Source organism: Cygnus olor, chromosome 1 (genome assembly GCF_009769625.2).
Source record: "Cygnus olor isolate bCygOlo1 chromosome 1, bCygOlo1.pri.v2, whole genome shotgun sequence".
NCBI lineage: Eukaryota > Metazoa > Chordata > Aves > Anseriformes > Anatidae > Cygnus > Cygnus olor.
The window spans coordinates 139,675,869-139,738,847 of NC_049169.1; the positions used below are offsets into that span (position 1 = coordinate 139,675,869).

Sequence of the window (62,979 nt, forward strand, 5' to 3'; positions counted from 1 at the left end):
TGCATGCAGAGTGGACTCATCTTGCACTAAATTATATTTTTGTAATATAAGAGAGTAGAAACAAAGATGTGAACACAAAAGAATCATGAGTGCATCTCACTGCACGAGGTGGCCTTTTCAGTTCTCCCTCCACACAGACACGTGGAGAGGGCTGCACGCCCTCTCTGTCTGTACAGGCACAGCATTTCTTCTTAGGAAAGTTCAACATGAAGCACAGTGCCATTGGTCCCTGTTTACACCTTACCCAAATATTTGCCACAAGAAGACTGAGGGTTAGAACCTCACTTGGTGTTAATTTTCAGAGCTCACACCTAGTTCTGAGTGTTTTGAAATTATTTTTTATACTATTTCCAACCACTTTCAGCACAGGGTTTCACAGATTTGGCATCACTTTATTCTGAGAAAAAATATCTAAGTATAATAGCTAGTGTTTCAGAGTTAACTAGTTACTAGTCTTAACTAGTAATTAGGTGAATGGTACACTTCTGATGCACTGTATGAAGGTGGTATTTGAAGCACTACAAGCATTATAGCATTAGAAGTTAGGCTGATTCCAGGTCATAAATGATTACAAGCACTTACCACATTACACAACTCTTAGCTGAAGATCCTACACACTTATAACTAAGCTTTTGAGGAGCCTCTCAGGGCAAAGATTTTATCGTGTAAATCTTGCTTTCAGGTTCAATAGGAGTATTTTTACAGAGAAGAAGAAAAGAAAAAAAGAAAAAAAAACAGGGATTACTTGCTATATTTAGGAGCTCATTAGTTTAATTGAACATTAAAGAGAGTAATAGTGTCTGCAAGCATGGAATTAACCAAATTAGAAGATGAAAACAGAAGGATGCTCCTTCTAGAGCATAACACGCCAGTCTTGGAAACATCAGCATCGGTATTTTAATGGAAGATAAACCCCAGACCTGCACAATACATCTTACCACATTTCCCCTCATTCTGAGGAAGAGAATCTCCAGCAATTTCCAGTCATTAACTTCAAACTGGAGAGGGAGATTTGGTGGATTTGTACGCTGAAAGGAAGAGTTATCATTCCAGCACTGAAGCTCCTACCGGTGACCGAGCCACCAAAATGCAATTCTCGTGACTCTGTCTTCAACAGCAGACCAATTTAAAATTTACTTACCTTTTCACCTCCTTGATGGTCATTACAGATCAGAAGTGCTAAATAACAGACGAGCATCAAGTTTGGCTCGGGCAGGAAGAACAAGAAACTGAAAAGCAACTGGCTAACAGTGATGGCCACTGTTACAGAATCCACATCATAGAGAGGTCATACCCTTAAAGTTATGCCTTGTGAGTGCTCATCCAGATTTACAATGCCTTTATGCCTGTAATTACATCAATTTTGATTAATCTGGAAGCGTGCAATGGGATTTATTTTCAATATCCTCCCTAGGATATTGATACCAGGTGAGGTACTTCTCAAATCAGATGCCACTGGTGAAAAACCTCTGACCTGCTGCTTCCTTTTGAAAAACCAATGTCACTGCAACCTCTCGGGGTTACAGAATGATCCCTGGATGCAGAATCGCATCCGCTCTGTGATTTGTTTTCACATTTCTTTCCATAATTGCAAGGCTGTCAGGGACCTTCTAGGCTTACAAAGGAAAAACTGTCAAGAAATCACAATTAACATTTATTGTATGTTTGAATCTGATTCTCACGTGCATCACAACCACTGTAGTTCAATGACTCCAAACAGTGTGAAGTAGCTGCTGTTTTTTATTTTTAAGTGCTTGCAATAAATGATCACTGTAGGTTATTAAGGGAACTAGTTCACAGGAGCTCGTCCATTCTTTACAAACATAACAATTTAATCACAACTTTGACCTTTTCCATATTAGTAAAGTAAAATCAGGATTTCACAGTTCACACAGATTAAACATGAGCCTAGAAAAACAGCACAAAAAGCAATACACTGTTTCATACCTGAGCAGACTTTCAGAGACATGGGAGAATGAAGATTCTGTTTTAAAATATACTGATTTTTAGTTCAAATGAGTTCTGCAACCAGACAGCTCCAGCCATTATATCCGAAAGAGAAAAGCAATGGGAACAAGGAGCTCTGAAGCACTTTGGTACAGTTCCAAGGTCTATTTCCATCCCAAGGGCCAAGCCTTTCAGTACACGTTCATGCTAAAATCCCAACTATTTCAACTTGCTTTTCCTCTGCCGTGAAGGATTTTACCTTCTCTGTGCTGCATTTCTTCAGCATGCCAAACAGAAAATATTATTTTCTTAAACTATCAAATGCAAAATTAAGAAAGCAAAACTGTGAAAGCAAAATCACAAATGGGCTAGATGTCCCGTGCTTCTCCAGACAAAACACCTGCTGAATGCATTCGCTGGGTACACAATGGCCTGGATGACTTCTTCTGCTCCGTGTGCACCACCAGCCCAGGGTGTACATCAGCTCCAGGGTCCAGAGGTGTGACATGCCCGCATGCCAGCATCAGGTGGGGCTGAGACTGGGACTATATAGTAGCTTCCACAGAAAGGCGATGCAGGCACAGGGCTCAGACACAGCCTGCAACACACTCTGGCAGGCCCCAAGCACTGCGTCCTCCAGCTTGGTGCCACCACTTCTGTGGTGAGCCCAGCGCTTGGGGTAGTGGTAGTCTGAGGAGGCATGCTGGCTGCACTTCTTTTAACCTCTGGGTCCAAGCACAACTCATCCTCACCTTGGTAATAGATTAATATATCCATCCTCTTCTCCCCAGCTAGGCTCTCTCAATGGCCAGTGCCCCCAGCGTCCTTGTCCCTCTGTCCCGTCCTCTGACGTTCCTTGGAAGTAAGGCATGGAGCAAGACTCAAACCACAGGAATTAAATTTCCACCTCATACCAAACCCAGGCAGTTAATGACGGGACAAGGCATGAGATGCAGCTTAAATCCTCCTTCTGCTCTGCTCCTCCTTACTTCTGTGCTTTTGCTGTCTCTGCAGCAGATGAAGAAGAGCTACAGTAAGATGAGTATTGCTGCTGAGGAAAGGAGGGGAGCCAGGCTTAGCATTCACATCTCCTAACACCCGAGCCAAGGCAAGCTGAAGCTGTGGCTGACACTGTTTCTTATGCTAAATAAGGGTTTGTTTTCAAGCAGACACCTTTCCGGAGCACCCTCCTTTCCGAATTAAAACCTCCCCAGACAACAGTATTACTAATGCAGCTGTACAAAAAGCACCAGGTGTGGAAAGCTGAATATTCTATGCTAGTTACTCAAGCCTTCAACTTTTCAATTATGTCAGGATGACCTTTTAAAAATCATTTATTGACTGGAAAAAAAAATATGGATAGTTAGTTGGACCTGATTTCACCAAAGTGCTGCTGCATTGCTATTAACCAAACCTTACTTTGTATTTAAGGATCAAGCTGTTTAAATAGGAAAGTAATTATGACACTAAAATGCCAAAGGAAAAAAAAAATGTAAATTGAATTTATCACCGTGTAGTATAACACAAGGGCAAAGTGAGTTTCTGGCATGACATAAGCTTCTCTTGGAAAAATACAGTGTCTCGTCCCAAAAGCAATATTACCAATTGGGCGTTGTCTTTGTTTTAGGAAAACGTGTGCTGTGTTTGCGCTGGGATTGCTTGGCAGATTTTTTTTTAGCTGTGGCAGGTTGATAAATGCGGATGCCTGCACCCTTCCAAGCATTATTAAGCATGTCACATTAATTGCACAAAGTCGTTTTGCTCTGCTCAGCATGTCAGGCTTCTATATATATCTAGGAAAAATAATGTAGGCATGTGGTCAGGAAAACAGCTGTGTCAGTCAGGCTTCTCGTTTACAACCGAAACGAGAGTTAACCCAAACCTGCAGAGCTGTGTGATGCAAGACAGTTTCAGCTGTGTGCTGCAGAAGCCACTGAGATGGCCCTGTGAAATCTCCAAGTAAACACAAGTATTGCTTCTGAGCATCTTTCACAACTACAGCAACCGCTCAAAGGCTTCTTTCTGAGACTGGACACCTGATCAGAAGCCCAGGCTGGGCTGTGAATGTAGAGAAGTGTGAGCACAGCAGAGAGAAAAAAGGCAGGAAAGAAATGGGTTGGAAATACCTGCAGTGCTGGCATCCTCACAGCAAAGAAAAAAAAAAAAAAAAAGAGAGAGAAAAAAAAAGAAAAAAGAAAAAAAAAATGAAAGAACAGAGTGTCAGAAAAGAGCATTTCACCAAGAGGTGACCGAAGAGAATATTTTGGAAACCTACAGCACAAGTCCTGCACCTCACAGGGAAGAATGATTGTGTCCATAATCTGCCCCTGCAAGGAGACTGAACAAGGTGAGCCTGAGGCTAGCAGAAAGATGGTCAACACAAAGACTTGGGGATGAAGAGGTGAGCATGAGCTGCTTCTCCTTGCACCCTATTTCCTTCCAGATGCCGCTGTGCCGGGTGAAGCAGCCTCTGCCCTGCCGAGCAGATTGCAGCAAAGCACAGGGGGAAACCTCCCTCAGCTCGCAGAGAGGAACCGAAACACTGTCACAGGTCAAGACCAGCCTTCCAGCCAGAAGTGGGAAGGACTTCAAGGTGGCATGAACCTCCATGTCATATCTTAACCAAGAGACCAGTCAGCATGAGGAAGGGGCAGAACAGGTATGCGTTCCAGGACTCAGAAGCGTGCACCGCCTTTCAGAAATGCCTATGGAAAGGCTGAATCCTTCAGGTTAAAATGAAGAAGCAGAGGTAAGTAGCTCAGGTCCTAGAATGAAATATTGAAAGCCACTCTTGATAGTTTGCTCACTAAGCATCCCTCACCTTTCCCGCCTCTGGTGGGAATTGAAGGTAATCAGAGGGATGCCTGACACAAGTGTTGAGTAGAGGCAAGGAATCAAATAAACTTTTCTCTGTATTGCTTGCATTGAGCTTCTGTATTTTTCAGACCAATGTTTCTATGTCTCATGAATAAAAAGAGCAGCATTTAAACCTGGCAGCGTTTAAGCACTCTCCATGTTATTCCTACGTGCCAAACCAATAATAAAAGCTAAGACTAGTTTCAGACATTAAAAATTAATACTGGCATAAAACCACATCTATATAAAAGCATATATGTGGGGGAAACGAGTCTGGCCAGTCTCCAGAGGACTTTGAAAAGTGAAGTGCCTGTTTCCTTATTTCCACGTGCTTCACTCGCATCTTACTCTATCAAGAGCTTTACCACAGCTCTCAGCACAAGGAGGGTCATGTTTACTACAAGTGGCAAAGGGTGGCTTCACCATGCCACCTCCACCACGTTGTCTTGGCTTCATCTCCCCCTTCAGCTAAGGATTACACTGCAATACACCAACCGGCTTACTGTATCCTATAGAGAGCCTTAGGAGCTCAAGTCTCCCTGTCTGCTCTGAAAATGAGGAGATCTGAGTCGAGTGTTGTCCCCATCTCCAAATTTCCTCAAGGGAAAAAAAGAGGAACAGATGGGATGACAGACCATCACTTCTTACCTCAGTAACAACCTGTGTTTCTACCACTATCACCCAGTCACTACAGAGATTTTTTTATCTCCCTTTTACCCAGACTAGGCTCTAAGTCACTATTTCTTTATGTTACTGACGATCTTTTCCCCTTCCTTACCTTTAAACTGCAAAGGGAGGCATAAAGTCTTCAGCTATCAGCAAGCTGAAGCATTTGGCTTGGCTCCCAAAGGCTTGTAACACTTCAGTGTATTTTTTCTGTCTAAAGAGGATTAACTAAGTTAGACAGCTCACAAAAAGATGCCTATCATCTAAGGGGTTACACTTACAGGGCTTCAAGATCTCATTTTCACTCTGATAATTCTTTGAAATCAACACAAAAAAGAGTGTTATCGAGTCTTTTGTACTGGGGTTTTCACATGAAATGAAAAAAGGATACATGCAGTGTTCTGTCTATGTTCACTGAGCCATCTCTCGAGGAAACTATTTTCTTCTACAAAGCTCCAAAGTGAGACATCAACCTCACCGAAATTAATATGCAGCAGACCTGGTTCACGATGGCATTTCTCCAGTATCAGACATGAATGGTGAACTGGGCTTGGAATTCTATTTTTAATGAAAATTTTTCCTTTTCCTCCCACTGAAAACCACTGCCTATTCCATACAACCTGTGTACAAGGCAGGTTGTTTCTGTTCTTCTCCAGCAGTTAAGAAAAGACACTTATTTCCAATTGTTCAGATGCTAAAATTAGGTTTTCTAGAGGGCTTCTACATAGCCATCAGGTTATTAGCTATAATTGTTTTTACATTTTAACCCAGCACTACTTGCATCAGATAATTGAAGCACCTTGCTGCAGCCTGGCTGTGGAGGGGATCACTGGAAGCCAAACCACTTGTTCCCCACAGCTGCACCCCACACCCATGCTGAAAGCTGCAGCCCCGCTTAGTGAGGAGCAGGCAGCAGTGGCTTCTCCACTGGGAATTCCACTCACATTTCTCCAGGTTCAGGCTTTGCTCAGCTGGGAAGATACAGTTGCTTTCCACCAGCTGGCTATACCAGCACTGAAAGCACTCAAGGCAGCAAAAGCATGTCTATGCCCCAATATCCGAGCCCTTTGGAATATTTAAAATACTTAAATGAGGCAGGAAAGTACAATTATCCCCTTCCTAACAGAAATAGCTTTGGGACACCAATGGCCATAGTTATCTATGGCAAGTCAAGCTACTTCAGTGTAAAAAAAGTTGCAAATACATGATATAAAACCTAAACATGATTTAGTACTTCCCCCAAAGTAGCAATTTATCCCTAGCAGAATTGAAGTGAAATCCATCACACAGCTTGGTCATCCGTACACTACTGCTACAGAGCAATTTGCTCAAAGTATATTCCATGATGTATTGTCCTTTGCATGTCCACAGCCAACATGATTTGTCCCACATCTCCTCAAACAAGAAACAAGGCTGAGACTTTTTGTATCCATGGTCTGTTCAGAGAAGCTTTTCCCATAACTCCGGATCCAGTCAGTGCAGTACACAAGCACCTCCACCCCCACCATCCACATCAACTGGCTCTATACCGCATGTTTCCTCTGCCTGCTGTCATCTGCCTCTTTCTCACAATCACATTTGTGGACTAAGAAATCTCGCTTTTGTTTCTTCAGAGGAAAACCTGTGAAACTTCTAAGCACTGCCTCAGAGCAGAGATGGGCCATGAGATGACCACTACTAACTTGGGACAAGATCCCAGGACTGCAATCAATAGTTCCACAGGAAAAAAAAAATATACTTGATGATATGAAAGAGGAAGAAAAAAAAAAAAAAAGGAAAAAAAAAAAGTGGCAGAAACTATTTGGAAAGAAAGAGGAATAAAATTATCATTTCATTGTATAAATCCATGGTATCTCTATCCTAGATATTTTGAGCAGTCCTGCTCCTTCCTGCTACAAGGTTGCAAGAAACTACAAAGATGACCAAAGGTCTCCAAAAAGTTATGGAGAAGCATCCATGCAGTGACTGAGTTGGAGAGATCCCAGCGAGGACTTTAGGAGCACCACCTAAATGTGCAACAACATTGTGAAGACCAAAGCCAGGCTGGAATCGAAACTGTTGAAGGTTGTAAAGGACAACAAAGGCATCTACAGGCCCATCAGCAGCAAAAGGAGGCCTAAGGAAATTGTGGATTTTCTACCTGATGTGGCAGAGCACCCAGAAAAGACTACATCAGCACTGTCGTTACTGGCAAGGTGTGCTATTGGGGCTCCCAGATCTCTGTGGGTAGCAGCGAAGCCTGGGGGAGATAAGGGGCTGCTCACAGCAGAGGAGGATGGAGTTATTCAGGACTTGAAGTGTGAGTATAAAAGCTCAGGGGATCAGATGGGAAGCAACCAAGCAAACTACCTCTCTGGCCAACATCACTGCAAAGGCCAATTTCTACCATCTCTGAAAGACTGTGATGCTCACAAGAGACTACCAGGGACCAAAGGCAAGGAGGATCTGGGGGTCTTAGGGCTGACAGGCTTCACCCAAAACCCTGGGAGGTTATTTCCAGGCTGAGCAAGAGCAAGGTGGCTGGGAACAGCCAGCATGGATTTGCTGAAAATGAATAATGCCTGAGCAGGCTGAGTAGGCCTGTGATGAGAGGACTGGCTCTGTGGGCAAGGGGAGAGCAGACGACAGTGTTTGCTTGGACTTTAGCCCGTGACTTGGCTCCCCGTAGCACTCGTAGAGCCAAGCAGGAGGTGAGGACTGGACACGGGGGCTCTGCAACAGAGCTAAGGGAAAGCAGGAAGCGATTGCATCTCACAGATAATTTTCTCCATATTACTATTTTTGGGGTGATAAGGGAGCTCGTGGCACAATAAACATTATCCTAAATCTGCTATTTTACTAATTAAAATTGGCAGGTTTGGCAACTGTGTGGGAGAGGGCTTCCAGACACAAAACTCTGTGTTTTAGTGAGCCCTTTTAGATGAGCACTGAGGCACAACACTGGCCTGAGCCCAGCGATGCACCCCGCTTTGGAACCACGCTGAAGTCCAAGGGCATTTCGCTCAGGCTTCATACCCCTGTTACATGTCTGGGGATGTGCAAGGACCAGGTCCAAGCCCCCTGCTCTTGCCCAGAGCCATGTGTGAGGCTTTTAAAATTTGAGTTAAATACGGGAATAGAGTTAAATACGGGAATATTGAGTTAAATACGGCAACATAGCTGTGTTTTATTAAAGCTCTTAAACACACACAGAGGATAAAGATTTGGCTTCGGTTTCACACATTTGAGAATGCACTTTTATTGCTTCAACAGTTTATTTTAACATTTTAAGAGTTTGTGGCCCCAAATTAGTCTTTTTTTTTTTTTAACCACCCCGTCTACCGGGTTGTCAGCAAGGAGCTCCGCGAACTCCCCCCCCACCACTTCAAGGCCTGCGCATGCGCACGATCGTCTCCGTCCCGTCCCCCCCGCCCTTCTTGCCCTCTTCCAACATGGCGTCGGCCGCCTCCCTCCCGCGGAGCACGCACGCGCCGCGCCGCCTCCCCGCCTCCTCCCCCCGCGAGCGACACAAGGCAGGGGGGAAAGCGGGGCGGCGACTCTATGGTACCGCCGCGCGGCTAGCGCGGCCCCCTCCTCCCCTCTCCCCCCTCCTCTCCGCGCGCTGCACGCCGGGACGCGCCGGGTCCTCCTCCCCGCCCGCCGCCGGTCCTCCGAGCGTGCGCCGCGCCGACATCGGCGCTCTCCCAAGATGGCGGCGCGGGGCTCGGGCTGAGAGCGAGGAGCCCGTCGGCGACAGGAGGCGCACCCGCGGCACGGCCCGGCACGGCCCGCCTCGGCCTTCCTTCCCGTCACGTCCCGCCAGGCCTCGGCTTCGTCTCCTCGTCGTCGTCGCCCGCAGCCCCCGCATGAGCCCGGCCGGCGGCGGCAGCAGGCCCAGGTCGGTAGCGCCGGGTAGGGCCGCGATGGGGAGGGGAAGGAGCCCGGCCCGGCCCGGCCCTGAGCAGCGGGAGGGCGGCCGGGAGGCTTCGCCGCTGCCCGGCCTCGCTGCTGGGGCCGGCCGGGAGCCGCGGGGGTGAAGGCGGCCGAGGGGGAGGGCAGGTTGTCCCCGTGCCGTTTCCTAAAATCCGGCTGTGAGGGGGCTGCCGGGCGTGGGTTTGGGGCGCTGAGCGCCTCTGGCTGCTCTCCTGCTGAGGGGACGCTGCGGGTCGCGAGGGTTTGTGCGCGCTGTGGGGAGGTGGCGGGCGGTCGGAAGTTGTGCTGCTTAGGGCGCAAAACACGCTCCGCAACTCTCTCTTAAGCAATCCGTAACCTGTGATCTATAGGCTCGTTCTGCCTTTCTCCCCCTCTTTCTACCTAATGGATTATTTTTTTATGTATCCCTCTGTGTAAGAGGTGTTGTTGCAGTGTGGGGACAAAGCTTGTCCCTCGCACGTCACTTCTGAGCTGGTCTCTCTGTCTGTGTTCATACGGAAACTTTCCTACTTAAGTAGGAGGCCGTGCAAACCTGAGGCTTCGTGACAATCAGCTCGTCAGATTAGTGCCTCCTGCATATCTGCCAAAAAGTTCTTCGATGTGAAATTGTACCTGATTTTTAGCCTTGATTTCCAAGGAAGTAAAACCCCTGTGATCATGTTGTCAGTGCATCTAATACATTTTTTTAACTAGTTTGAAAAGGAGATGTCTAAAAGATCAAGTTCCTGAAAGATTTGTGCAAGCAGCATCCACTTAGAGAGGGATTCCCTGTCAAGGAGCAAGCTATAGTGCAAGTCTGCCTGTACTGTTAGACTGGGTGGGAGCAGGGTGGAGGTGGCAAGAAAGAAAGTAAGTAAGAAAGCAGCTGGAAAATGTACTTTACAGGTCTCCCAAACTACTTGCTTTGGGTGGTATCAGAGTATTTAAATATTGCGGCAGTAAGCACTCCGTGCACCTTCAGCGTGGAAACAGTTATAGGCACTTTTTTCCTGTCTGAAAGTGCTGTGAAACTCGGTGTTCAATGATTGTGTTGAACTGAAAAGGAGAGACGTGCATCACCAAGCTGCTGTGGATATTCAATAGTTTCCCTCACATGCGTTTGCCTTTGCAAACTGCATCTGTTTTAAGTGCTTATGACTGTTGTCTTCGTAACAGGGACGTTCTGTCAATTCAGTACAGACAAATCTCAGCAGAAAAAACTAAACTGCTGTTTAGATTTACAAGGCAGAAAAACACTTTTAATTGAAATAATTTTAGTGCGATATTACAGATACTGTGTTTCTTGTGACTGTCCCATTCCACTCTGTTTACTATTTAATGTGGTATCCTTCATAGTGGCATCCTTCATAAGTTCTCTTTCTCTTTACCAGAGCTGTTTGATATTTCTCTTCACTGCAGTAACCCGAGTTTCTCCCAAGTATTTAGAAATAAAAGCACACCGAGCTAGATGGCAAAATAAATGATTTCACTTTTTTTTTTCACTTCTGTGTGCATCTGTATTTAAAAAAAAAAAAAAAAAGCTTGAAATAGTGGAGGTGTTTGTCTTTTTCATAGCAGTGAGTTTCAAAGCCCAATCTCCCAATCCAGGGCTTGTTCAAAACTAATGTGTGGGTTTTGATTGTTTTTTAATAGCAAACAATTTTCAGTCTTTTTTTTTTTGATTACTGCTGCTTCTTAAAGACATGTGAATGATGATCTTGTGTGAATGGAAGTTAAAACTTTGCATGTTAAATATATCTAGGGACTTGCCAGAGTCTGTTAGAGCACCTTGAGACCGTATCTGCTCTAATCAATTTAGGAAAACACAACAGGTTCGCTTTGTTTTCATTCAGCTTCACTTTTTGTAAGAGAGAACGCTTCAGAAATGTGAAATATGTACCTGTAGCGTGAAATCATGCTTATTTCACTTTAACTGTGTGCTTTGTTGATGTGTTCGTTAGTTTTTCCATGAATTCACAGGTTCTGCTTAACTGAATGTATAATTTGGAGGAGGGGCAGGAATATCTTTGAGTCAAGTTTTAATAGTCATAAACATATAAACGTGTTTAAGCGTATTACGTCTTGTATAAGCAGTACTTAGTGTAGTACATGATATGACACTTTTAATGGAACAAATTAAGTGTTTATATTTTTTAAATATGCATCTTAGTTTTTGCTGTGTAAGAAAGATCTATTTTTTTTTGCTTCTACTACTTTTGGTTTCAGTTTACTTAGGGAATGTCCAGAGAGTATTCATTTTTTATAAAAGCAGGAAATGTCTTTTTCCCCTCCCGCCTGCACCAGTGTATTCATCTACTGGAGGGCAAAACCCACTATTTCTTAAAAATAGAACACGAAATTGAGGGATAAAGGGAGGGAATTCCTAAAGTATGTAGGCGTATATCTCATTTCAAGTGTCAGTCTTCGTTTCTGGTCACTGTAGTCCAGATCTTTGCTTAATTTCAGTTAATGATTGATATTGATTTTATTTATTTTCCTTAAGCTAAATGTTTTTTCTGAAGTTTCCAGTATATTTGAGGTAGCTACGAGTTTCACAGAGAGCCAGTGTTAACGGGCTTTCTTTCAGTCATCGAATTCTGATTTGTATGTGGAAGAAGAGGGGCAAGAAGTTTGCTGTCAGGGTCTGTACCAAGTAATTCAGAATTTGGTATTTACTTTCATTAACCTCCTACTTTGCCTAACCAGCCGCCCCAAGAGCACTGTACGCACGGCTTAAATATTTGTGTCCCAGAGACGACAGCAATGAGCACATCGCGTGTTTGAAGTGACTTTTGTTCTTGCCACCTTAAACACTTTGACCTTAACTAACATTTACTGCATTAACTTCCTGTATATGTAGCCAGCACCTGACTGCCTCATGAAGCGACGTATGGCGCATGAACCAAAGGTGGGAGGCTGCTGGCTCGTCTGAGCAGCAGTGTGCATAATATACCTAGCTGGTTAGCTGGAAGTCAGCAAATGCGGTGTGAAGGTAATAGTTTGTAACGAAGGCACGCTTCAGCAGCTGTACCAACTGGTGAGATGTTTTTTCAGGAAAATAACCTCAGAGTAGAAAGATTTGAAAATAATAAAGTAAAATCAAATGATGTTTAGATCCAGGATTCCTGCCTGGCAATGTAACATACAAACAAGTCAGACTTCAAATCACTAAATTTGAATAGTTCCACCTTTCTGTGGCAGAACACATTGACAAAGTAACTTGTTGTTTGCACGATTACATTGTAAATTAAATATCATCTTCCAGAGACTCCGCTTAGGAATGAATCTCTTAAAGGAATCATTAGCTGCTTTTTACTTTTAATAGGTTGAACCTGCTTCCCTGTGTTATGCAGATTGCTGACTGGAGGAAGGGGGGTGGAAATCAGTCTTTACCTATACTCGTTCTGTTACCGCCTTGCATGGAATTTTGTACCCATGTTTTACAGGGTGGTGAAGAATTAGGAGAAGCTGCAGTTGTTCAGTTGAGTGGATCTAAATGGGTGGCTTCCCTTTGGACCCTCGCTCCTCTGTCTTAGGTAAGAGGGGTGACCTGCTGCTTTTGAAGCAACTTGCGTTTCCCTAGAGCAGGCGAGTGTGTAAGAGGAACTTCTAGTTAGTGCAGGAGAGGCTTGGACTTTTTTGCAATCTCGTGGTTTGAAAAGGATATTCATATTATGTGGCTTTCCAAGGCTTTTCGTCAAAGAGCATTACTGCTTGCATCCATCCAAACGTGCTCTTGTGCTTATGTACTGGAAGAGTCATGCTCATCTTGTGCAGGATGCCAACGGTGGGTTGTACCAGAGGTGAATTACAGTGGTAACGTTTCACCACAAACTAAAGTGAGGTACCAGTTGGCTGCTTGACACGCAGGCTACTCATTTTTTTCATGTTATATTCATTAGTGTACCAAAGAAGATACTTAAGATGTCATTTTGCAGGTCGTGGCCTAAGGAATGAAATAAGACAAGTTAAGTGTGCAAAAAAACTATAAGGTACAGCGTCTCTGTTTCAGACCTGCTGGATACTTTGGTCGTGGTGGCTCTTAACATTAACCAGTGGGCTCAAGCAGGAAATCATGAAGGTGGTGTTCAGGTTTGGTGGTGGTGTACGTTGGGCTGGTGCTGATGAGTCCACGTGGTTTTCTCCTCATTCTGGTAGTAGCGTGGCAGGACTGCCACTGTCCTGACTGAGCTCGAACTGTAGGGGCGAGGCCGGGCCTTCACATCTCCCGCACAGAGATGACCACATTCTTCCTCCCTTTGGAAGACCCCTGCTGGGACTTCTTGGTCCTTCCGCGATGCCAGGGAAATGGGTAACTGAGTGATGGGGGTGGAAAGTAGACGCCCCTCTTCCATACCTTCTGGAGCTGAGCGTGGGGTAGGCCCAAGAGCTACCTGTAACGAGGTGCTGGGCCTGCCTGGGCAGTCGGGCCCCAGCATCACTTGTGTCCTCCTGCTCCGGTGTGCTCCGTGGGACCAGGCGGGAGCAGCTGCAGGGCGGTGGAGTGGCTCTTCAAGGAGCTGAGCTCCTGGAACAGGCTGCAGCTCAAAGTGCTTCAGGAAATGCTGCCATGCTTGTGGGCAGATTTTTCTTCGGCTTTGGTCAAAGACTGTGGTTCGTTGTGTGTTTGAGCTGATGACTTCGATGTTTGTAACATTTCAGTTTTACAGCGTGGTATTTTTCACTTTTGTAAAAGGTATCAAAAACTTCTACCGAGCTAGATAATACTTCCGATGTCTATCACTACTTGGAATTTCCATTTCCAATATGATGCTCTCATCTTCATCTGAATATGGTTATACAAATGATGATTACTTTCTAAATCATAGTGAAATCTAATGCCCAAAGTCTTGCTGACCACTGTCGTGGTTTAACACACACATGCACCCTATTCTTTGTTTAGAAAGTCTCAAGGTACACCAGTGTACGCTGGCAACTGTAGCAGCACCTAGTTGCTCGTTCAAACTGTTGTAGCAAAATTTGCCTATTGTGGGTCGTGGAAATACATTCTTGCTGTCCACACAAACTGTAAATTCTTCCAGTTCAAAGGTCAGGGGAGTTCTTAGGGGGGCGTAGTGCTTCACTTGAAATAGTCATGGTTCTCGATTGCAAAGGTTGAGCCCTTTCCTTTGTAAGATGGTGATTAAATACTCCGTTTGCATGGTTCTTCTGACCTGAGGATCTGCCCCCAAACATCCTCCTTTCAATAACGCTTGTTTTATTTCACTAACATGCTAAGAATGTCTCTGGTGGAAGAAGAAATTCTTATTTCAACTTACGTATTTGAAATTGTGTGAGAGAATCTATACTACTAGGCACAACACCTACCATTTTCTTTAGGATAGCGTGCCTAAATTCTTTTCTTCTGTTCCTGTCTTGTGACAGCTGATGTGTGCGGTGTGTTTTAAAAGGTAGAAGTGATCATTCAAGCTCCTGGTAGATGTGACACTGTTACATCTTTCATCAGGCAAAAAACGAGTTGTAAAGTGTTTTTTGTAACTTATAATTAGTTTCTTAAACATTTTTTGCAGTTCTGTACACTACCGTTGGTGAATTCAGTAGCTTGCCATCTCTGTTAATGTGCAGTGCGACTCGAAGTCTTTTCTTACTGAAAATGTGTGATGACAGTCACAAAAAAGCAGCACTCTTGGCTCTGGTCATGAGACAGATCGAGGGTTCTTTATGTGGAGTGGAGGCAGCAGCGTTAGCCTTGCTTTTAGCCACACGTGCCCATTTGTACCTTTTTTAAGCAGCTGCGGCTTAGTGCTACTTAGTAAATATACTGGAGGTAAATGTTGAAGTGCGTCTGGTTTTATGAAGTTACTTTCATTCCCGTTAGAGAAGCGTTGCAGATCCCACGTTCCCTTTTGTTGGTGTTCATGGAGCCTTTCCGCAGGCTGCTGACTTCCTCGGGGGCTGGCACTTGCCTTGGTGGTGGCTGAGGAAGGAGAGCTGGGAGTCCAGGTGCTTCACTTTCGTGCTCTTGGAGTTACTCTTTGCTGCTGCCAGCCACATGTGCAAGTCCTCTGTCTCCATCTCCTCCGCTCTGGTCTTGCTCCTGCCACAACCTGTACTGTCTTCAACTACGTGGCTTCAGTTACGTTGGGACCCTTTGCTTTCCCGTCTCCTTTTGTGGGCAGTAGTGGTAAGATCCCAGATAAATGTATCTGTGCTTGTTCTCCAAGCTGTTCTTTGCTTGTACTCGGTGCACGCTGTAAGTTGGTGCCTTTGTACCTTCGGGGATGCTGAGTGAATTGCGTGTAGATGGCGTTGCTCTGGGTGGGTACAAGACCGCGTGCGTGAACAAATACACATACATTACAGTTAAGTCCTGTGGTACGAGATGCGAAAATACTGTTCGTGTTTGTAAGAAACCTTCTAGCTGAGTTTGCCTAATGGCTTCACTGTGAAAGAAGAATTCTTCTTGGTGCTGGTGCTGAAATACAGTATAAAACAGCTGGATTTCTGCTCATGGTATGGAGTGTCAGCACCATCTCCAAACAGGAAAATCGTGTTACCGTCTCTCACTGTTCAGATAAATTTATAGTTCTGAATATTAGTAATGTTTTTTTGACACACTGATGAACGTGATATTATTAATCCTAATTATATATAAATCCACATAATTCTCATAATTGTGTGTTGAAATAGGAATCTTGTTTCGTTGAACGCTTAGGCTGCCCGGTTTTATTATTTTCTTTAAATATAAAAGTTGTGTACTAACTGTTAGTGCTGTAGAGCTGAACTGGCACAAGTGTGCCTCTCCGGGGTTGTTCCTTTTCGTATCCCTGGTATGGAATTGAGCCTTGCGTACTGCATGGGTCCTCTGTTGTTTGACATCTGCAAGACAAAGTTGACTGTTCTCTTAAGCTAACCAGATCAGGTTTTCTTTCCTGGGGACGCTCCCATCTGTGTCAGAAATCAGACTGAATCAGCTACATTGAATTTGTTGTTCTTAAGAGTTTTAGAGCCAAGAAATTTAGTATTAAATTTCGTGGCACTGAAAATGTGATACCTTGCACCAAGTAAGTAACTTTCCAAACAGTAATCAGTGGGGTTCTTTAATTATATGCCTATTTGTATGTTACTTAGGTTCTACTGTGCTTGTTAGTTGCTTGTTTTTTTAAAAAAAAAAAAAAAAGTTTGGAGTTCAGGCATAAGTCCCTTGTTTATTGTAGCTTTTCTAAAAATGAACTTTTTATAGAAATGCTTATCAAACTTAAGCAGTAAAGACAACGATGTGGTTCTCTTCATGAATTGTTTTGATTTTTTTTCATGATATAATTACTGATGTCTTTAATACAAAAAATTAAAAATAAAAGGGGGAGGGCAGGGGAGAAAACTTGCCAGAATCTTCGAGAAGAAGGAAATGGATATTTGTAATGAACTGGATAAACAGAATTATAAAACTGGATTGCATCACTGGAGAGGAAAGAATAAGGAACGCTATGTGTATGGGCTTTCTGCTTTTGCAGTTTTCCTGACATACTAAGTATTTTATCTGTTGTACTTTATATTGAAAGTATATGTTTCCTTTAGTTGTGAACTTGTGAGCAATGGGATGGCTGTTCTTGAATATGGTGTCTTGAAGCAGCAATGAGTTTTGTGTTAGTATGGAGCATACTGCAAAAACTGAATTATAATTTTTTGCATTATAGGTACAAGAACTGTAGAAGTCCATTGTAGAATTTGGAAGAACAAGTTTCTGCAGCTCTGGAAAGATATGGTATGTTGTTTTAACTTATATTGTGTGTATGCTAGTAATTATAGCAACTAATGATTATACTTTTTTCCTGATTTAAAAAACAATTGAAAATAAATTCAGGTAAACATGTTCATTTTTCCCATATTTTTATTTTTTGTCAGACTGTGATGTCTGTAACTTGTAGGCGTAGTTTTTCGGAAAGCTGAGTTTTTTGATATTCCTGGAGAAAATAAACACTGATGCTGCAACATTGATGAATTACCTTTTAGTCTGTTTTACAAGCTCAACATTATGCTACTATCATTTGTCTATTTCTCAATGAATTGGATAAGAGGTGGTGCTGTTCCTCTGAAGGCTTTTTCCATGCTGTTGTACGTAGTTATAGTCAAGCTTGCGCAGTTTTTAGGTGTAACTTGCAAAATAAGCTCAGAACTACAAGACAATCTAACCAAACGTCACTGTAAGCAAAATTTGCAAATAGGACTGTTAGGAAACACAGAAATGTAACCTCCATCAACAGTGTTAATGTCAGGCTGTGGTACCGTGTATCTCTTCTTGTCTACACTCTTAAGTGTCCAACAAGCTCAAAAATATTACATGCGTTATAGCAAAATTGGAATGTTAACTTGTAGCTATTCTCATTCCTATTTTCTAACTTTTTACTGGCACATTCCAATGGAGATACGTGGTAGTACAGAATATCTGCTCCACTCTGTAGTGGCTTAAGTTCTGTGGAATTGTGCAACTTGAGACAGTGATTTTTTGGAAACTTTCTGAATTCAGAAAAAAATATTATAAAGTTCAGACTTTTCTAGGTTATTGAACAGGTCTGTTAATGCATATAAAATCGTATGGGGCTACTTCAGCAGCTATGTCTAAGATATGCAGGTACCTTATTTTTTTAAGCACTTTAAATGTGGGGAAGAACTCAGTAACTGCTGATACAATTTTTATACCTGTGTCTTTGTCTGGACCCTTCTTCCGAAGACACCTAACATAAAAACATATTTAAAGTTCTGAAACCTCAACGTTACAGAAGGGTTGTTGAGTGTCTTTTTTTTTTTTTGTAAAGTTCTACTTCATAGGAAGCTACAGACAAGAGCTACAAACAATTATAAACTGAAAATTTAACTATAGTATGTGCTAATTAAAAACAGTATGTTTTTTTTAAAACAAAAAAATGTTGCGTTATCACAATCCAGATGTTCCTGAGAGAATGCTATAGATTGGTCCTTTACTCCAGCAGGCATCTGGCAGGTAGTCTATATTCATTTTTGCACCCACAGCACCACTGGGACCACCCGCCTGCTTCTTGCTCTCCAGTTTCAATACCAGTTGTGTGTATGACAGCTCTTCAAACCTAGACATTATTTCTTTACTGCCATTACTTCTGCTGGCTGCTTTTTTTCTGGGTGCTTAACTACTTGGAACTGTATGTATGCACATGGTTTTTGTAATGGTATGCACTTCATAAACTGATGAACAAGGATCCCCTTCTAATCTGCTACAATAAGCAAGTAATGAATACTAACAATACCAGAAAAACTAAAGGTGGTGCTACAGAACTGCATGATTGTTTGGTTTTAATATGAACTAAGTATAAACACGCTGGTGATGCTAAAGAACGTGGTGAACAGGAAGGTACTTTCCATGGAGGAGGGAGGATGGAAAAAGAAAGCAAAATAACCAAGCTTGAGCAAAAGGATAGGTGGAATAGAAGTTTAAATATTAAAGCTGGAATGTAGCTGTAAAAATTGTTTGGAAGAGATCTTAGGCTGATACCAGCCCAGTAAACAGAGGTCTGCTAAAACAAATTTAAGTAGACAATTGTGTTTCACCTTTTGAGGTAGGAGGGCCTTTCCTTTCAAAACTACGTATAATTTTGGAGGGAGCCTGAAGTAGCATACATCAGTGAGATAGAAACAAATGGTTCTTCCAGGGGAAAAAAAAAAAAAAGGTTGTGTGGTGGAAGAAGCATCAGCTATGGCCTAAGCAAAAAAAATGTAGGAGCTAAAGATAATTGTAGTTCTTTCCTTCTTTTACAAAGGTGAATAAAGTATATCTGTTATCTTACAAAAATATAAAATGAAGAACAAATGCTGGCTGTAAATTGTGTAAAATTTTTTGTGTAAAAAAAGTGTAAATTCCAAAATGGCACCAGCCTTAATTTGAAGATAATAGCAAATTCAGATCCCCATTCCAAATAACTTATTCCTCGCTATCCTGCATGCTTGTGTTCCTACACTAATTTGAATTTTTCAACCTGTAGTTTCTAGTCGTGTGTTTTTAATAAGCTTTCTTTTAATTGGAGGATTTTCTGTGCTATGAGAGACTTAGTTTCTTCCAATAGTCTCATTGATTAGCTTGGTTAACTTTAAACTCTTTCCATTACTTCATCACAAGGAACTTGCTCCTGTTTTCATGCTTGCTTTGTGGCTCTCTTCTGCTGCTTCCGGAATGCTTTGGAAGAATACTGAGTAATTGGAGAATAGGCTCAAGCTTTTAATATGTCTAGTGTACTTTGGGCAGATGAACAAACACCTTTCCAGGAACTGTTCATGAATTGTGTGTCTTTGGCTGTTAATACTGGGAGCATATGTGTGTTTGATTATCAGCTGTGACTTCTGCGGTCACTTTTGGTTGGCATTTTCCATGATAGAATCCCATTCTTTTGGGCTTCTAACCACATGGTTTTCTGTTTGTTTGTCATTATTACAATTGAATGGGTTTAGCTTATGAAGTGGTGAAGAAAACTTCATACAAAAGCCTTACTGCTTGTTTTTGCAGCTCCACTAGGTTTTATATAATTAGATTTTATTAGTGGTTGTTTTATTTTACTTCAAGGTAGCTGTTAATTTGACCTACTAGAAGTTTCATGAAGAAAATGTCTGGAATCTTACGTCTGTTCATGCTTTCTGTGTCGGTAACAGTACACAAGCAATTCTTTCCAACCTTATTGAGAAGCTACAAGTCTCATGCACACCTATTTAATTCTTTTCTGCAAGCTACAGTTAAGATTGAACTTAGATACGGAGAATATTCTGCAATTTTATCCAAGACACTTGATGAATCAATCTCAAGTCCTAAATGGCCAGCATTCCCATTAGCTGTCAGCTCCCTTTCTGAAGGACTATTAAGCTAGCTATGGCAGTTAGGAGGGCACCTTTTGGTTGATGACTGTCCATTTCATCATGCTACTCAGAGTCCTTCTGGAAATATCAGATTGGAGAAGGGGATTCAGCGGGATCCTTCAGTAAATGTATGAAAGCTGTCTTTCATGGTATCTTCCTGAGAGATAACCAGAGAGCTGGATATTTTTAAATAAACAAGTCAAATTCCAGCACTGGGAGTTAAGGAAGGTCATGACATATTTTGTATGGGTGGATCAACCCCTTTCTCATTAGATCATCCATCAAAAAGACGGTCTTAAAAATCGAATAGAAGCTTACTCAGGTGGAAACTTAAATTATTTTCTAAAGGAAACTTATGTTCTTAACAATGCCACCTCTCAGGGCATCCATCCTCCTAGCTGTCAATCAGAATTGTTCCTCTGCTCAAGGGTTTTCGTAGACCTCTGATACTGAGTGTCAGCTACCACGTAGCTGTACTGTCACAGCTAATGGACACCTGGAAGTCAAATAACACAGGGAAACAGTAGGTGTAGGAAATCCATGCAGGTGACAACTCTCTTTGATTACTGATGAATGGGTACTTGTGTTCTCCATGGTGTGGCTTTGGATTATGTTTGTTGAAGCTGCATGCCTCTTCTTGACCCATGTTTGTGATTACAGACTCTTAAGATTCAGGGAAATGGGTAAGGAGAAGGTCTCATCATGCTATGCAACAAAGTTGCTTTTAGCTGCGTTTGAAGCATCTGAACATGGCTTGACTGCTTGCTTTCAGCGATTTATTATTTATTTCCTCCCTCTTCTTCGGCTGACAGGAGCATTCTTTTCAGAAAACCTGCACATTAGAGAAAGGAGTGTCATCTCCAAGTACTGCATAAACATTACCTATCCTGTTTGCTCTTGATGAGTGCCACTCTGTGCCATACAAGGCTCTTCAGATATGTGGTTTGAGGGCATAGTTCTTGTGTATTGTCTTGCTAATTGTAATATTGGTCAGTGCAGTCCTGCTTCAGTTTTCGTCTTTGAAATAGTTACTAAGCAGATACAAATGTGCCTGTCCTGGAGCATGCCCAGTCTCGAAGAGCCTCTAGCAGCCATCTCAGGTTTCTCGGATATATTCCACAGGCATAAACTATGCTCAATACCTTCAGCTGCCCTGTGTGTTTGTAAAAGGCTAAACTGTAACCGTGCTAATTATGACAGTGAAGACTGGAGAAGTCTCTTTGAGTAACTCAGCTCTGAGAATAAATATTTGCTCCGGAGCTGCTTTAGGATGAGAAGGTAAGCTACATCCAGAGTTTTTTTGTAAAGGAATACCTGTGACAGAAAAGCAGGTGTCCTTGGTCATGTTCCTAGTCATTCTTCACAATGCATTTTTCCAATATGCTAGTCTGTTTGTCAGTGTGGTTTCCCTTTCCTAGTCAAGTTGTCCTCTGACTCTTAACATTTTTTTCTGCCTAGTTTGGTTCCAGCAATCAAAATGTGCTGTGTTTGAACAGATACTCAGCATAAGGGATCTCTGGTAGTCTCTTTCACGCCCACCCCATGTTTCAACATGCCAGTCTCTTAACGCCAGCAGACTCTGCTGATGGGTGAAAGAGAAAGGTTTTAGTAAAATGAATTTTCATCCATGCTGTCATGTGGCCAGTCATATTCTGTCCCACAGGACTGAATAATAGCGAGTATAAGTGGGAAGGAGATGGGAGGGAAAATGATTCACTAAGGTTTCTTGCTGCTGGCATCTGGATTGTTGAAAGGGAGCATGGGGTTTTTAGACCTCAGTACAGTAAATCCAGTCTTAAGGTACCATATAGCAGATTTGAAATGCTGCAGCTCCATGATTCAGAGTCCTGATCATGATAAGATCAATTTGTAGATACAAATTTCATTATAAAGCTTGGATGAGTTAACGTCAACTTGGTGGGGTTCATGCTGGTTCAGATACTGTCTCTTAACGTGGGTGCTGTAAATTTGGTTTGGTGCTTTGGTAAGTCTGGCTAACAGAGCTGGGTCTGTGTCAGGCATGGGCACAAACTCGCCTTGGCCATGACTGTGCAGCCATCACCTCAGACTGTGCTCTTTAATGTTCCAAACTCGGATGGTTTTGAATCCAGCACCAGCGCTTGATGTGTTCCTTCACTGTTGACGATTGAGTTCATGACTTCTTCCATATGAAACGGCCTCAAGAAAATCCAGTTTTACGAAGGTTCCTGCCAGCCTGTTAACCTAATGTGCTTTTACTCGAATGGAAGACAGCTGCAGTTAACTTCTGCTGGTGGCCTGGGTGATGCAGGACACGGGTCTTGACAGGGAGTGATTGACTGAGCCCTCCCCAGAACAGAACGTGGTGCTTAGAGCAGACAGACAAAACGCAGGTTTCCCAACCGATGAGGCATTAGAGCTTATACCACTGTCCTCTTTCACCAGAGTACGAAAAGTTACTTGGGCAAAGAGCTTAGTTTTTCATTTCTAAGTGCATCTTTACAGAGCCATTTGACATTGGTTCTTAAGAAAGCAGCAAGAAATAAGATTTGACTACAGAAGAAAACGCTGCCTTACAAATAGGCTTCGGTTTCTTTAGGGCTTTCCTAAAAGCAGATGTTGTCAACCTGTTAGAATTGTTGTCAACCTGTTAGAATGCCATAAAGCACTGCTTTCGGGCTCCTCAATTTTGCATCAGTTTCTTGGTTTTTTTGTTTGCTTGTTTTTTGCTATTGGTCAACAACTGTTAATTTGAAAATCTTTACCCTGTCTGTCATTTGATGTTGACAGATGAGGAACCATTCCCATTGACTTTCTCCCCTTGCACTGTGCTCCTAGCATTGACTCAGTCCAACTTCCACCATTTACACCTGTAAATTTTAGGTACTGGAGAACCTCCCTTTTGTTTAGGAGGTTTTCAGTTCCTTGCTTCTTTGCTTTCCTTAAACCAACTGCACTTGTGAAGACTCCAGTATTACTGACTTGAAAATTAAATGGCACTTTACCTGTGTCAAGAAATGTACATGACAAAACTAAAAAGCATTATTTCCAAACTATTATAAATTTCACTCCGTTTTAAGGATGCGCTTTGTAGCGGAGTGGCAAATTGTAGTAGAATGGCAAAAGTCAGCAGCTCTGACAAACTTCAGAAAATTGTAGGACTTGTTCAGCAATTTCATGTCTCAGATGAGTCAACAGGTACAAATTAGTGTTGAGAGTTCTTGATTGCTCATCAAACCTAAGACCTTACCGAAAGATTCTCATGGTATTTTGGACTGAAGCACAAAAGCGTTGTTTGATGAAACCTTCAATGCCGTGGGATGTACTCCTGGTGTTTGTACCAGATGGTGATGACTGCCAGTGTTGCAGAGCTGTGTGTTGGTCCTCAGTAGCTTCTTAGCTTGGGTGGGAGAGAGAACGGGGTGATATTGAGTGTTGAGGGTTATGTTTGGAGATATTTTATCAGTTAATCTTAGTTTAGAGTAGATAACAGCAGTAGGTAAGAGACTAATTGGTTCCTTTTCAGCCATGGAAGTAATCAGCTGGGGTGGTCCCAGGGAGCCCTGGGCACGTGTATTGCTGAGTGATCATTGGCTGCCACCTGCGTGACAAAGTAAAGGACCAACCCTTCAGTTTAAGCCGGTGGAGCCAGATCACGGGAAACAATTGACAGGTAAAAGACACTTCTGAAAACGTAAGGGAGAGGAGAGAGTCCGAGTGGCATAAATGGAGCAACTGACCTGAAAGACTGGCCACCAGCGGCAAAACTTGCTCCTCTGAAACTTTCACGCAGCTTTAGCTCGCTTCATTTTGGGGAGAGGCATACAGCAGAGTGTAGGTTACGTGTTCTTCCCTTTTAAACGCAGAGCCTTTTTAAGGAACCAGTATTAATTGAGTTGTAGCAGGGAAACAATTTATCAAATTTTATTGTAGTTAGATAGAACCTAAAGTTCATGTTTACACACATCCTTCCAAATCTTTAAATGCTTCTTTATATCAAGTGCTTTCTGCTGATCCAAGAGATGTTTTTTGTTGTTTTTTTTGAGAGACTAAAAATAAGTTGATGAATTTTCAAGTTCACCAGTTGTGTGTACTGTAGTAAAGTATCTAGCAGTCATAGAATGCTATCCAAAAATGAACAAGTTTTTGTGCAGTAAGTCTTAATTTTGTGAGTAAACTAATTCTTAACATCTTTTGCATTTTTATGTGGCAGATTGGCTGAAAATAGATTATAAGGACTTTTAACTAAATTATTTTTACTTATTTAGAGTTGTTAAGCTTATGCTTAGCCCACCGTGACACAGGATTGGTGTGACAACTTGGTTTTTAATCAGTGACTCAAAATTGTGATCACCCTGATGTCACCGAATGGCCACAGCTTGTAAAAGGTAAGACTGAAGAATATTGTGTTTTTTCTAAGGGTCATTATTAGAATAATATTTATTTTGTATGTTTAATTTTGTATTACTTGAAGTTAATTCTATAAATAATAGTCAAGTATATTGTTTATTTAAGATAATTCAGCTGGCAAAGTTGACCTACACTTTTTTACTTAGAGTAATTTCAAAGCTCACTTAGTTTCTTCCTCCCTGCTTTTTAAATTGCAAGCGTGGTGGGTGCTCCATCGTGCTCCTCTTAAGAGCAAAACCATCACTTAAAAGTCTCTAGTGACTTTTACCATCACATTAAAATTCTGTATAAATTGTTTAACATACTTACTTAAGCAATTTGTTCTGTCGTTTTTAAGTGTTTGTCCAGGAGGATTGATGAAAAATTTGTAGACTTGCATACCTTTACTTTTCTCTCCTAGGGAGTTACAGTGGAGGTAAAAGGAGGGGCTTGCAGAATGGAGAAGTTGCTCCCTGTGTTGTTGGAAGTGAGCCACCATTTGAATTCGCTAGCTCATACTGCAGTATTCAGATTAGATGGTGTCTCGTGATCGGTTTCTACCATCTAAGTCAAAGTTGAAATTTGTAAGAGCATTTGCTCTGAGATTTTTCTCTGGACAGAACTCTTTTCAGATTTTAAGCGTGATGAAAGGACACCTTGTACTATATAGTTGTTTTACAGTACTGTTGCCTGCTTAGAGGAATAACAAGGTATCATGTTTGTAAATAATTACTACAAAACAGCTTCTCAACAGATGAGTACAATTCCTGTAATTAGATTGATCTTCCGTGTTGTTTTAATGAATATTGAAAGATCATCTTATTTGGTGCTTCCATTGTCATTTGAAACCTGTTAAAACCCAGTTACTGCGTGGATTAATATTTCTGCAACTCATTTTTACTGTAGATCTGCTCGTGTTACAGAAAATGAGAATCTGAAGGAATTTGAGCCTTTTTTTTTTTTGTAGAACCACTTATTTCAGAGGACAAAAGCTTTTTTTTTTTTTTTAGTCAACTGTTTTGTTTTTTTCCTGAACTTCCCTGGAACTTTTTCTCATAGATTATACATAAATCATAAGAGTAGGAAAGGATCTTAAATATACTGATAGCTGTGTTTACATGTCTGTACTGCAGACTACCAGCTACTTTTTTTGTATATTTAGATGTCAATTTGATCTTTTTCTGTAATTTTTCATATTGCTGTGTTTTTTAAAGTCTCAGAGTGACTAATACTCGACTTCGTTAACGCCACTATTTCACTTGTACTTTCATAGCAATTTAAAGCATTGCTCTTATCCAGAGCCTCACTGCGTTGCATTCCGTGTGAGTAAAACAAAGATAGCAGCTGCCTCAAACTTCCAAGGTGTTTCTGTGCCGAGATTTCTGAAGCCATGGATGTCAATAGAGGAGTTAGCCAGTATGAATATAAAGACTTTCCATCAATCCTCAGGTTGTATGGCTTCAAGCATTTACATGTATAGGTGAATAATTAGGAAAAAAAACTGAGGTTCTTTCCTCTCTGTTAAGTATTTGGTGACTTGATTTGTTCACTGGAGTCAAAGGGGAAATGCAACTTCCATTTGTTTTCCTGTTGAGCATTATTTTTTCCAGCAGCTGTTTTGTCAGTCCTGAACTTCAATGAGTAAGGTAAAGATCGCTTGGAGGCAATAAGCAGATCATGTTTTGAGACTGGGTAGCTTTTGTTATTTTTTTTGAGCTAGAAGGTATTTGCATTTTAAGCACGAACGTAAACTTAGTTGGATAGTAAGTTCGGAGTTCCATCCCTAGGGTCAGTTGAATTTTATAACTTAGTGAAATGTAAACAAATAACTTCCTGTGTTCTGCATCATCTGTCACTGCACAGTATCCAGTCAGCCTAGGAATTTTAATTCGTCTACCAGGAATGCTTTCTAGGCACCCAGTCTGTTAGATTTTACCAAACTGTACTATACTAGGAAGTTACTGAGATCTGGTATGTCAGTAAAGGAGCTACAGTTTCAGTAGAAAACTGCGAGAACGTTCCAGGCTTTGATAGCATGTAGTGAGGTAAAGCAATGAAATTTAGGATCAGCAGAAGTGCTTCAAGCTATGGCAGAATAGCATTTAAAATAGCATGGGTGGCCATGTAGTAAATCGAGAAAAATTAAATTGCTGTGAACAAAGGCTATTCTAGTAAAACTGGGGGAAAGCCTGCTTAGCTGTGCTAACCAGAGTCCCCTAACAAACTTGGTCGAAACCTCCAAAGTGAGCTCTATTTGCAGATGTTAGCTCACTTCTGTTTAGAAAAAGCTCTGTAGTGGAAGACACTTTAGTTCATGTAAGCTTCAGAGTTTTGCTGTGATGGCTGTGCTGTGTTTCTGCTCTCACACAATATGTTCAATTTAACAGTTCTGGTCAACTGTACCAAAGTCTGTATCACAGTGAAAGTTGGGTACGGTTCACGATACAACTTCAAGGCAGCTTAAGGTGATTGAAGTTTAAAAACTGCTGCTTTTGTACTGCCTTATTTCTTGGCTCAGAAGTCTCATCTGGCTTCAAACTCGCTGGGTAGGGGGAAGCCCAGAAGACAGGAAAAAAATTATGTCTAAAAAATAAATTAACTTCCTGAATCAGTGCTGGCATAATGGAGAAGATGGGAATAAGAAGGAGCCAAGCAGCTGTAATTTAGCCGACTTAAGTTAATATAGAACTGTACCCTTTAAATAACTCTCTAAATTAAGTTAAAGTGATAGGCAAGCTGCACAGAACTGCTGCTTGTGTTCAAAAATGTCAGGCAATAACACCTAATTCTCAATATTACCAGTGGATCCATTGGTTGGAATAAATAGAAAACTGGCTGTAGCTCTTCTGCTCTGTGAAATTATGTGCATAAATCTGAGTAATGAGACATGAAATTTGTTTAGAGATTGTTGAGACCTACTTCTGACCTGCTGTAGCTCTATCTTAGAATCCAACTGTTGATCACTGATAAACTTTGAATATACGCTTGGCTTACAGAAATGGTTATGAAGAATTACCCCAGAACTGGTGCACCATGCAGCCTGAATAGAGAGGTACTGCCAGCAGAAGTCTCCTCTGGCTGCTGTTGCATAAGCTGTGGGGAAAAACACTGTCCTTTGGCTTAATTGTGTTCTCAGATTTATGTTAAAAACTGTCATCTAGAGTTTGGTCAAGAGTTAAATGTACAAGTGCACAAAAGCTGATGCTTTTTAATTACAAAATAATTATCACTTTGCATTTCTAACTCTTTGTACTGTAACAATTTAAAGTAACAAAGAGTGCTTAAGACTTTGTATCTGTATTTGCAGATCACCAGGAGAACCTCACTCTGAAAACATTGAAACTAGCCGAATGTAAGTACATGAGTAGATGAGTTTGGTGTATCTGGTGTGAAAATGTTTTGAACATGTAGCAGTTACTCTTGCACCTGCATAAAAAGAAAGGCAGAAGCTAAGTAGAACTATGGAATCACCTTAGAAAATTTCAAACTAATATTTTACTATAAAAAATAATCTTAAGTCTCTGTAGAAACTGATTTTTTTTTTTTGAGTGAATAGGTTGAAGGGAAAGTGCGGAGGTTTAATTTAATGTGAACCAGTAGATGGTAGCATAATACAGTGTCAATAATCTTCAGGCCTATATTCAGATTTGACGGTAGGGGTGTGATTTCTACCTGCTACTTGCTAACATCATGCATGGGTTTGAAGACAGCTCAGTACTAAAGGCATGATACCTGCTAGTATCTATTTTGGCAGATGGATTGCTGAACTAAGAAAAAAAAAAGTCTGATGTGATTTGGCAAATTCATATAATAGGTATTCCTAGAAACAGCAAACTAACTTCCTTTCACTAAGCGGTATTCATATAGCATCATGCTAGTGGTTTGGAAACTTGTTTTGATCTGTCTTCATTAGTCCAAAGGCCAAAATTAACTAGAAGGAAGATTAAATTAGGCTGAAATGTTCATTTCTATTTCAAATTAAAAAGAGTTGTGGGAATGAGGAGACCATTTTAAAAAAAAAAAAAGTTACTCGAGGCTTTATTCTTATGTAAGTTAGCAAATGAAGATTCTTTTCTAGCTATTCAAACCATCCTGTCCTAGAATTCAAATAGAAAAACCACAAGCTTTGCTCTTGTGGCTTAGAACAGAAGTTCCAAAATAATAGAGGGAGTGTATCCCAGTTGCTAGGGTACTGTCCTAGACTTCAAAAGATCTGGGTTCGTTTGTCTTCTGTGACCATAAACAAATTGACTGTTTCCTTCCCTCCCTCACCCCAAGAGGTCTAGTATTTTACACACCACGGGCTGGATGCCAGTTTCAGGAGTTGTCTTGCAGGCTAGGGATGTGGTCTGAATGGCTCAAGGACTCCCCTGCTGTAGCTGCCCAACTTGTGGAGGGGCGAAGCTGAGGTGAGCAGCTCCACGTTGGACTGCATACCTAACAGCTGAAGAGGAAGCAAGGAACACTTCCCCATGGGTTTTTAGGGATTCACTGGAGCAAAGTATCTTCTTGCATTAGGAGTATTTCTCCTGGGATGGAGAGTTTGCTCACTCTCTCATGCCATCAGCACCAGAAGTGCTCTCAGCTGATTTCTTAAGGGTACAGGTTGCAGAGATTCTGTCCTGAGAGGTGCCTGGCTACCACTACATGGTACATGTTAGAGGTTGCAGGGCAAAAACCCTGCCATACTCTCTCCTGCGTAGCAGCCTGTTTTACTCTTCCTGGAGCAAGCTCAGTTACGTTTCTCTGTAGTCAATTGTGTGGAATCAGGCTGTACGCTGGCTGTAATCTGCTCGGGATATCGTAAATTGGACTGCTGCTTTTTACCTATTGTAAGGACAGATACGTCAGGTAACAAGGACCTTGACAGGTGTGAAATGAAGACTGCTTAAAGACCTATGATAAATCAGAAGGAAAAGCCAATGCAACTGTTTTCCCTTCTAGCAGTTTGACAATTTATGCGTGTTCTCCTTAAAACTGAAGCTGAAAAATTAGCATCTGCAGTAGCAGGCTTTTCCGTGAAAGCTGATTTGTTTGTGTCTGTGTGCTGACTGATGATAGGAGTTGCTCTACATAGGTTTTGTGTATCTGTCTAAAATATATGCTAGCCAGTCAAACTGTAGGGATCGTGTGTTTTGACTGGTAGTTACATGGTATTAATACATGGTATGCTTGCAAAAGGAAATTTTGTAAAACTGTAGGACAATGTGACGTGTACATCACCAATGAAGAATTTCTGCAATCCCGCTGCATAGTTGCTCTCACCACATAAGGTGGAATAGCATGCTGGGTAACAGAGTTTGACCTGCAAGCCTCGTGTGCAGCTAAAATACTGGCTATGTTATTAACGTGCTCATAATGCGTTAGTAAACTCGGGGACTTACGCAAGTGTTTTGTTATTTGCACAATGAATGTTTAAGTTGTTTTGCTCTGGTTGGCTGATATAATTGCTTTATTTGTTCCTGTCTTGCATTGCAAAGCTCCATACCAAGAGCATGGTCACATGTTTCACATGTTAATTAAAAGACAATAAAATTTGACTCTTTTGGACTCCGCAACATTCTTCCATGGATAAGAGTCTTATTTATCCCAAGCTTTTCAAGTTCTGCCTCTATTCCTGATGAACAAAAATCTTAGTGCAAGCTCAGTTAGGAGTCGTTTTTTTCCTTAAGCATTCATTCAAGTCCTTGAATTTTCAAGATCAGCACCTTCTCCTGTCTGCCTCTGCCACAGGACTGCAATAATTTCTGGCATTGATTGGTGCAGCTTTCTAAAAACCCGTTTAGAACTAATTTACAGAATTTGTCATCAAAAACTTGAAGACCCTTATAAGTTCATGTACTTTCCCTCTGCTTATTGTGTTTTGTCACATATCATATTGTTTAACCCCACCCATCCCCATTTAGAGTGTTGCTACAGTTCCATTTGATGTGTAGCTATCTCACTTTGGAGTAGATTTCATAGCTGGTTTGTTTCCCTTCAAAGAATGGCAACAGGAAAATTCTGCAGCAGCCTCCAAAAATATGCCAGAAAAATAATTTACAGCCATTGCAAATACATACAGTGACTACGTAAGTATTAGTGATTCATCATACCTAGTGCCTAATGTCTGAAATTATTTTCCTCGTAGCTGAAACCACAGGTGGATTTGCATAAACTGGAGCTTTCTAATCCACAGATGCTGGACTGCTCTTAAACTGGAAGTTAGGGTCTTTAGGTCTTCTGATCCCGTGTTATTTGCAGGCAGTTTCTGCATGACCACAGGCACTGTTTTAGGACAGTGTCAGATGGAATGAACACACAGTAAAAGAATGCTACCATGGGAACCTAACTCATTACAAACTCTAGAACTTTTTTTTTTAACTTGAAAACAGAGTTGTGGGATTGTCCCTTTCCTGTACTAGGCCTCTTTCCTTCAAGCTGTACAAGGGGAGTCCATGGCGATCACAGTTTAGGCCCCTTCTCTGCAGGTTGGTCTTAGATGTCAGTCCTCTTCTTATATCAATACTTCTGTCTAAAATAGTTTGTCTTGTGTATGAGGCAGGCTTGCTATGGGAACACAGCAGTGGCCCAGAAGGAGACAATGAGAACCAGTGTCACCAAGTTACTGTCTTTATATGTTTTATTAGCAGTACTGCAATGAGATCCAACCTCTTTTGTTCGTTAGGGCTGCAGAATACAGTGTGTAAACTTCATAACTGACAAATTTCAGCACAATTCAACATGAAGTTTGATCTATTTAGCTTGAGTGTTGGGACTTCTTTAACCAAGGGAGAACAACACAAAACATAGTAAATATGTATCTTGCTTAATATTTAATAAAATATTGCTTGTTGTTTTTTGTCCTGAACATTAGACAGACTGAAGGGTTCTTGCAAGTATGTGAAGTTACTGTTGTCTCACTTCTTTCCAATAAAGACAAAGCTGGCCTTTTCGTGACCTCACAGCCAGTACAGAGTATTAGTGCTTGGGACTCCTTAACTTAAAATAGAATTTGGAGAACTGCAGAAATGTTCTGTGCAGTTAGACATGATCAGTCCTTAGGAGTTTAACAGCTGATAACAAGTCTGTACTTTTAGCTTCAATAACAAATTTGTTCAAAGAGAGTAAAATGTTGTAAGCTTATAGTTAGTCCTAAACTTAACTATAAAAAAAAAAAAAAAGTAACTTGAATTACTGCTGGAATATAGTTGAGTATGTTTATGGGCTTTTATATGAAAGCTGCATTCCTCCCTGCCTTTTCAAAAGACATTAATTCTGTAAACCTGAGCATAGCATTTTAAACACAGTAAAGTGTTGTGATATGCCTGTAGTTGTTACTTACGTATGTTGTTTTTGATTACAATAATTGTTTAATAACTGATTTGGAGGCAAAGGATTATTACCTTCTGGTCTGAAATGTTTAGCAAAAAAATAAATAAAAATCAGGCACTTCTCCTGATGTTGCTTGGGTTGAAAAGCCAGGATGCAACTGATACATTACTCATCTCTAAATTTATTGACTAATTGAATGTTGGAATGCTTTTTTAAGAAGGACAGATAGGAACCAGGATATGAAACCAGTTAGTCTGTGGCATGATGTTATCTCTGGAGAGTCCTAGAGCTAATACTCAGCAGAGGAAAGGGCAGTAATGAAGGGTGCTTTCCTAATAGGACTGCAACAAGGTAATTTGTCTGTGAGACAAGATTAAGAGATACATGCTGACCACATTCTTGACTCCATCTCTCTAGCTGTCTTTCTGCATTGCTCCATGAAGCCAGGATGACTTCTGTTCTCAGGCTCGCCCTTCTTGAGGGAGTGCTGTATCAGACTGCCAGCATACAACGTTCATGGAGGCACAGCGGAACCAGAATGCGTGGTGGGGAGGGAGGACCCTTGGTTGACCAATATGGTCCCAGGGGGTCATTGTCTGCACCTAGTCACTGGGGTTCGCTGCCTGAGGCACGCCACACTGGAAGGATCAAGGTTTGGAAACGTGAGCTCCGTGTGTGTGTTTGCAGGCCTACATTAGCTGGGATGGCAGTGGCTGAGGCAGACAAAAGGTGTTACGACATCGGTGGAACCAAGGGGCATTGCGCTGCTCCAGCTCTGGGTAGAACATCAGGCATTTCAGCACGCACGGCCCCTTCAAAGGGGGCTTTGTGGGCAGTGCTCTTACTAGAAACTTCCCTCCAAGCATCGCCATTATTATGCTTATGAAACAGAAGAAGGAAAACGGCATGCAAAGTTTAAAACAAAATCTCAAAAAGCAATGTTTAAATTCACATGTAGGTGAGTTTGTTGTGATTTTTTTTGACTGCTTTTCATCTGATGGTGATCTTATTTCCAAAGTGTAGTATAATAGTTGCAGCTAAGTATGTCTGCTTATGCTTCTGACTGTTTAAGCATACACTGAAAGTTGTTTTGCTATTAGTATCAGAAAGAATTGTTTGTCTTCCAGGTAGAAAAATGTCTAACAAATTTCTCTCTGGTTTTCATGCGTTAGTTTATTTTTCTTTTTTTTTTTCCATCAAGGAAGACAACAGTTTATGAATACTTTGGTACTTCTGAATTCTTAATTTTTTTTTAAAGTAAGTCAGGGAACACTAATTTTTAAAATGGGAAATGAGCTTGTGGAATTGTTGGGCTTTGGGGGAGGAAGAAGAGAGATAATAGTGGGCTCCTTCAGCCTTTGCTGAAGTAGTGTTTTGCTTAAGAGGGCTTTAGAAGGCCCCTTGTTTAGGAAGTTATCCTTAAGTCAATTTTTGAAATCCTTTTTCATCATGATGTACGTGGAAACAAAAAAAAAAAAAACAAAAAAAAAAACCCTTAGGAGTTAGCTGTGAGAGACAACTCTAAGCTTAGCTTTGTCTCTTAACATCTTGGACATGACCTGATTAAAGTGCAGTGTTTAATATTATTGCTATTAATGTAATCAGTGTTTATACACTGAAATAACTTCATTCAAACTGGATGTTACACGACTAGAAGGGTGTGCATGCTGCTTTAACAACTTGTCCAGCTTGAAAATGTAAGTTCTCTCTTTTTAGGGAATTGGTCAGCTTTTCACAATGTATTTAACCTGAATAACAACTCCAGCTGCTTTAGGTAAAAACATATATGCGCACACGTATTATTTCTCATAAGCTTCCCTGTGGCATTCATAGCTATATTACTCAGGTCAGAAAACAAATTATGGCAAAGAACTTGTAATCAACGTGTAGACTGCAATGGAGAAATAAGACGGAAGGAAACTGTGATGAGGAAGGATAAAGCTTGAAAAGAGGATGTGTGTATGAAATGAGTGCCATTCTGTATGTGCTGTGGAAAACATGCTCAGTGAGAGAGGAAAATTAGAGCAGTGAGCTTCAACTCGAGTTGGAAGGAATTTTCGTGAAGGTGTCAAGGTAATGCATAGGAGGGACTGCAAGAGGAGTAAAGAGCATGTTGGTGAGTCAGGTGGCCATATCTCAGGTGTTAATTCAGTATTAATTAAGAAAGCCTTTCATGTGTTAACATTCATATGCTTACAAATTATATTTTACCCTTTAAATTTGAAGGTCTGGAATGATTCAAAGTCAAGAATGATCAAAGCATGAAATCTCAGCATTCAATAATAAATGTCTAAAGTTGCGTACTGATCTAAGCTGTATGGAAGACTATTTTTAAAAACTTCTAAAAGCTAAAGTATTAAAAGGAAGATTTAAAAAAAATCACATTTCTCAGTGTGTATGTATACCTACATGTATGCACACAAGAGGCTGCTGTTCTGAAGACCATGTATATAAAAACTGGAAAAGGCTAGAACTCTTTTCCTTGGATCAAAATACAGCTATTCCCTGTTTGTACAGAAGTGGTTTTGACGGTATTGATGGTGCTGCTTTACTTTTTATGGCCTTCCAACTCTGTCTTGGGGTGTCAGGGAAACCTTTCTGCTTTTTTTGCCTTGGAACTCACTAGGGCATTCAGAAAGTTCGGTAGACGTTAGAGTAATAATTTTCTTTGTGAGAAATGTTTTCTTCTCTTTCACCTTTATGGATCACGTGATTGTAGAGAAGGTACAAGGGTGCTATTGCTGAATAATTTACACCTCAACAGTCACTGTCAGAACTTGAGGACACTTTTCTTTCTGAAGCCACTGCATTGAAACTCTGATACTTGACCAGCCCATACTATCAGCTAAGTGCAGCAAATACTGAGTAGTACCAGTAGGTCTGGTGTTTCAGTTCTTAAGTATTTGTTTTATGGAGAATCTGTGTGCATCAACCTGTGGAAGAAAAGCAACTTCAAGTTAATTATCACGATTTCTGATTAATATCTTGCTTTCCATTTTTATAGCACTGTATCGTTAAAGTTGGGTAAAAAGCCTGTGTATTAGACCTATGTAAAATGTTTGAAATGTTTTTTCATAGCTGAATAACTAGCTTTTTTAAATGAATTGAAAATTCTGGAGGTTTATTTCAAAAATATGGGGAAACATGTTGTTCTTGGTGCTGCATGCAGCTTTTTCTGTCCTAATTGCCAGCAGCTTTCAGGTGGTTTATTTACCATTTGCATGTTTTTATAGAAGTCTGACTTCAGTAACTGACCAGTGAGATTTTTGTGTGTCTGTGTAGTACTAAGCATATTGAGTGGTATACAGATACAGTTGTAATTCTTCAAAATACAAAGTTGCTGTATGTTACTGTGGGAGAAAGGGGAGGATTTGGCAAATAGCTCTTTGAGAACTGTATACCTTATTAGGCTGAGGTTATTCAGGCTTGGGCTCATCTTTAATCATGGTTTTGTCAGCAGTTTAATTAACCAAGCAACACTTTTCCTACTGATTTAAATAGACTAAATATCAGATAACCCAGTCATCTGGAATCTTGTTTTAAAAAAAAGTCCTAGATTTTTTTTTTTTTTTTAGAGTTTACATCCTATTGGTGTAGTATTAATAAATGCCTGGATTGTTTGTTTGTTGTGCAGCTTCCCTCTCAGTGGCAACTGTACCTCAGTACTATGCATCAAAGACATGATCATCTGTAGATCTGGTTCTGTTTTACATGCAGCCTTGCTTTGCATCTACACTGCTCTATTTTTGTTGTCAATTGAGATTGTGTCCACTGTAACACTAGAGTGTAAAGCTGAAAAGTATGCATAAAGAGGATTTACCTTTTGTTTGCATAGGACCTATAAATCACGTTGTGTGTTAAATATACTTCCGTTTGTCAAGATGAGTCCTACATTTAAAAAACAAAAATAATCTCCTGATGTTCCCTCTGATTCAGAAATCTTGTGTTTCAGTGCCTGACTAATCTCTGCCTTGCTGATGCTTTTTGAATGAGCTTCGTATGTGAAAGCTCTACTAATCCTTGTACTTACTGTTTGAATGTTTGCTACAGGAAGCGAGCAGCTGCAAAGCATCTAATAGAGCGCTACTACCACCAGTTAACTGAGGGCTGTGGAAATGAAGCCTGCACGAATGAATTTTGTGCTTCCTGTCCAACTTTTCTCCGTATGGATAACAATGCAGCAGCCATTAAGGCCCTCGAGCTTTATAAGATTAATGCAAAACTCTGTGATCCTCATCCCTCCAAGAAAGGAACGAGCTCAGCTTACCTAGAAAACAATTCCAAAGGTGCCCATAACAATTCCTGCACTGACAGAAAAATGAACAAGAAGGAAATGCAAGGCCCAAGAGATGACTTTAAAGGTAAGATGTCATTTTAGATTCTTCCTAAAATAGAACACATTTAATATGCACAAGTATAAGTCTACAGATGTCAGCGTGGTGGTGTTCTTTTGATTCCTTAAATAAAATACAGTATTTGGCCTTCAAATATTTTACTATAGATTCTATAAAGTGGCTGGGTTACTGCTGAACACTGATTCCAAATCTGGATCTTCACTATATCTCTCTTAAAACTCATATGCGTTCTGAGATTACTGTTTCTACAGACATAGAGATTTTTAAGTGCTGTTGTATGCCTATTTTAGCTCAGTTAATTTGCCTAGTTTTGTAACTGCCCTGGAGTTAATGGGTTGTAAAATTTATTTTTTGACGAATTCCAGTTTGTGTCAAGAAACATAAGATGAACAAAATGATACAATGGATAATAAATAGGCTTGAACAGTGGATTTATTTGGAAGAGGAAATAGAACTAATAAAACCTTGTGACTGTCCACTGGAGGTTTGTTTTGGACTATCAGTGGCTTTAACATGTACCCTTCTCATGATCTAAACTTAACCCTTAGTGCAAAGCTCTGTCTTTGCCAAATGTCAAACCTTCCAATTATGATGACCAGACATATTTGCAAAGGAAGTTGTTGAAGGAAGCACTAGAGAAAGAGACCACTGCATAAGATGACGTCTTGATTGTTACCTAAAAACATACGTTTAAAAAAAAAAATGCATCTACCAAGTGAAAAAAGTTAAAATATTTAAGCCAGAGTGGGGAAGAGAAATACAATTCTGTACATCTTTTCAGACTTCTTTTTAGTTTTTTTAAACTCTGCTAGCAGGAGTCTGAAAAAATCAGTTTGTGACCGAAATCTGTGATGCAAAAAGAAATCTAAAAGAAAGCTAACTGAAATTAGAGCTATTAACCGTTGAGCAGACTTTAAATGTTGTCGTAAATGGTTTGAGCACAGAAGTTTAGATTCATTCATTTTAGATTAAAAAAAAAAAAAAAGTGAAACCATTTACAGCAAAGAATTAAAGAGGCCTGCAGAATCAGCAGTGAAATGTAGCTCTGTTATAGGAGACCTGAGATGCTCCAGTCAATACTAGCATTAGCTTGTACTTCAGCTGATGTAAACGTGTCCCCAGATTATTTATGATCTGAGTAAGCAAAGAAGCAAATAGTAGGGAGGGGGAAAGGGATCCAGTGTAGTGTTAGATTGGACGGAGAGGCATTAGGTCTGTTCTCTGACTTTTCGCTTAGTTTTGTGTGTTTCTGATGGAGATGTGCACAAACAGGATTTTCGTTCATCTACCCCACTCTGCCATCCTCTCTCCACAATGCAGATATGTAAAAATCTTTGCGCTCTATCTCCAGAGGCGCTATGTTGTCTAAAGCAATGACTCAGATCTCATGTATTGTAGAGTCACAAGTGCTGACCTGTCTTTGTAGCTGTATGGCCAGAGCATGAATGCGTTGTTAAATACCATATGGGACTCTTATTTACCTGGGGAAAGGAATCATATCTAAGGAATCGAGCGCTCTTGATTCCTATTCTAAATTACTGGAATCGCTGCTAAAGCTTGATTTCGTGTGTGAGGATGTCATGGGGTAGCATTAGAGCAAGGTTTGAGAGGAGCCGTTTACTTACTGGATCACTTAGTGTAGTAGAAAGATCAAGAGAAGGTGTGTAAAAGCTCACAGTCAAATGTCAGTTAAAACTGACTTCAGTAGAAAGGAACCTTCAGTTATGTCTGGCTTACTCTGCAGATGATCAGTATTGGATACAGACATACAAGATGTTGATCACTGCTACAAAGTAAAATGGGACAGGCCCTTAGAGCAGCTGAGTTGGAGTGTGGTCACAGGATACCACTTAAAGCTGTTACAGAACTGCTTATGGTAATACTAAATATTTTAGCAGGAAATAGCAGGTGGTTTCCTATTTAAATACTACGAATCTGTTTAAAAAATAAAATAAAATAAATGGAAAATTGTGTTGAAAGCATGGGAATTTAGAATGTGTTATTAAACTGTCAACTTTATTGATAATTTCTGTGCTATAAGTAACTTCCATGCAGTGGAGTCAGTGAACTTGAGAATGTAGTCCTTGTTTTGAGGAGCTATGGCATAAAACAATCTGTATCAGCAGTTAAATTTATTTTAGGCAGGTTTGCTGCTTGCATACGCATGGCAACAGATAAAAATAGGAGATGTACCCTTCATAATATTTTCAATGCTGTTATGTAGCAGGACAGATTTCAGTTTTGAAGCTTTTCCCACTGTCTTCATATTTGTTGGAAGTCAATCTCAGTAGCATGACATAAGCTTAATCTTTCCCATGTTACGTGTGCTCTAAGAATGATTTTGGGTCTCTGCAAAAATCAATAAATTGTCTCTCTGCCTGATTTAGTTTGTATTTTTAACTTATTGACTGCTTGGGATGAATGTTAAGGTAGGTAATCCCATTTCAAAATATTTAAACATATACTGTATATAAGTATATATATAAAGATGATACAGTTACTACTTTCTTCAGAGGTAGTTATACTGGTGGTGTTGATGGATACAGTGATGTGATGCATGTCCTCATCTCTGCAGAGATGCTATTACACAGATTTGGTTTTCATTTCTATGTGCCAGTTTGGAAGAATCTGAATGTTTAAACTAGATCGGCTTTTCAGTACCTGATCATGTTTGGTGGTTATCCTACTCTAAGTCATCACCTGATGCACATACATTTGTGGGTACTGCTTGAGAAATAGCAGAGAAAACTACATAATGCTTTTTCCTTCTCTTAATAAAGAGAAAGGAAGATTCAGGTTAGCAAATGGATCCCCAAAGGAGCTATTGCACTTAGAGTGGGGGGAACAGGTACTTGGAGCCCATGCTGCTGTTGTGTGTAAACCAGCTTGATCATCTGAATAGCAAGTTGATGAGTGTGCTCCAGTGAAGCCTAGTGTACAGAGAAGTAACTCACCTACCCAACTGTGTGTGTAATGTAGAAGGCAGCATAAAATTCTAAACATGTATTGTGTTTTTTAAATGATTTTCAGGTACGTTTTATACATATATATATATATATACACACACACACACACACAAACTGCAGAAAATATTAGAAATAGAAATAAACAAGAAATCGTATATACAACAAAAATTGGTGAATCTTTTCAAGATCTGTTTTTAAGAAGTGGGGAAGTGTGTGGATTAAATAAGTGCTCTGAAAAAAGTTGATAGTTTAGTTCAGATAGTTTAATGACTTGTCTGTTAGCTGTGCAGTATTGTTACTGTCTTAAGACTTTCAAAGCTTAACATCTTACTGATTGCCCTAGTTGCTCTTGGTTAGACAATATAGCACGATTAAATGTGACCAAATGTAGTCAATCAAAAGACAGCAAAACAATTTTACTGTCACAGTATGTTCTCTGATTCGCATCCACAAATGAAATATTACACAAAAGAATTGTGAAAGAAATCATGATTCTTCATGCTATTGAAATCAAAATATGTTTCGAATTTAACAAGCACTGACGCTGTTTTTTCTAAAGTGTGTTAATAATGATATACATATTTCATGAGTAGAGCAAATAAATACCTTATATTTTTTAATTTTATCTTAATACAATTAAAATATTTCATCTCTTTGTAGATGTGACTTTTCTAACAGAAGACAAGATATATGAAATTCTTGAACTATGCCGAGAGAAAGAGGATTATTCCCCTTTAATCCGGGTGATTGGGAGAGTATTTTCTAGTGCTGAAGCATTGGTACAGAGTTTCCGAAAAGCCAAGCAGCACACGAAGGAGGAGCTCAAGTCCCTTCAAGGAAAGGATGAAGACAAAGATGAAGACGAAAAGGAAAAAGCTGCCTGTTCAGCTGCTGCTATGGAAGAAGATTCAGGCGCATCGTCATCTTCATCATCAAGAATAGGTGATAACACACAGGGAGACAATAACCTCCAAAAATTAGGCCCCGATGAAGTGTCTGTAGATATTGAAGCAGTCAGGCGGGTCTATGATAGATTACTTTCTAATGAAAAAATAGAAACTGCCTTTTTAAATGCACTTGTGTACTTGTCACCTAATGTGGAATGTGACTTGACTTACCATAATGTGTACTCTCGGGATCCTAACTATCTGAATTTGTTTATAATCGTTATGGAGAATGGCAATCTTCATAGCCCTGAATACCTGGAAATGGCTCTGCCATTGTTTTGCAAAGCAATGAGCAAGCTACCCCTTGCAGCTCAAGCAAAACTGGTCAGATTGTGGTCTAAGTATAGAGCAGACCAAATTCGGAGAATGATGGAGACATTTCAGCAGCTTATTACTTACAAAGTCATAAGCAACGAGTTCAATAGTCGTAACCTAGTGAATGACGATGATGCTGTTGTTGCTGCTTCAAAGTGCTTGAAAATGGTTTACTATGCAAATGTAGTAGGAGGGGATGTGGATACAGATCATAATGAAGAGGAAGATGAAGAACCCATCCCAGAATCAAGTGAACTAACTCTTCAAGAGCTGTTGGGTGAGGAAAGAAGAAATAAAAAAGGTCCTCGAGTGGACCCTCTGGAAACTGAACTGGGTGTTAAAACTATAGATTGCAGAAAACCACTTATTCCTTTTGAAGAATTTATTAATGAACCACTGAATGATGTTCTAGAAATGGACAAAGACTACACTTTCTTCAAAGTAGAAACGGAAAACAAATTCTCTTTTATGACTTGTCCCTTCATATTGAATGCTGTTACCAAGAACCTGGGATTGTATTATGACAATAGAATCCGGATGTACAGTGAACGACGCATAACTGTGCTCTACAGCTTAGTTCAAGGACAGCAGCTCAACCCGTACTTGCGACTTAAAGTGAGACGTGATCACATCATAGACGATGCACTTGTCCGGGTAAGTCCTGAGGCAGCGACATGGAGCTTTGGTTGGTTGGGTTTGGCTAGCGCAAACTGCACAGGCTTCGACTAACTGGAAAGGACCGCGTGTGGATCCGGTGTTTTACGTGCTAGATTTCCTCTGCAAGAATCTCATATGGCCTTACTATATTAAGTTTGAATTCTGAGCGTGTTGCTGGAGACTTGCACAGTCAGCAGACCAGTTTCGCTCAGAGCACTTGGGCATGCAAGTATCAAAGAGTTTTTAACCCTCATTGACAGGTTCTGTGCTGCTACACATTGTAGTGCAGAGAGACGGCGGCCAAATTCTGTTTCAATGCCTTATATTCTGTGTCATCTGCACTAAATCATCTTTTGGTAATATTTTTTTTTCAGGTGGAAGTTTGCATTAAAGCCTTTCCTTTCAGTTGTGTACTGTTCTTGTGACTTGTGACCTTCTAGGTGTAACGTGTGTGGAGTGACTACTTGATAAGTAGAACTTCGCTTCCCTAAGACTTGTTGGTATTTGGTGCAAATAATGACTGAGAAGGGGGGAAGTAAGACCTGTTAGTACTTGAGAACTGTGAGAGCAGCCTGTTTCTGAATATGCTGGCTTCTTAAGGTAAAACTTAAGAATCCTTGTTCACACCTTTTTTGAAGATGGGAGTTGTGCAGAATACAAACTATGAAGAATATTTCACACAAACTTCTTTTTTCATAAATAGGTCCCTTAATTTCAGGACTTTTCTTCCTTTTTTTTTTTGCTTAAAGCTGTTATTTTTCAGAAGCTCATTTTTCTGTGTTCTGTTAAAAGCACAACAGTCCTTGCAAACTTTTAAACTTTGATTTTAAAGCATGTCTCTAAAGAGTCAGACAAGGGTGTGTATTTGGAGAGAGTCTGGGGACAGTATGATTTCTTGCTTCTCAACCCAGTAGCTGCTTCTGTTTAACTGCTGTTGAAGGTCCGTTGTGAGAGCCCTAAATAAGCTCCCACCTTGATTTTTCAGTGTACATCTGCATTTTCTGATGAGTTAGCTGCTTCATGCAAATTGCTAATATTATCAGTTAGCATGCAAAACTTTTGTCCCAAGTACCAACAGGTGTGTTGGGGATTTGCAGTGCAGAAGTGGCTCGTCTGTAAGCCCAGTTACTGTATCAGGCAAGTGAAAAAATACTGTTGTAAGATTAAGCCTTCCTGTGTACCAGTTTTCTGATTTAAAAATGCTCTTTGTAGTTTCACTCTCTCTGGAGCTTACCTTAGGTTTTGTCACCTTGAAGTAATGAGGTTTTTCATTGATGCTCTTCAGCTTTGAGATAGTATTCCCTCTTTGCCAATATTTACCTATCTCTTCAGGAGAGGATGGACTGAAACAGGATGAGAGCTAGTTTTGGGGAGATGTTCTCTTAAAGTCAGTTTGAGCAGAGAGGAAGCAGACCCTCCTCATGCTGATGATGGGAAAGAAAATCTGTAAACGTGTAAAGGTATCCATCTACATATTGCTCCCAGCTTTAGGGAGTTGAAACCTTTGAGGACAAAAAATGCTTAGTGTTGATTAGAAAGCTCGTGGGCAACATCAAGTTGGTGCAGTTGCTACATCTCAGCTGGGCCACAGCAGACATCACTGCACACTCTTGGTCTGCTGGAAACTTGGGTAATTTAAATCACTTGAAACTCAAGCATACGAATTTAATTTGCAATGCATGTGCAGCAGCCCTAGCACAGCCCGGCAGTCTACAAATACATGCCTGGGCAGTTGCCATGGATCCTCTTATGGATGTTAATTTCAGCTGGTAGAACGTGTTAAATTATGGTGATCTGACTCTGTCAAAAACCAAAGGAGAGTAAGAATTTTAGACTGTTTATTTTGAGATGAAGAAATAGAGAAAAATACAATGGTTCTAAATTCAAACCGTCTGAGCTGTGGTGTTAGTGAAAGCAAGTGGAGCCCAGGCACTTCTCAAAAGCGGAAAATGGATTATCCTCAAGATGAAGGAAGACTCGCCCTCCTAGTTGGAGGAAGGGAGAAATGCATGCCATTTGAACACGTGCATCAAGGTACCCGTTGTGAAATGATGTGGACTGAGGAAAAAATGTGTTGATTAAACTACCAATTGATACAGAAGTCACCTTTTATCTATTGATGGTTTTTAGTTGACAATAAGGTATTAGTGCTCAAGGAAGAGATTTAAAATATTTCTGAGGAAGCGTTGAGAAAGGAGGGAATGAAACAATACAATGTCTCTGTTTACCATGTGCTTATATCTCTTCTGCATTTTTTTCCTATTGTAATATCAAAGGATATAATAGAAATTCAGGTAATTTACAGTCTCTTCAGAGAGATGATGAAGTCCTCATAAAGGAAGAAAGATGACAGGACATAAAAGAATGATGTAAATCTGCTGGTAGCAGGACAAGTGTAGTCAGGGAAATACATCCACACTGTTGTCTTTGCACTTAATTCGGCAGCTGCCTGACTGATCAGTTTCAGAATTGCATGCTGCTGTTATAAGCACTTCCTATAATAAATTCAAAACACAAATCTGTTTCCACTTCCGAATTGGCATGAAATGGGTTAGGACAGTCCTCAGTATTACGTCCCAATCATAAGTGACTTCCTCTGCCTCTGATTGCAGTCGAAATTGGAACTGTAGGTCAAAGACAGGCTTGATGCTGTTAGCGATGGCTGCAGTTTTGGGTATGATGTTGAACTTCAGAAGGGTCTCACTGAAAAATATTAGAAAAAAATTGTCAAGATAAGTCTTCAATCATAAAAGCATAGTCTTAAACCTGTTCAGTGACAAAACAGTTTCTAATCATGCTTAAATTACAGGTAAGAAATACGATTTCTGGTATTTTACCCTTGCATTGCTTTTTTTGCTTATGGGGTTTTTATTTAGTGAAATTGTTCGTATGAATTCGTATAGACCTGTTTAAATTGTAAGTAATTTTATGCTCATGTCAGTAGACTGGTGTTTTTAGAGAATATTTACTGCAGACTTTGTTTGGCTATATGTGGAATTCCTTGGACAATTTCACGATGAAGGCATTCTCAGAAATATTGATTAAAGCGAGGTTGAGATGATCTTACTCATGTTTTCTTTATCAGTACTGGATATTTTTAAAGCAAATACATCAATCAGCTTTCATAATTCATATTAGCAAATGGACTGAGTGCAGGTCTTTGCTAATTAGTCAAGCTGGTTTTGCCTTCATATTTAATATTTAAACTTCTGGAGTTCATTGTGTACATCTTGCTTTTTGGACTTCATTAAAACAAATATGAACATTGAACGTTTTTAATCATGGTAGGGTTATTTTCCTAGAATTTGAAGTAATGCCTTTTAAGTACTTGTTTAAAGCTGCTTTTTTAATAAGAAGGCTGTAGTTCTCCCTGGAATTAATATATGTAAGCAAAAACTTCATTGTTCAATCATTGTTCAATTTCTTTGCACGTATGAAACTTATTTTTTCTGATTTTTTTTTATTGAAATGGACTTAATGAAACAGTAAGTATATAATACAAAGGCTGTATGCTTAGCTGTATGTACGTTATTCTGAAAAGTCCTCAGAGGGGAAATGGTGAAGTGTTAGTCCTCACTTTTATTACAGGGCTCTTACACTTGGGAGTTGGCAGCTCAGTTTGCAGTCTCTAGAAAGCAGCTGACATGTCCTCTTGTGTCTAATGGGTTTCTTTCAAGAGGTTTTCTGGACTACAGCCGAGCCACATTAGGTGGATGTGGTGATAATGAAAGGTTTATCCTTAAATCCCCTCTTCTGCCTTTTCATCCCCAAGCAGCTCTTTCTTTCATCCCCTTCCTCTGAGTTGACTCTCCTATTTTGCACAGATTATGTGGATTTATGCTCAGGTAGCAGTAATGGAAAGGGTGTGAGTTATGACATGTGAGTTCCCTAAGTGGAAAATGTGGTGGGTTCCTCCAGCAGGATCTGGCTGGTACGTGCTTGCAAACTAGAAATTCACTCTGACAAATTTGGTGTTGAATTCAGGCAGCTGGCAGGCAGCCAGCCTCTTCTAGGTGCAAATGACTCTGCTAAATGCATCCGTGAGCAAAAGCTCCTATGTGACGACTCAAGCCAGCGTGCAGATTCTCACAGGATGTTAAAACCAAGCACTCCGGGAGCTTTAACATGTTCTTTGAGACTAAGCTGGTTTTTGTGTGTGTTCAGCTGAAAGTCTCAGCCCTTAGCGTGCCTTGGTTGCGTGCAGATGTAAGCTCCGCTGGCAAGCATATGTATGAACCATGAAACGCAGCTTGAGAGGCTGCTCCTTAGTCAGTTCTTAAGTATTACTCGCGTGCAGTTCTGCACGTGCACAAAATGTACTGACCGACATATGTCGTGATGTGCCTCTGGTACTTTGAACCTTAGAGTAGGTGTAGTCACTTTTACCATCTAGCATGAAAAGTATTCCTGCCACTGTTTCTGAACTCGTGTGTTACATGCTGGAGCTTCAGGCTTTCTGATTTTTCACTGAACAGATTATTTCAGTTACTGTCAGTTTTAAGATGATGCCTAAACTCTGGCATTACATTAGGGTTTTAAATATTGTCTTCTGTCTTCCAGTGGACCATTTCCTATCTTTCAGGGAAACACAGTGCTGTTCTGTAAACAACGTAAATCATACGGTTTGCTATGTTGTGGCACACTAACATATTTAAGCCAACAAAATACACTTATTTGTATAACATCATGTCTCAACTTTTTAGCCTTTCAATTTATACATACTCAGTTTTTGATGGTTATGCTTCAGACAGTTACACAGATGCTTTCTAGGAAATTGCTGGAAAATACAATGACTTTATCTGCGTGGCCAAACCACCATGACAGAAGACATCAGCTTCTAAAACTTTGGGAATTCACATGCACTCAAATTGGGTTTATCCAGTAGTATCTGTGTTGGCATGGCCGAGAGAGCTCTGTTTGTTTAAAAAAAATATTTTAAGCTGAAGTTCATACTTACTTGCTGTGGAAGCACTGCGGTTCTACTAAAATGCAATGCCTCTACTGTTGTGATGGTGTTTTCTACTGAGTTTCATTTATTTTCTTGTTAAGTGTCAGTTGAGAGAGATGGATATTCAAAGGAGCAGCTAAATCTGTGACTTTCAGTTGAGCAGCTTAGCACCGTTGTCCTCATAAAATCTACTTCAAGGAACATTATTAGGCTTTGACTCAAAATACAGGCCTTTTGGTAATCCTTTATCTGACTTCCTCGCAGATGTTCAGCATGGTGTTCCAACCAGTGTTGCTCAACTCAGTGTTTCCTTCCCCCTTTTTTTAATACTGCATTTCTTTTATGTTGCTCATTACAGCCTAGTTCTGAGCCAAAAACAATTTCCAAATGTTATTTGATTGCTGCATATATGTAAATATGAGCATTCTCTTTAACGTAAACACATTTTTATGATGTGAAAATTTTTATACCACGACAAGATTGTTGTCCCCCCCAAAATACATAGGCAATACCTGCCTTCTCAGAACTCATCAACATTTGTAAAACTTTCACAAGAGTAAATTGGTGGTGGTAGGTACTGCAAAGCCAATGAACTCATAACTGGGAAGAAAAAAGTATTAGTGTACTTGTAAGAACAAATTCAAATCGGAGAGCATCTATCTAATGTATAACTGGTACTTAAGGTCTGTAAATCACTACTACTGTTTTTAGAACAATAATCTGCTGTATTTACAACATGGCTTGTGCTCTGTCCTATTCAGGAGCAAAATTCTTTTTACACGTTTGTAAGATGCTAAACGTAAAGATTTACTTCAAAGGCAAGATGCAAAACTACATTAGTGTGGGAAGAGTATGATGAGAATATCAAGTTGGGGGGAACTGCAACATGGTCTTGCAGCAGAAATACTGTTGATTTAAAAAACACAGTGAACTTCAGTGAAAAAGTTATTTTGGTCTCCTTTGGGGCTGAAATGGTTCGTTGCAAGTGACATACAATAGAATACCAAATGGATTGACTGCTTGATGTAGTACACAACTGTTTTTCCAGAGACTCTTGTAATTTAACGTGCATCTCAATCTAGTAATCTGACCTCACTTGCTTTCATTTGTGGAGTCTTCATGGCTAACCTCTGTTTCTTTAACTGAGACGTATTTGAAGTGGTTACCCTCTGTTTAGCACATCTAGGTTACAGATACCCTGTATCTGCCCTTCCTGATACTAGTTTTCAATAGCAGTTGGTAGGATTCTTTCCCCACATGCTGCTTTTGCATGAGGAGCTTCGAAGCCTTCAGCCCCGTTATGCTCCCCACCTTCAGCTCAGTCACTCGCTTGCTCTGCTGTGCTGCTTGTAACGTGGCGGGCCCACTGCCTTGGCAGATGTCAGCGGGAGAAAATGGCTCAGGAGAAAGTATCTTGCTGGTGGCATCGCTTCCTTCTTTGTCCTCTTTGTTCCTGTTTTCCTTTACGCTCCTGTAGTCTGATTCTGGGGCATAAGGGATGTGTTGGCGTATGTGTGGATAAGGTAGGGTAGTGAAATAAAAAGAGGTTCAGCATGTTAAGAACACGTACCGGTAAGTACAGTCAGCACCATCCTGGATTGTAGGCAGATCTTTCCAGGAATATGGTCTTTGCAGAGGAGTGTACAGGTCCTTCTGTGCCTCACAGTACTGCTGTTGAATTTTCTTCTGCACATGGGTATGTTTAATGTAATAACACTGCACAGGTTTGACCAACATGTTTGTGCTGCTAAGCAGTGCATTTGTTGGCAGATAAAAAGTATTCTTTAATAACTTGTAATTTAATGAAAGGATACATTTCTGTTGGGGGGAAAAGGTGTTACAGACCTGTAATGGGCCTGCATATAGGAATGAAACCCTTTCCTATGAAGCATCATAACTTCTATGTGACTTTACCTGAATTTTCACTTCCAAGAAAGCAATGCAGTAGGTCTGTGTGAAGGCACTGAAATTAAAAGGACAAGACATTTCTGAGACTTTTTCAAAAGGGTCAGGAGGAAAGGGAATTCATTTGACTGTAATATTCCTGTCTTTTTGTTTTTTTCCTAGCTCTGTTAGTGAGATGTGACTACTTTTCAAAGGCATGTCTTCTGTCTTCCACTCTAAGTTATCACACAAAGACTCCAAAAACATGTCTGTGTAGTCCCTTTGCAAAACCTTTTGTTGTCAGCTGCGTAGATCAAACTGCAGTCTCTTATAGTCAGAAGAATTTAGATAACCCAGCAATGCACCTTGTTTTCATATGGTTTTCTGTGAATTTTGTTCAACGCATTGCTAACTTGAAGTAAGTGCTTAGAAGAATGGAAATGGAGAATGCTAAGAGGCTTAACTGGCTAACAGATAAGATCTTTGGTAAGTTTCTTGCTGCGTTAATCCCCAAATGCTAATACCTGCTTAAAGTGATTTAGCATTACTGTTGTTTTCTGATGTTTTACAGTTGTGATTTATACTTTCTTTCTTCTTAGGTTTGGAGGGTAGATTTTAATGTAGTTACTTCATATGCCGTTGAGATGTACTAATGAAATAATTTCATCTGTTCACTCAATAGCTAGAGATGATTGCCATGGAAAATCCTGCAGACTTGAAGAAGCAATTGTATGTTGAATTTGAAGGAGAGCAAGGGGTAGATGAAGGAGGTGTTTCCAAAGAATTTTTTCAACTGGTTGTGGAAGAAATCTTCAATCCAGATATTGGTATGTTACCTTTGCTTCTGAGTAATTAGCAAGCTTTTTGCAGTGCCTTTCTACATTTGCTGCTTTTTTTCCCTGAAGTTCCCCAGATTCCTTGGTGACTGAGAGTACTTGACCCAATAAGGCTCAGTGTTTTGCCATCAGTCATCCTCCTATGGAGCAATGATGAAAGGCATAACTGTGTGTAGTTAGAGAAAGCTGCCGTTGTTTGCTTAAATATAAGTCAGTAGTGCAGGGTTCCTTTGCAGGGTTCCTTTGTTTGTTCTCTCACTTTTCTCCTCGCTTTGCTTTGTGATTAGCTTCTAGAATTAGTAAGCAAACCAGAGAGGAAGAACTTCTGCAATAAAACCAGAGTAGGACTATGGTGAGTTTTTGAGTTATTTCCTCCCCTTCCCCCAGCTTAAAAAAATACATACATATATATATACATATAAGAGTTTCAGTTCTTCTAATGGTTTAATCTAAAATGTCTCCAGTTTGACAGTAGTGTCAAACTTGATTGACTAAGATGTATCAAACTATTCCTAGTTCTTCTTAACCAACTACAAGGTTTTTATATTTGTTTTAAGTCACATTTCCATTTTATTATTTTTCCCTCACTCCCTGCACCAGCCTTTTACACTTCTGTTTTTATTCATGCAACTACATGCACATATATGCTTTTAATATGCAGCTTGTCTGCAGTTGTGAAAGAATTTAAATGGTTACAATATTGTGAATACTCTGTTGGGACAGAAATCAGACCTACCAGGATCCTATCCTAATCTCATAATTACGTGGAATGTGATGTCATGTTTTAGTTCCTGTAACCTAACTTCCATTAAAGCTCAACAGCTTGTGGCCATTAGTTAATTGTTCATCAAACTTTTTTTTAAGAGCCGTTGTTCTTAAGTTTTGTAGCTTAGAAAATTAACTAGGAAACGTGTATTTGCTTTGACCAGATGAAAGAGGAAGTCCCCAGACGTGGTAACAGAATATGGATCTTGGGACTTGCCCTTTACAATACCCAAGCTGGTTCTTGTAACAAGTGACACAGACTCGTAAACGAGTCTTACTCACTCCAAAAACTACTGTTGGAGAGATTTGGCATCTGAGTTAAAGGCTATTTGGAATATGTTAGAGTATGGCACAATAAGATCTCGGTACTTTGTCAAAGTACTGTTTCCAATGTGGAATATGTTTGTTTGTTTTAACCTGAGTTTATCTAAAGAGAATTTGTGTGAGTTTCTTCGTTGTGCTATGTATTGAATAGTCCTGTGTAATAACTGAAGTCTGGTTCAGCTAAGATTTTGCTAGTGTGTGTACGTTCCCGCTAGATAAAGATGGATAACCGATTAGGTGTGTGTGCATGGTTTAATTTTTTTGAATTCAAAATGCAAACAATTACAAGCATTTTTGTATTTATATCTACTTTGCCAACAAAAAATAGCTTTTTTCTGCTTTTGGTATAAATCTGTAAAAGCAGAAAATGTAGCTTGCTTTCACATTTTTTTCTTTTGCACATATATTGATACACACTGTGGTATATGCAGTGTATAAGCTGTTGTACTGTGACTTCTGCTGACCTGTGAATGCTTCATTTACCAGTGAATGAAATCCTTTAAATAGAATTTAAAACATTGCCTGATAGGTATGTGTGGAGTGATGTTTATTGTAATAGTTCTTTGCTAGTACGTTTCAAATATTTTCATATTAAACTACCTTAAAGTTTTTGTCAAAAAAAAAACAAAAAATCACAAAGTAGTAGATTTATGACCAACAATTCTCATGGTAAGAGAAGGAATAGCTTCATCTAATATTCTTAGCAGCATTACAAAATTGTTTTCCCCTTATTGCAGCTTCTCTTTCTTCTGGTGTTATATTGTAATTTCAATGTACAATAGTTTCAATTTGGGTCAGTGAATAAAATATTGCATTTCATTTTAGTCTTTCCAGATGTGAATATGGGTAAAATGTTAGTCCTTCATTATTATACATCTTCTGGAATTGTTTGTTTTCACTGCTTAACTCTTTCATCATCTTCCAGAAAGTACAAGTCACTGCTTTTATTATGCCAGTAATCCAGAAGCTACCTAAACTTCAGCCAATTCAGAAAATGGAATGCAGGCTTCTGTTTAATGTTTCTCCTTCATATGCTTGTGTTGCTCATCCATCTCTGATTTCCAGTTTTCTTGCCTCATGTGTTAGTCTGCTATTTGTGTTCCCATTGATAGCTGACCCTGTCCTAGTACCTTGCTGAGATAAATAATATTCTGTTTTTGGGAATAGCCACCGTCTTTGAATGAGTTTGCAGTTCATCCCCTTAGGCTCAATTGAATGAGAATTCAGGCTTCGTATCTTGTTTGAAGGTGGCATCTTATTTTCAGCCTAAGGAGGCATTTGGTGACTCTGTGTGTCCTATGCTACATTTCTTCCTTGAGTTAGGATGTATGTGGTAGCTGCACTAACTCAGTTACCAAAATACATCTTTGCGTGTGTGTGTTAGGTATCTAACTTGTTTCAAGTTCATGTGTAACGGTTAATCCCAGCTCATCACCATAGCTTCTAGTTCAGTGGGAGGTCTGCATCTATTCCTGTCCCTTTGCTGGAACTGGCATGCAAAAGCCTTTGAGGAAAGGCTATCCTTCTATAGTAATTAGAGTTCTTCGGGGTGATTTCATCCACATGGCTATTGATTGATCTTTTCTAGCCCTGCTGTATTTATCAAAGTTAAAATCTATGTAAACAATGTGCTGCTGCTTCCTCAATAATGGAAGGGGTTGGAAAAGGTTTATATGTATGACTTCAGCGGGCATTTTAGGATGTTGTATTGCAGGCCTCATGCATGCTTGTAGTCGTAAAGCGACTACTAACATCTTGAGCAGCTTCAGTTACCCTAAAGGTAAGTAGCTCTCTTTTTTTGCCATTACATTAAGTATAACTTTTAGTACACCTCTAAAATGTATTTATACAAATAGGTTTATAAAAGTATGTTTTACATCTCATTTTTATTGAAATGTAACCATAATTGTTCAAAATTATTTTTTTGCAGGTATGTTCACATATGATGAATCTACAAAACTGTTTTGGTTTAATCCGTCCTCTTTTGAAACCGAGGGTCAGTTTACGCTGATCGGCATAGTGCTGGGTCTCGCTATTTACAATAACTGTATACTGGATGTACATTTTCCCATGGTTGTCTACAGGAAGCTAATGGGCAAAAAAGGAACTTTCCGTGATCTGGCAGACTCTCATCCTGTAAGTTCATTATGTTCTTTGAGTTTGTTACTGCGTTTTCTAGGCAATACTTTGAGATTTAACTTAAACACAAAATCACTGTTAGAGGTGGAAGTGAATTAACCAGTGATTTGTGTGAAGTCTGTATTTGTTAAATTCATAAGGAATAAAACTTACATATGATTTGGAGGAGGCAATGAACCTGTAGGACTGGGTATTAATAAAGCTTTGCTCTGTTTTTTGTATGCTGCCAGAGTTGCTTAATGTCGTCATTAACAGTTGCTTAGTGTCTTCCCAAGGAGATTTCTAAAATGAGGCATTTATCTGTATTTGTAGAAATAGTTTTCTACAAAATACATGTCAGTAGCAGTTGACATGCAAAGACACGATGCTTGTTTCATGTTTCCTAAGCAAAGGACAGATGCAGCGGTTCATAAATACTCCTTTAGTTTGCAAGCAGTGATCAATGTCTATTTTACCTCACCTGTTCCCAGCCAACGGCTACGTAAAAGCACCAAGCTGCAAGCACGCGTTACTGAAGCATGCATAGAAGCATGTATGTGGGATGTCTTGGCCCTGCACCAGTAGCTTTGTCTTATGCTAATGGGTAGGGCTTGTTGTTATGCTTCATTTCGTTTCAAAATGGTGGGACACTTCCCTTTTCAGAAGCAGTTATGCAAAATCTTCAGGTATTCAAAAAAAGAGTAAGATGATAATTTTAAAAACTTGTCTTTTGTTTAGATATAATCAGGAATTGAGGCACGTGTAATCAAAAAATAGGTTATCCAGTCTGCTTTGGATGACTATACGTATCAGCATGTCAGCTGTGACCAGTTTTTCTGTCAAATGATGTTGAGAAATACAGTGCTCCCAGATTCCCATAGTTAGAATTATAAACTCAACATTTTTGACTGGAAAAATGTAGATTTATTTCTGTTGAACAAGGCAGTCAGGGTAGTTGTTTTTTTCTTGCTACTCTTCTTTTTCTGTTCTGACACCTATGTTGACCTTTAAAATCATCTTTTTTTTTAATCTTGGTATTCTAATGTGACTGAAACTTGCTTCAGAAGCCAGAGATGAAGTTCAGAGTAGTCAAACAATGCAATCCTCTCTAGTGCTATCATGTGGAGCATGGGGTGCTCCCCAGCCCTCATGACCCAGAGTTCAAGTCCAGTTGTTTTCAGTGCAAGGTATTTTAAGAGGTGCTGTGGAAGTACTAAAAAGATAAAGCTAGTGAGAGGGCAAAGCTTACACATAAACTTTCAGTAATTAAAATATTGAGGCAAAACTTAATTACTCTACTTCACTATAAAAATATAGTTGAATTCAGTTTCTCTACCACCTTCATTTCTGAGCCAAAGAATTGTTCCTAGACCTAGGTTTCTAGGTAGACCTAGGTTTCCAAGAGTCTTAAGCTTTGCCTAAGGAATAACAAGGAGGAAGGCTGACTGTCCCTTTGAGCAGAGCAAATTGTCAAAAGTCATTACAGTTTCCACTTGGCAAATTCTGACTTAAGTTGTGCTTATCATACAAAGTGAGACCTTGAGACTTAGTAACCTCTTTCCTTCTCTTTTTGTGTGTAGACACTTCCTTTTTTTAATGATTGTCCCATCCATGTTGCTTCTACATTACTTCCTAGTTTGTTTTTAAATCAGGGTATAGCAGACACAAGCCTTCTGCCTGAATTTTCTCTCATATAAAAATACAGCAAATACAGATTTTTAACACACGTGTTGAACTTGCTGGTGTAACAAGTTCTGGATGCCAGAAGTAAATATGGGTTCAAAAGAGTTAAAGATGGGAGAGTTGATCACTGGCTTTTAAGTAACAGGTCAGACCACTGTAATTAGGAAGGCTCCTGGGTACTGGTAAGCTCTCCTAAGAGCATTATCATTGTTGCCTTGTTCCTTTTTCTTCCTTATTATCTGCTGTTGATTGATTTTATAGACACTGAGCTTAATATTTTAATTTGTCTGGACTACATGGGAATTAAGTGACTTCTCACGACTCTGAGACAGATAACTTCATGTCTTCTGCTTTTACTCAGTGAAATGTATTGAAACTTATTTATGACAGATGTTTATTTCTTTCTCCATTAGGTTCTTTACCAGAGTCTGAGAGACTTGCTAGAGTATGAAGGAAGTGTGGAAGATGATATGATGATAACTTTTCAAATATCTCATACGGATCTCTTTGGCAATCCAATGATGCATGATTTAAAGGAAAACGGTGATAAAATTCCTATTACAAATGAAAATAGAAAGGTACACTTCATCCTCAAATACGTATTCTTAATGTAATGTGTAATTTTTAGATGCTCTGTGCAGAATTACCTAGGACTCTATAGAGGTTGGTCTCACTTTTATAATGTAAGTTTTAAACCATGGCAGTTCTTTGGTGTCGTTTTTTTTGGGGGGGGAGGGCGGGGGGAGGGTTGCTCTTTTTTGTTAGAGAACATTGGTATGTACATGCATAGCTTCTGGGTGTGATGTTTTGGCCTGTTTGAGGAATATTTGTGACTTGTTCTTCACCGCTGAAGAGAAGCTGAGCCCAGATTATCGGGGCAGAATCATAGAATTAAATGTATTTTTGGAGTTTTATGTTGTTAGGAGATACTTTGAGTAGAGTATGTGTTGAAGTACTAACAGTTTCTTGGGGGCTGTTTCCTTACAGGAATTTGTCAATCTGTATGCTGACTATATACTCAATAAATCAGTAGAAAAGCAGTTCAAGGCCTTTCGGAGAGGATTCCACATGGTGACCAATGAATCTCCTTTGAAATATTTATTTAGACCAGAGGAAATTGAATTACTAATTTGTGGAAGTAGGGTAAGAATCCTGAATGTACACCAGAAAAAGTGGAGCTTTTTTGATCCTAATATAATTAGTGGTCGTTTTTTAAAATGTCATCTTCTTACAGAATTTAGATTTTCAAGCACTAGAAGAAACTACAGAGTATGATGGTGGCTATACAAGAGACTCTCTTATTATTAGGTAATCTTTTATAATTTCTGAAGGAGTACAAGCACTTTACATGCCTGTTTCTTCATAGTGAATTTAATACTGTCAGATTTAGTATTTTTGTAGTGTCGGAAATAAGACTTATCTATAACTTCACTTTACTCAAGTACTGTCATTAGAGCTGATAGCATAAGCAATGTTTTTAGCTTCCAGTGAACTTTTATAAAGCTTAGATGGTATTTTCCTTGGGATTTTTGTATTTCTCTTAAGCCATATAAATAGGACTGTTTCAGGGCCAGGTTAGATGGAGCTTTGAGCCTCTTGGTCTAGTGGAAGGTGTCCATGCCTATGGCAGAAGGATTGGAACTAGATGATCCTTGAGGGTCCCTTCCAGCCCAAACCATTTTGTCATTCCAGGAGTAAATTAGCACTGCTCGTGGTTTTGTTGGGAGGGGGGAGGATTGCAAACACTGAATTAAGTAGGTACAATGTGTGTTGAACTTCGTTTCTAATTAGAAATCAAACTCAACATTAAAAACATTTTTCCTCTTAAAAATGTTTTTCCCCTTACTGTCCCCTTTGACTGGAGAACTCTGTGTAGGCAACAGTCAGAGAAACATACCTTTTTTAGTCTTCTAGATTTTTGCCTTAAAACTATAGTTCATGTTAGGGTTGAAGAACTGTGACAGCAGTTGCGTTTGTTTACTGTGGTGTTTAAGAAAAAAGTTCAGTTGGACAGTAGAGTGGAACCAATGTAACGTCATAGGGCACAGGAATAATAAAATAATGTTTGCAGATCATTTATCAGCAGAATTAAGATTTAAAGTAGTTAAACTGCAATATTTTGGTAATCTTTCCGATTTCTATTTTAGTGTCTCGGTGACTGGTAAATATGTTGATGCTTTTTTATGAATGCAACTTGTAAATTGATAAGATCAATGAGACTACTAAAACTTCGAAGTTCAATTACTTTTGAAAGTCTCATTTATACCGAAACAGTTGTCAGTTTACTTATTTTTGTTTTCTTCCTTATCTTCCTTATTAGGGAATTCTGGGAGATAGTCCATTCATTTACAGATGAACAGAAAAGACTATTCTTGCAGTTTACAACAGGCACAGACAGAGCCCCTGTGGGAGGACTTGGGAAGTTAAAGATGATCATAGCCAAAAATGGCCCAGATACAGAGAGGTAAAATTCTACATGTCACTTTCTTGTTTATAAATGGAAGCAAATTCTCTGCTTCAATTTATTAAGCTTTCACATTTAATTAAGCTAATCTTTAAGCAGAGTAGGTTCTCTTTGAATCCATTGTTATGTATTTAGAATACAGTGATGTATTTCTTAGCACGTAGTACGTGTTCCTCAATCTGAATTCTTCTTTTTTGTGTTTTTCCACAGGTTACCTACATCTCACACATGCTTTAATGTACTTTTGCTTCCGGAGTACTCAAGCAAAGAAAAGCTTAAAGAAAGATTATTGAAGGCCATCACATATGCCAAAGGATTTGGCATGCTGTAATAAATATAACAAAAGGGATTAAATAAATGATGGTGGTGATGTCCCTGTCCAAAAAGGCCATAAGATAGTGAGCTACAGTAGTCACCTGTGTTTGTGCCTCCCTTCTTTACTGGGGACATTGGGCTGGAACAGCAGATTTCAGCTGCTTATATGAACAAAATCTTTATTTTTTCTTTTAGCGTGAAAGTGTTACATATTCTTTCACTTGTATGTACAGAGAGGTTTTCCTGAATATTTATTTTAAGGGTTAAATCACTTTTGCTTGTGTTTATTACTGCTTGAAGTTGAGCCTTTTTGAGTATTTACAAGAAAACAAACTGTACTCTCCCAAGGAAAATATTGCCATCATTTGTAGACCATGTAACCTTCAAGTATGTGCTATATTTTTGTCCCTGTATCTAATCAAATCAAGAACTGTACTTTTTGAAGAGTTTGCTTTTGAAACTTGAAGTCTTGGAAAACAGTGTGATGCAATTACTGCTGTTCTAGCCCCCAAAGAGTTTCTGTGCAAAACCTTAAGAATCAATAAAGATGGAAGGGAGAACTTGGAATGTTAAATTGCAGCCTTGAGAACTTTACTTTAGTCACAGCACAACAATTAAAATTCATTTCACTATATGTTGTCTTCACATGTCTTGTAATAAATTGTGGTTTTAATTAGAAAAACATTTCTTAGCATATGAAAGGGTAGAAATTTTAGTTACTTTTTTTTAAAAAAAAGTTTACTGGGGAAAGTGCATTTTCAACTGAACAGCTTTAGAGTAGGGAGTGAAGTGTTTGAGGAAAAAAGATAGGAAGTTTTTGCTATATTATAAACAAAGCATGTGGAAGTGCACTTAAAATGAAGTTTTATTCTTAATTGCCTATTATGTTGACATTTTAAATAGACAATCCAAAGTCTTCCCTACATGTTATGTCATCACCATTTATTTAATGAATCGTTGTTCCTACTTATCAAGGCACATGATCAGTGTTGCAACATAATCTAAAGGGATGGCTACTGTATTTTAATCTCATCTAACAATAAGCAAAATTGAAAAATATTAAACAAGGCCTACTTCATGTTGTACACTTCCAACCATTAAATAAACTGTTAGAAAGTAAATACTACAGTTATGCTCATCTACTACATAAAGTATTCAGTAGGTTTTTAATTTAACTTTACAAATCATATCAGAAATAAATCCTTTACCTTTTGTAGTCTGTGTTTAATGTTAATTTCTCCTGTTGCAATATATGATAAAGGGATTATGCATTTTTAAGTGAAGACATAACTGGCATATCTCTTTCATAATACAAGCTACAGCTGATGTGCAGAGCTGAGCTTGTGCCTTGACAATTGCTATAACTGACTACTACAGATCAAATCAGTGACTGTGTGGAATTGGAATTGGCATTAAAAGGCATAGTTTTGAAATCATTGGAGAAAGAAAAGATGTCTTTCAGGATTATTTTAATAAATTCTTTCTAGTAATAGAAACAGACAACTGTTATGTAACTATGATGCTGAATAAAACAGTGACCTTTTTTCACCATGGTTCAGTGAAAAAGAAAACAAGTGATTTCCTTACTTTGATAAACTGCATATTAAATTATTTGTTTAGAAAATGTTGTAGTATAGCATAATTTGAGGGTTACAGATGCGTAAAAACTCTCCAGAAGTGAACTGTAGTGCTGTGGGGTCCAGCGCTGGTCTGCTCTTGAATCCAGGCTGACACAAGAAGGCTGCCTTGATGTGAGGACTGAGACTTGCTGGGGAGAGAAGGGCGCTTTGTCATCTGGTCTTTGATCTCTAGGTGGCACTTAAGGTATGCCTTCAGGATTTTCACCTCATAGCATGTCAGGTTTAAGAGGAAAATGCAAGGTAATCTAACGATAGTTCTTGCTGACTCATTTGGGTTTGGGGCATCTTTTACTGTAGATAGTGAAAATGGTTTCTGCTGAGCTGTTTTGTTGCAGGTACGAACTACGTGATGATACTACCGTCTGGTATGTACTACCATCAGTAGTCTAATACTGTTCAGACGATATTCCTGTAATACTTTCTATTCTGATGTAGCTATGGATCGTTGTTATATCTAACTGATAGGCATGTAAGTCATGTTTTTTTATATAGATCCAAAAGCTGGGCAGTCGATGTGGTTGGATAGGTATACAAAGTTCTCACAGAAGTGCTATCATCTTAAATATGTTTTTTCTATCTTCCTTTAGCATTAAGATTAAAATAATACATAATTGCATTAGCCTGTTTTAAAACTGTAGGCTTTTTTTTTTTTGAGGAATAATTTTCAGGTAAGATATAAGGACTTTTACGATTGACAAATTTTCCACTTAAAATTTCTACTTAATTTACCCCAAAATGCCACAGTATTGAAACCTGACCTCTTTAGCAGTGTTACAAATGTGCTAAACCTCTAGCAGGAGCAGCTGATAGTTTCAAATAAATAACTCTTGAAATGTTGTAGCTGCAAGCTGCTTTTCTGCCCTACAGGAGTTCCAATTTCTGTTGCTTGAAAGGCTTGTCAAGGCATGGAAAATGCCATTTCAGTTCTCTTCTTCTGGGCTCTGGGAACAACCTGAATGTCTTTCATCTTCACTCAGCCTTTCGGCGGGGTTTAGCAAATTTTAGGTCTACAGAATTCACCATGGATCTAGTTGTGCTTACCAATCACTTGAGTACTTCTCAAGTGACCCAGAACACAAGGCAGTGGTCTGATGCCAGGATGCTTGTGTTCTGCCCTCAGCGTGTCCTTAATGTGTTAACAAGAAAATATTTGGGGCATCTCAGCATTGTTGCATTTGACAAGTGACAAATGTATCTGAGCATTTCCCTCTGCACCCTAATAAATTGCCAAGATGCTTCCAGCCTTGGTGTGAAGGGGATATCAGGCTTTCATTTATATTTTGTAGTATTGTATGTCTCAAAAATGATTGTAATGCAAGATGCATTGAAAGGAATCATTGTAAATACTGAACAAATATGGGATTCTTTCAGATTTCCTTAGGAGTAAAGGAATAGTTTTGTTTAAACCTAGAGGTATGTTAGGACTTGAATTTGAAAGGAGCATGGAAACTTTAGGTGAAGGCTCTTGTTAGTTGCTGAAAAGATTTCAGGAGCAGCCATTGGAGGTGTGAACATAGTTCAGGTGACTAAGGAATACTGTTTTGTGAATTTCTGACTGGGCTTATCTTCTGTTCAGCAGGCACTAATGTGAGCCTGGACTGTGACAGCCAAGAAAGCCATCTCGCACCCCGTGCTTTGAGGAAAGCTGACACGAGAATGGGCTGGCGATGAGCCAGGCTCTCCATGCAGCTCTGTTGGGTTAGTCAGTCACACCTCTCATCTAACAGCTGAAGCAGGAGCTTCAGACCATGTGTTAAACCACACAGGAGTGGCAGAGCTGATATGCTGAGCCTACATGTAGGCTCTCGTATGGGCTCCTGCCTGCCCGTGTGGGTTTGCTCTGTGGAGCACGGGCCTATGCACTGCCAATGTTTGGTGGGAGGACAGCCCCCCCCCCAGTGTCAGCTTTAAGGGGCTTCCCTGGCACTATTGTAGCTGATTACCTCCAGGTACATTTTTAATAGACTTTATGTCACTGGGGGATTACAAAACTTTCTGGTTGTTTTGAGTACCTTCATCCTGAGGTGTGTGCCTTGTACATCATGCAGAACAACCACAGTGTTTCTCTCAGTGTTTCTTTGTTGAAAAGATGCAGGAGAAACTTCTTCCAAGTTTAGCTACAAAAAATCAAGCCTTTTCTGATGAAAGTTCAGCTTAATATTATTCACAAGAGTCTATAACAAATTACCTACTGCTCCCATTTGTACTTGTGCATAACTTCATTAATAATAGCTGAGCCTCTTAGAGTTCCTGAAGTGACCGAAGTCGTTGAAGCCTACAGTAAGCCAGCTGGGTCCAGGCTGTGTGCAGAAAGACCTACCTGTTTTTTTTTCTTGTTCCTGCACTGCAGTGGTGCCTTGGGTAGTTCTCTAACTGTGCAAGTGTCATGACAGCAGCATTTGTGTTCTGGCCTCTTGAAGCAGCTCCAGCAAATGTTGAAGCACCAGTGGAAACAAGCGTTACAGCTGCTAGGTGTAGTCAGCTGAAGAGAAGGCAACCTCTGGCCTTCTGATCTTGCACCATTTCAGGTTTGAATGTTTCAGAAGATAAGCTTAAATTTGGATGTTGATGACTGCTTTATTAAAAAAAAAAAAAGTCTGCAATAACTATCACTTATTTTCACTATAAATTGTTTTATTAGGTATATCCATTGTTGGTTTGTGTCAGTATTAGTGAAGACTGTTCTAAAAAGCAGCATGATTTTCCTGGCCAATGCAAGGATTGATGGCCTGCATTTTTGTCACCAAGTTCATAGCACCACCAGGGGCCTGACACAAATTTTATTAAGAAAAACCACTTTTATACTGGCCGTTATAGAAGGAATACCGCTTTATAAATAGAGTTGATATTGGCTTTTGCTTTTAGACATGTCAGTTCTTACCCTGATGAGAAGTTGACAACTCCATGAAAACGGCTCCATGAAATAACAGCGTTTATTTTTCTCCAGTACTTAATCTAAAGATGTCTTCTACTGTTGCCTTTTTTCTTCTGACATAATTGAAAAAGGTGTTGTATTGCTAGATTTCTCTAAGTGTTATTTTTTAGAAGTCATTTGGCAGGTGACTTGTGCTGTACGCAGTACAGCTGAGGTCTGTGTCACCGTAGCTTTGCCAAGTGAGCTGCTGACCTTCGGGAAGGTTTTCCTGCCACTGCCTGGCATCAGGCACACCGCCTTGCTGCTGGATGTGGGGCTGTCCCTCCCATCACTGACCCAGCATTTTTTGGTGCTTCTTTGGTTAAGTTTCTGACAGCAAAGTGTGAAGACCAAGTAATCTAATGATACAATTAAGCTTTTTTTTTTCGTAGTGTAATTGCTTTTAATATAATACAGGAAATTCATCAGGGAAACAAACCCTAATGCTGAAAGCATGCTTTCTAAAGAATCTCTGTGGTGGTACTGACACTGATTTTCTTTCTTTTTTAAATCAATCTCCATCTGCACGTGAAGAATCCTACGAACTTTGCGGAGTCACCCAAAATAAAGCAGGTGATCTTTTGGCATCACCGCCACTGAAGCTTACTCCTCAAAACATAACACAGGCTTCTTTATCTCTTTTGGGACGATCTCTTATTCCTGAACTAAGATCTCCAAGGGCATAGCCTAACACAGTTCTCGTCTGGCTTCATTTTAATGATGCTCCAGCAGCTGGGCTCTGCCCTTGCCCAGTCTCACTTTGCTGCATGCCCTGCAGTGAGCCCAGCTGAGAGCGTCCTGCATGCACCTGGCTGCTGGGTGAACCCTTTGTACCAACTGGTCCTGGCAGCAGAAGGGGGCTCTGCTTTCCTGGGGGCCCAGGTGGTGCTGTGTGGCTCTGCCCTTGCTGCTCTTGCTCCTCTTCACCCTCCTTCAGCTGCTGGTGTTTGTGGCTGCTGCAGTTCGGTGCTGGGAAACCTCAAAGCCTTGAAATCCTTTCCTTGGGAGCAAGCCTGCTGCTTGGATCCCATGTTGGAAAGGAAGTGAAAACCAAAGCTGGGGAGAAGCTTCCACCCTTATCCCAAAGTGGTTTTGCTTTCCTAGAAAAGCTCCATGGCTTTTTGTTGCTAGACATAAAGCTTTTGTCTGAGCTTTGCATGAGTGCAGTTTGAGACAGCTGTGTTATTGCAAGGAGATGAGGCGTTGCACTTTCAACTGTCAGGATCCATTAAAAAAAAAAAAAAAGAAAAAAAAATGGATTGTTTCCTTCACTGTGGAGTGCCCCAGGCCCCTGCTGGGAGAGGCTTTGTTGTGCTGGGCGTTGGTCTGGTGCAGAGGAACAAGCAGCCCCGAGGACTTGCTGTAAGTGGCCTAAATCCGTGCATAATGCGAAAGTAGTGGGGATCCCACTGAAGCTTGTTGGATAAACTGAACTGTTCTGCAAGTACAGAGTTTGCACTTCAGTGGGGAACTGGCAACTGGTTCTCCTAAAAAGAGTGGATCTCTGCAGCACGGCCTGTTTGATTCAGTTCTGGAGGTGACGCAGTGCTTAAAAAGAAAAAAAAAAGTCCTTTAGTGCTTCTCTATCTCCTGTGGACAGTCAGTGACTGGCCACTGGTTCTTCGAGGCACCTGCCCAGTGCCTGTGAGGCTCTGGTGACCTTGGTGGGGCCTTGTCTCCAGAAGGAAGGGGGGGAAACAGCCCTTGGTGATAAGAACAGAAAGCTTTATTTTTCTGGCCTGGAAGATAAAGAAATGATGCATCAAAGGAGGAAAAAAGCCGAGAAATTAGGAACTACAAATAGGACAGGTCTCTGTTAGAGCTGAACGGTGGCAACCTCCTCGGCCTCCTGTGAGGACAGCTTCGGCACAGCCATGGCGCCGCTTCCTGCCATCGCCCTCCAGGAGCCAGGCAGAAGTGGCAGAGCTGATGAAGGAAGCCTTTGTGAGAGCTGCTGCTGCTCCTGCAGC

The 62,979-nt window shown here is 40.0% G+C and overlaps 1 protein-coding gene across 8 annotated transcripts; it reads left to right on the forward strand.

Annotated features, from left to right (window-relative positions):
- The first annotated feature begins 8,948 nt into the window (after window positions 1-8,948).
- UBE3A (ubiquitin protein ligase E3A) lies at window positions 8,949-57,182 on the forward strand. 8 transcript variants are annotated; one of them, XM_040544686.1, is made up of 15 exons: window positions 8,982-9,346; window positions 12,807-12,896; window positions 17,019-17,086; window positions 23,702-23,848; window positions 24,444-24,563; window positions 27,872-27,916; window positions 35,929-36,239; window positions 39,860-41,115; window positions 48,633-48,777; window positions 51,806-52,011; window positions 54,090-54,254; window positions 54,664-54,819; window positions 54,911-54,984; window positions 55,997-56,140; window positions 56,351-57,182. In XM_040544686.1, the coding sequence occupies exons 5-15, from the start codon at window positions 24,544-24,546 to the stop codon at window positions 56,469-56,471; spliced, it is 2,643 nt and encodes an 880-aa protein (XP_040400620.1). In that variant the 5' UTR covers window positions 8,982-9,346; window positions 12,807-12,896; window positions 17,019-17,086; window positions 23,702-23,848; window positions 24,444-24,543; the 3' UTR covers window positions 56,472-57,182. The 8 variants fall into 8 exon arrangements, with proteins under 8 accessions (XP_040400375.1, XP_040400620.1, XP_040400451.1 ...); XM_040544517.1 differs by lacking the exon at window positions 23,702-23,848; XM_040544604.1 differs by lacking the exon at window positions 12,807-12,896.
- The last annotated feature ends 5,797 nt before the right edge of the window (window positions 57,183-62,979 follow it).

Coding starts and splice junctions, on each gene's coding strand:
- UBE3A (XM_040544441.1), top strand. CDS start 24,544: ATGGCCACAGCTTGTAAAAG. Junction 27,917..35,928: donor AACATTGAAACTAGCCGAAT/GTAAGTACATGA, acceptor TGTTTGCTACAG/GAAGCGAGCAGCTGCAAAGC. Junction 54,255..54,663: donor TTACAAATGAAAATAGAAAG/GTACACTTCATC, acceptor GTTTCCTTACAG/GAATTTGTCAATCTGTATGC.